Source organism: Mixophyes fleayi, chromosome 2 (assembly GCF_038048845.1).
Source record: "Mixophyes fleayi isolate aMixFle1 chromosome 2, aMixFle1.hap1, whole genome shotgun sequence".
NCBI lineage: Eukaryota > Metazoa > Chordata > Amphibia > Anura > Limnodynastidae > Mixophyes > Mixophyes fleayi.
The window spans coordinates 335502454-335574542 of NC_134403.1; the positions used below are offsets into that span (position 1 = coordinate 335502454).

General features: G+C 40.6%; 2 protein-coding genes across 2 annotated transcripts in view; one reads left to right on the plus strand and one right to left on the minus strand.

Moving 5' to 3' along the window:
- ZRSR2 (zinc finger CCCH-type, RNA binding motif and serine/arginine rich 2) overlaps positions 1–932 on the minus strand; it is a 29482-nt gene extending 28550 nt beyond the window's left edge. Inside the window, exon 1 of the mRNA XM_075196979.1 lies at positions 726–932. Within this exon, the coding sequence (XP_075053080.1) occupies positions 726–886 (161 nt within the window). The 5' untranslated portion in view covers positions 887–932. The remainder of the gene's footprint in view (positions 1–725) is intronic.
- Positions 933–19351: 18419 nt separating this feature from the next.
- CLTRN (collectrin, amino acid transport regulator) lies at positions 19352–47180 on the plus strand. Its single transcript, XM_075198203.1, has 6 exons — positions 19352–20091; positions 20949–21007; positions 40325–40407; positions 41533–41649; positions 43533–43724; positions 46603–47180. The coding sequence occupies exons 1-6, from the start codon at positions 20022–20024 to the stop codon at positions 46709–46711; spliced, it is 630 nt and encodes a 209-aa protein (XP_075054304.1). The 5' UTR covers positions 19352–20021; the 3' UTR covers positions 46712–47180.
- The last annotated feature ends 24909 nt before the right edge of the window (positions 47181–72089 follow it).

Consider the following 72089-nt stretch of genomic DNA (forward strand, 5'->3'; position numbering starts at 1 on the left):
CATCTAAAAGATAATAATATGTCAGAGATCATTTTATCTTGTGAGGCGTACTGTCCTATGTCTCTATAACAATTCTGGAGTGGCAAAAACTCCTGAAACCAGGGGAAGAGCTTCTGGACTCCAGAGAGAGTGGACTATTTTCCAGCAAGCGCATTTGCCTTCATGCAAGATGGACCGGCATAATGAACTGGGCATGATGACAGAATTAATGTTATCTTAGTGCATACTGCCTACTTTCGGGACCTCCCCTTGGGAATTTCCTTAAGTAGAGAACTAAATGGTAAATGAGAGAACCGCAGCCCCAAATCCACACACCTTTCTCATAACTGCCCTCCACTTTTCCCAGATGATGGGTATGAAAAGCTGTATGGTGTATATAGTTTAGTGAAATTCTATTTTGTTAGAGTGTAATATATTATGCTCATTTTTTTTTTTTACTAAAGATCATCTCAACTCACAGTTAGGTGGCGTGTGTAGGTTGCACATTAGGGGGTTTATTATTTCATTTATTTGATATATTATGAAGACCTATAGGATATGTGTCAGGGCATGTTGGCTGATTGTTATTACCCAACAAGAATCGCAACCAGCACGTTGGACTGTACTGACTACGGGCAGCTATCAAAGCAACGTTTGAATGACAGACACTAAACGTCCATTTCATATCTTAATACTTGGATCACTCACTAAGAAACGAAATATTACAAAGAATCCTGTGCACTTACTTCAAATGCACCGGTTCCAGACTTCCCAGCACGGAGGCCGCCATCTTTCTTTCCTTCGCCGAGCGACAGCGGCTGTACGGAAGCCGAGAGACAATTCCACCTAGTTCGTACTGCGCATGCGCAATCAGCGACCGTTCTGCAATCCTTTGTGACGTCACCATCCCCTGTATTTGTCAACATGTTAAATCTTCTTCATTTCCCTCTGGCGCTAAAATAAAAATAACTTTACAGTACTTCCAGTTTCTTACACGGTCACAGCCGCATGTTGTTTAGAATATACTTTGGGGGCAGTGATGGCTGCAGCTGATATCAAATCATTACAAACAAACTATTATAAACCAAAAACACAGTTATCCTCGGAAGAGTCTAAACATTGCAACTTTTTCTGCATGAAAAAATGATTTAAGCCTGTTTTAAACCACTTTGAAAATTAATTATTTTTACTAGGAAATTTAGTTATAACGAGTAAAATAAAATGCAGTAAATTTGATCAATGTAATTCTGAATTGCATTTATTAATTTGAAATGACCCGCAATTAAACCATATATAAATCATTTTTTAATAATTCCTAATTCATCATGTTTCACTGTAGCTTTTAAAATAATTGTCAATGGTTCCGTAAAGTGACTAACACATTTTTGTTAAAATTAATCTTTTACTATTTTAAGGTCAATGAATAATTGGCAGAGTGAGACCAGCCCAAAAATTAGAACACATAGGCAAGTGCAGAGAAAATTGGAGGTATCTGGATTCCCCCTGCAACCCAGGCCAGACATGTTGAATAAGGCTAGGTACACACTGAAGCGTTTTCGTCCAATAATCGGGCAAATTAGCCAACATACGACTGTTCGATCAGAAGTCAGGTTAGTGTGTATAGTGACATGATGGTCTAAAGTCGTGCCGATTGGCGGCTCATTTGGTTGGTCCTACTGTTTAATCATACTTGCCAGCTCTCCCTGACACTATTCAGAAATTGTCCTATGTCCATGTATTGATGCCTATAGGGGTGGCCATTTTCATGGAGACCAAGATTTAATCAAAGACTGACAGGTAAGACAACAAGACTTCAGTAACGGAGACATAAATTTAAAAGACACTTCAGTCCCCTCCATTGGAACAAGCTCCCCCGCTCCATCAGAACTTCCACTAATCTGTCCTCTTTCAAACGAACATTAAAAACCCACCTTTTCCTTAAAGCCTTCCAATCTCATGCCTAAACTCCCACCGGTCGGCTCTCTCTCATCCCTTCTTCCCTTCTCCCCCTTCCTCGACTCCGTCTCCGTTTCTCCCGTCTCTCCATCTCATCCATGTGTCTGTCTGTCTTCCCCTCCCTTTAGATTGTTCGCTCCTTTGAGCAGGGCTCTCCTACCTTCTGTTTCCATCACTTTTAACTGCGCTCTCCAGCTACTCAGCTCACCTCCTCTCAGTCCCTCTGCCCTCTGTCTCCTCTCGCTTCTCTCCGCTCCCCTCAGTGACTCTCAACCTGTCATCCGTGCCCACCCTCTTGGGCCATAGTTACCTGCCTATACTCACTTTTCCCCTCCCTCCCTCTCTTTCATGCTGTGCCTGAGCCCCCAGAGTTATAGTGCTTACTGTTACTTGTACTGTGCTGTTTCACCTTGTACTGTGCCATTGTTTGTCCTTGTACGGCGCTACGGATACTTTGTGGCGCCCTATAAATAAAAATTAATAATAATAATAATAAAGTCTCTAGAGATTCATTTGCTGCTTTTCTTTAACGCATAGTTGCCTACTCTCCCGGAATGTCCAGAAGACTCCCGCATTTCTGGAAGAGCAGGGCAACCTCCCGGTTCTCGCCCCCTCATTAGATAAGTGACGGGGGGGCTTAATGATGCAAATATTGCATCATATTAGCCCCACCCCCTGCTGCATTTGGCCAAAATTGTGACAATCCTTTAGGGGCGGGGCCAAAATTATGTAATTCATCAAGCCCCGCCCCCACACACCCACCTCCCCTGGGATCTCCCTGAAGCCAACGAGGAAACGTTGACAAGTATGTCTTTAATATTTTCCTACCAATCCACCTAACGATCATGTAGAGTGTGTAATTTTCCAATCGATCCACGACCAAGTGCCGATAGTTCCTCGAGCTGCGACTCCTTTGGGGGCATGTGAATGTTAATTTCAGTCCCATTTGGTGTGGTGTCCGCAGGTCACTCATATTGTAACTAGGTGCATCTAGCGGTAAAGCAATAGCAGGTGTCTTGCATTAATGGGTATAGCACATATCTGTTTAATTATAAACCTTTGTCAGTGTAGTCTTATATGTGTATTGCTTATGTCTTATGTCTTCCTCCTTTATTATAGCTATGTGTCACTTGATTGTACACAATACACATTAATAAAAAGGTCAAATATGTGTATTACATTTGCCTGCCTGCATAACTAAATACATTTTTTTTATATAACACACCTTTGTGTGTTTCCTATAGATGTGTATAGCAGTTAGAGATGGTCACTGACCCGCGTGTTTTGGTTTTGGATTCGGTTTTGGATCTGGATTACCGTCGTGTTTTGGTTTTGGTTTTGGTTTTGCAAAACCGCCATTGCGTGTTTTGGTTTTGGTTTTGTTTGGTTTTGTTTTGCTATTTTTTTGGAAAATCCATGTTTTTGGGCCTAAACTAACCCAATTTAGTGCTCCAACTGTTTTAGAGACAAGTAATCTAATTGTTGAGGTAATAAATCATCCAAAAAAACAGTTTAATTCTTCGTTGGTAGGCCTATTCTACACACAAAACAGATTGTCTTTCTCTTCATCTATGCATATTGGCAATGCAGCCATCGTCTTTGAATGTATATTACACCCTACACTTATAGTTAAATATGTAAAGAAATGGAAAAAGCCAGTTTGGTTTCTGTCTCTCAAGGCCCCCCTCCACTTGTATAAAATACCAAAAAATTCAGGCATTATAGACTGTACAATATTAATTGACATGGAGAAAGACAGTTTGGTTTCTGTCTCTCTAGGCCCCCCTCCACTTGTATAAAATACCAAAAAATTCAGCCATTATAGACTGTACAATATTAATTGACATGGAAAAAGCCAGTTTGGTTTCTGTCTCTCTAGGCCCCCCTCCACTTGTATAAAATACCCAAAATTTCAGCCATTATAGACTGTACAATATTATGAAAAATGGACAAAGCCAGTTTAGGGTCACTCTGTCTATGACACCCTACCCTTAAGGATAAATTGCCCTAACAGCAGCCTTTCAAGATGGTATGTGATATGGAAATGCCACAAGTCCCTTTCCTCTTTGGGGTAGATTGCACCCTACACTTACATAGAAAGTTTTAAAAAGATGTTATCGGCATCATCTTCAGCTTAATCCTCACCCTCATCAGTGTGTACGTCATCATCACAGACTATCAATTCATCGCCGCTTGAATCCGCCATTAGAGAACAGTCAGTGCTTGGATGTCTTGGATGGTGAAGGCCTTCCTCGTAGAAGATGTAGTTCATTTTTATAAACATCATTTTCTCCACATTTTTGGGAAGTAACCTACGGCGATCACTGACTAAGTTCTCTGCTGTGCTGAACACTCGTTCAGAGTACACACTGGAGGGTGGGCAGCTTAGGTATTGCAGAGCAAGTTTGTACATGGGTTTCCAAATGGCCTGCTTTTCTTCCCAGTAAGGAAAGGGACTGTCTGACATTTCCATATCAACTACCTCTTGAAAGTAATCCTCCACCATCCTTTGCATGTTTATACTCATATTGGATGGAGTTATGGGCAAAGTGACACATTTTTTTGAAAAATCCTTCAAACCAGCCCAGATGTTAAATTGTTCTGGTCTGCCCCCTGTGTCTTCCCTGCTTCTTTTTTGGAAATTTAATTTTTTACGAGCAACAGCTTGAGAAAGTGAAGGAGGACACGTCGTCAAGCCGAGGCCCAGTTCAGCGGCCAACTTGCTGAGCAATAGCTCCTTGCAAAAGTTCACATCTCGCTCATTTACAAGTAAAGACTCAATGTAGGTTTTAAACCTTGGATCAAGCACAGTGGCCAAAACGTACTGATCCGAGTTCAAGATCTTAATAACTCGAGGATCATTGTGAAGCGAATTAAGTACTTGATCGACAAGGCCAACATACTTTGCTGAATTGCTTGCTTTCAGCTCCTCCTTCATTTTCTCAAGCTGCTTTTCCAATAGTCTAATTAAAGGAATGACTTGGCTCAAACTAGCAGAGTCTGCACTGACCTCACATGTCACAACTTCAAATGGTTTCAGCACCTTGCACAGCACTGAAAGGATTCCCCACTGTGCAAGAGTGAAATACATCCCCCCTCCTTTCCCAATGTCATTACTTGTGCAATATGCTTGGATGGCTTTGCGCTGTTCCTCCATCCTCTGAAGCATGTACAGGGTGGAATTCCACCGAGTTACCACCTCTTGCTTAAGTTGGTGGCAGGGCAAGTTAAACTGCTCTTGGAGCTGCTGTAATCTCCTACATGCTGTGGCTGAATGCCTGAAATGGCCTGAAATTTTACGGGCCACCGAAAGCATCTCCTGCACCTCACGGTTATTTCGTAGGAAGCTCTGCACCACCAAGTTGATGGTGTGAGCAAAACAGGGAATATGTTGGAAATCACCCAGCTGTAATGCTCGCACTATATTGTTGGCGTTATCTGAAATGACATACCCTGGGGAGAGTCCGAGTGGTATAAGCCATGCATCAATCACATCTCTCAGTTTGCGTAACAAATTGTCAGCCGTATGCCTGTTAGTGAAGCCGGTGATACAAAGAGTGGCCTGCCTGTGACAAATGTTACGTAGTGGTGTACATGCTGCTGCTGTTCCTGCTGGTGAAGGTGAATGACCAACCCAGTGGGCTGTCACAGTCATATAGTCTTTGGTTTGGCCACTTCCACTTGTCCACATATCTGTGGTTAAGTGAACAGTGGGCAGAATGGCATTTTTCAGCGCAATCTCTACATTTTTACACACTTTTTGGTATAGTTGTGGAATAGCTTTACGGGAGAAATGGTGTCGCGATGGAATTCTGTAACGCGGACACAAAACCTCAATTAACTGTGAAAAACCAGCTGCGTTTATTGTGGAGATTGGACGCAGATCTAACACTAACATTGCAGCCATGGCGTCTGTGATTCGCTTGGCGACTGGGTGACTGCTGTCATATTTGCTTCCCCTCGCAAATGATTGTTTCACAGTTAATTGCTGAAATGTAGGACTGCTCATTTTATTAACCTGCCTCTGGGATGACGATTCACCCCCAGCAGCAGCAACAGCAGCAGCAGGACTAACGCTTTCTTCAGAGGAATCAATAATAGTGCCGGAGTCATCCAGCCTTAAGTGGGATGCCGGGCTAACTCCGAGCGCTACTGAGGATATTGATGAGGATGGTGTGGTGGGTGTATTTTGTAGCCGTCGGTATGTCGGTGAGCGGAGGGTCTTAGCTGATGAGGGAGTGCTTGTATTCTTTTGGGAAGAACTTTCAGCTTTTCCCAACACTTTGCCATGAACTCTCGTTAAATGGCGTAACATAGACGAGGTTCCAAGATGGTTAAGGTCCCTCCCTCGACTGACTGTGGCTTGACATACACTACAAATGGCTATACAATTGTTGTCTGGATTTGGGTAGAAATAATTCCACACATAAGAAGTGGATTTTTTTGTTTTATGCCCAGGCATGACAATGGCCTTTTTCTTGTCACGTGCCAGAACTGCTGCCACTGGTGCAGGACTTACACAAACAACCTCATCCTCATCAACATCCTCATTAGCGCCCTCGTCGCCTACACAAATCTCCCCCTCATCCTCTTCTAATTCCAAAGTGGCATCCTCAATTTGGGTATCACCGGCTACACTCGGGCTATTAAGGCACACATCAGCAGAATGCTCACGATTAGACATCCCACTGTTGGATGGACTCTCCACAGGGATTGTTGTCATTTGTGAATCAGAGCAAATATTCTCCTGTAATGCCTCACTGTTATCTTGCAGCTCGGCTTTGACGCGTAACAGTAGTTGTGCACCAATTGTAGGCTGGGTAACTTTTTGGGATCTGCCACTAATAGCCAAAGGTGAAGGCCTCATTCTCTCTTTGCCACTGCGTGTGTAGAATGGCATGCTTGCAATTTTTTTTTTATCGTCACTTAACTTTTGCTTAGTTACACTTCTTTTTCGCTTCAATACAGTAAATTTTTTTTTGGTTTTTGTTTTTTGCACTAATTTGAAAACACTCTGTTGTTTGACATCGCCTTGGCCAGATGACGTACTGGGAACACTAACATCAGGACTGGTGACAGAACCTGGTTGCTCATTCAGATCATATGTGGACTGCTTTGAATCCATTCTGAGCGCAAACCACTGGGGAGTGCTAAAAATTATTTAGTAGATACTGCTGACAGATATGACTTTTGACAGCCAGAAATATTAATGCACAATTAGGGAGGACACCCCAAAAGCACTGAGGAGTGCTAAAAATTATTTAGTAGATACTGCTGACAGCTATGACTTTTGATAGCCAGAAATATTAATGCACAATTAGGGAGGACACCCCAAAAGCACTGAGGAGTGCTAAAAATTATTTAGTAGATACTGCTGACAGTGATGACTTTTGACAGCCAGAAATATTAATGCACAATTAGGGAGGACACCCCAAAAGCACTGAGGAGTGCTAAAAATTATTTAGTAGATACTGCTGACAGATATGACTTTTAACAGCCAGAAATATTAATGCACAATTAGGGAGGACACCCCAAAAGCACTGAGGAGTGCTAAAAATTATTTAGTAGATACTGCTGACAGATATGACTTTTGACAGCCAGAAATATTTATGCACAATTATGGGGGACACCCCAAAAGCGCTGGGGAGTGCCAAATATGAAGAAAAAATAATAAACCTCTATCCTCCTCTCTGCACTAGCGATTTTGGTTAGAGCAATTGCAAGAACAATATTGTATTCTCTGTCCCTGCTCTAATTAGCCTATGACTACACCCTGCTCTCTCCCTCTGTCAAATGGCGATGGATTGCTGTGGAGGCGTGTATTTATAAAGTTGAAGTATCGCGAGAACCGAGCCCCGAGATCCGACGACGTCACAATGACGTTCGGCCTCGATTTGGATTCGGAACGGGCGGGAGAGTACCGAGCTGCTCAGCTCGGTACTCGGATACCCAAAGTTCGGGTGGGTTCGGTTCTCGGAGAACCGGACCCGCCCATCTCTAATAGCAGTGTATTTTGTATATGTCTGGTTGCATATTAGTACACCTGTGTAAATTGTTCTGCATCTTGCACCTCTGTTCTGTAAAACCTTTTACATGTACATTTTATATGTTTTAAATTTGAACCTTTATTTACTTGTTTATGCATTTATTTGTAAAATACACAGAATAAACCACACATTGTGCATCCAACAGATTTATTGTTGAATTATGCTTCAAAAATTAAAGTGAAAAAAATAAAAAGTTTCAACATATTTTTATTATTACTCTAAAATTTTACTTTTTAATGCTGAAAGTGCCTAGTGCTTTGTGGCATAAGCCTCTGATAAAAACTTAAACATCTCCATGAAGTTTTTTTCTTGGTTTTTGAATTTTATTTTTACATCATTGATGTTTGTCCTCAATTCTTTAAATATTCGTCCAGCTTTTGCATCTTCTCTACCACACCATGCAAAGGACTAACAACATTCTTTTCTCCCTCAGAACTTTCGTCCAATATGACGATGGTATCTATGACAGAAGGAAAGAAAAAAGGTTAACATTTAACTTCAATATCTGTAATAAAGTTTAGTTATTTTCCAACACCAAGTAAAGTCCCAATGTGCTCACCTTCTACACTGCTCGTAATAACTTTATGTTGTGGTCCCTCTTGTTGCATCTCTGCAAAGGTGCTCTTTACCTTCATAGGTTCTGTAAAACAGACGCCATTTTGGTTATTTTAACGGTATACGTTTCTCACCAAAACATTTTACAGTTTCCACATGTGACTTCAAATACCTTCTTTTAATACATCTTTATTTTCTTCTAATTCTGTATTTATACTTTCAGCTTTAAGAGGTGCGTGTTCAGTTTTAACATTTTCGGTACCTAAGCAGCACATGTCATCGTGCATTCTTCTTTCTGGAAATAATACAATATTTTTAATATACTATATACTATTGTCAGTCGTTTATCTACAGATTCACTTACAAGTCGTTCAAGCAGTCAAACTCACTTTTTTTAATGTTTCTAAAATTTGCATCAGTCTCCGTTGTTCTTTATTTTTAGGTCTGACCAACGCTTCTGTGCTTGAAATGTATTTCTTTTCTTTCCAAGTTTCTCCTTTAATTTGTTTTAGCAATTTATGCATTATTAGTTCCTTTCTGGTATTAACTCATTGGTATTTTCTCTTTTGGCATTTCCTCTTTTGGCAGTCGTAGTCATACTGGTTCAGTACTTTTACCATCATCTCCACCTCTCTCGGGCTCATTGCCTTTGCTCTTTTTACGTCCGTTAATTGTATTTCTTCTTCTTCTCCATCCCCCTCCACTACTTCTACACATTTTTTCGGTACGTCTCGCACCCCCACTGACACCTGCTCCTCATTCGCCATCTTCTTAAGTCCCTCGGCGCCAGACAGGCTCCTCGGTAATTTTATACTCTTGGACATGGGTGTTTGTTTCATTTGTGGACCAATCAGTAGTGGTACCTGTACAGAATAGAGCATTGTGGGTCAAGGCCATTCGTGTATAATAACTTCATGTTTGGTGAAAATATCAATATATTTAACTCCTTGTGGTCAGAGAAAATTAGAACTGATACTATGAGCGTTTTACACCTTACAGCCATTGCCATACAAGGTAAGTAGTGATTATTAATTTTTTCTTGTACCAGTATGCTTATCGTAACAACTGCATAAATATATATTTTGTGAATGTTAATATGTGTATATGCAAAATACTTTGGTTATACCTATTAGTATTATTTATGATACACTAGTACTAGTATAAACATAGTACCATGTATTGTTCAGTTTTTTTATATTATCAGAGGACAAAAGATGATCATGACTCTTTCTTTTTATTTTTAAACAGAACCTGAAAATGTCATATGGCCTCAATGTGGAGCTCATGAGGGATTTCATTGAGACTTATAGGGCGCACCCCTGTTTGTGGAAAATGGCGCCCCCCATCTTATTGGGAGTGACATTTGTTAAATGGGTGTGGTCAGCCAATTGTGGGGGTGTGGCTTGCACTTTACTAGTGCTAGACCACACTGAAACCCCCTCCCATCCAATTTTTCACGTTCTGGCTTTGTATGGATCTTATAATATATAATGAAATAAGTAAATAGGGGGTTTGTGCTTCCTCTTCACATGTATAATGCTGCCACTTAGGGGACTGGAGAGGGGGAACTCCAACCCTCTAGATAGAACAGCTTGCAGATGTATGTGACCCAGGGCACATCCTTTTGGTACACAAGAAACCATTCTATTTTCTTTTGATCCCCTTATGCTTGTATTGTACTGTGTAGATACCTGTGAAACACTTAATGATATACGCATTCAGTTCTGGTGTTTCTGTTCTATTGTAAGTTATATATATTATTGCTTCTGGCCAGAAGCCAGCTCTTCGTTGTATATACTGTTTTTATTGCCTATACATATCATGAATTATTCAGCAACAATTTATATTCCATAAGTTTTTTTTTTCTTTGTCTATACCATATGATCTTTATATAATGAGCCTACATAGAATCACAGTGCTTTCAATGCAGCTATCACATGCTAGATGTATAAAAAAAAATATTGGTTATTGAAATAAAACTCACTGACACAAATTGTAACAAATAAACTGTATTTCCCTGTAAAATTCTGTAACTAAAACAAGCATCTTAACCAATATAATACTAATTAAATGTTCCTATAAGTTTATAGAGGTGGGTTTCTAGCCTTCACACTTGCAAACTCTTCTATCACAGTGTCACAGTTAATGGAACTTGTCAGCTTATGTTGAGTGGAGAAAATTGGCAAGTTTTAAAGGCGTTGTTGTCCAATTGAAGTCCTCAGTTAGTTCTTCACTGGTTTTAATTTACTAAAGCTGAATTCACAAGATGCCACAGTGACAGGTATATTCAGGAAGATGCACACAACTATATCAATATTTGGATATATAGAACTCAGGAACCACTCATGTATGAGGTTTAAAATATATTGTGGTGTTGTTGTGCTGCAATTTGGGAGGATGGAAACTGCTTGGAGTTTGAAACTCTTGAGCTTCTCCATAGTCCATTCTTCTTATCTTTCTTTTCCTCTTCAAAGGAAATTCTAGAGGAAGATCCATTGACTGAGCATAAACAGCTGCATCTTTCAGAATTGCATCAACCCAGTGGATCCCAAACCTTCTCAGTTCGAAGCACCCTTAGGCTCTCCATAATTTTTTCAAGCCACCCCTAAGCAAATATAATTACTAAGTAGTCCCCTGTCTTGCTTATCACCTGCCCTGGCTGTGGCACCCCTTTGAGATCGCCTTGTCTCACAGTTTGGGAACCACTGCATCAACCCCTTCTTCACAAATATCTGTAGTCCACTTATCAGTTTTGCATCTTGATCCAAAAACATACTGGTAGGTTAATCGGCTGCTATCAAAATTGACCTTAGTCTATGTTTCTGTGTGTGTGTATGTACGTTAGGGAATTTATACTGTAAGCTCCAATGGGGCAGGGACTGATGTGAATGAGTTCTCTGTACAGCGCTGCGGAATTAGTGGCGCTATATAAATAAATGATGATGATGATGATGGTCAACAGATAATCCATTATTTTGCAATGCTTAGTGAACATTGTCAATATTGTTTAAAATTTTCCCCACCTTAAAGTTAGCAAGTGAATTTAAAATTATTTTACGTCACCAGGCTGTCAGATAATGAAACAGTTTCTGCACACGATGTTGGGATATCTTGTGCATTGTCTCAAGAACTCCTGGCAATTGGCTACTTAAGGACCTGATAGCATGTGCTTTTGATGACCACCTGGTGTCACTGTAACCTTTGTGTGTCATTTTGAGAATACTTGTTATGTTTTCCCATCTGCTTGTAGAACTAACAAAAAAATTAAACAGTTCTAAGTAATGACACCATATCAACAGAAGAACTGGCTGCATGAACTCTTAATAAATTAAGTGAATGTGCAGCACATGAGCAAATCTAGCCAGATTGTTTATTTGTTTCAGTCTTGCCTGCACACCATTATATTTTCCTGCCATATTTGCTCATTTGCCATAACCCTGTCCACGAATCTTCTCAGGATCTAATCCATCTTTGCAGAGCTTCTCTATTTTCATAGCAGGACCACTACTTGTCATCTGTTGTTTCAATAAAGTCTATAATGCTCTCTTGAACACTGCATTGTCCGTCAGCAACCATATCTGATTATTTCACACAGCTGTTCCTTGTGTGAGGTGTCCTGGAGTACAGTCAAAGATAATAGAGTAGTATTTTGCTTCTTTGATTCTGTTAATTAATTCTTGTCGCACTGTGTTACCAAGAAGGTTAATAAATTCTTTTTGAATGATTATGAAAAAAATAGGAAACACTGCCTTTCTTATGTTTTTTGATATGACCAGCTAACGCAGGATTGTACTGGCTAATCCATTCAAGCAAATGAAGAAATATCCCTGATTTGGGTTGGCAAATTATGTCACACAGGGCCATCTTTTCCATTGGGCATGATAGTCAGCTGCCCGGGGGCCCCACGGGCAAGGGGGCCCCATAGGCACGGCTCTTAATGAGAATAAATAATCCTGCAGAAGACAAAAACCTGCAAAAAAAACCTTCAAGGGTCACTGAGCAAGTACATCTATCTATCTCTATCTCTCTCTATATATATCTATATCTGTATCTGTATCTGTATACATCTATATATCTATATCTATATCTAGGGGCCCCGGTGCACTGCTTTGCCCAGGGACCCATAATGTTGTCAAGATGGCCCTGATGTCACATAAACTCCGAAGAGCAAGATTGTTTTTGGCACAGAAAATAATTGCATCAAGAATTATTTTTAAAACAGTGCACCGATTCTCCTTTTCTGAAGTTGTAATGGTTTGGAGTTCATGGTCAATTCCATGACCAGTGGCGGATCTAGGGGGGGGGGCGATCGGGGCATTCGCCCTCCTAGCAGCAAAAAGCTAGGTCCCAGACGCCGATTAAAACGCTAGGGGCGGGGCTAAGCGCGAGCGGGGGCGGGGATAAATGTGGGCCAGCCGGCGACCACAACGGAGGGGGTGGGGCCAATTGCGGGCGGAAGGCGGGGTTAACGCAGGCCAGCCAATCAGAGCAAAGGAGGGGCGTGATTATGCAAAATCGCCCCTCCTAAACATAAAGTCTAGATCCGCCCCTGTCCATGACCAAGTTTTAAATGCATTTCTAAAGACCTCCAACTTAAATCATTTTGGTGATGCTCAGCTGCGTTTTCATGCTTTCCTATCCTGGGGTATAATGCCTTCTATCAGAGAAGTCTTGCAATGGTTTGCAATACTTGTAGTGTATGCTGATTTAATTTTATTTCCAAAATTCATACTGGGGAAACAAAATACAGCTCTCTGCATTTCTGAATACATAAGCCAGGTTCTCTTTACTGTTTCTTCATTAGGTAGAGTTTTAATGAACCAATCATGACTAAATTGCCTCCCGTCTGTTAGGAACCCCTCCAGCCAGTACAGCAAAACCCAGAATCCGAAAGTCTGATGTTCAATGTTGTCCCTAGTGGTGGGGACAGACTTGGGTACAGACAAACAGAGGGTCGTGAGATGTGCACTGGCTGGGGAGAACCCAGGAATAGAGTTACAGAGGCTGTAGAGTAGGAAGTGCAGGAGGGAGTCAGGTGAAACACCGATTGGATGGTGTTAAGACTGATATATCACTCATGGCTACTGGAATAAATAAAGAACAGCTGATAGAGAAGTCCCCTGATACACAGCGACTTCTGTACCGGTGCTTGTCCGGAAAGGAACGGAACTTGCAGTGATAGGTAACGATGATGAAGCTGATCATAGGCAGTTGCCAGGGGTAACTGCAACCCACAGTACCGGTGAGAGTCTGGAGATTTAGGGGTATAGTTCTTAGGCAGTTGCCAGGGGTAACTGCAACCCACAGTACCGGTGAGAGTCCAGAGATTTAGGGGTAACAGTTCTTAGGCAGTTGCCAGGGGTAAATACACAGTAACGGGGAAAGTCTGGGGATTTTAGGGAAATAGTTCTTAGGCAGTTGCAGGGGTAACTGCAACCCACAGTACCGATGAGAGTGCGAAGATTTAGGGGTATAGTTCCTAGGCGGTTGCCAGGGGTAACTACAATTATAGGCACACAGTGATATATGTAAACAGTCAATAGTACCTGTGGCAAGGTGGAGTCCGGTGCCAGAGGAAGATTGTTGAAATCTGAACACAGAGATGCTGCAGGGGCTGTGTCTCCGTATAAGGTTAGGATGAGCAGAGGAGCTGCAGATCACGCCGGAGCCATGCCTAGGAGGACGACTTTACCAGGGTCCAGGAGATAGCTGACTGGAACTGGTGAGGAGATAGTAGAATTGTCAGGAACAGAATCAGGTCTGGTACACGGGATATCAACACAGGAGAAGAGTCAAAGCAGAGCCGAGTCGGTACACAGGGAAATCCAATAAAGAGTAGTCAGGAACGGAAATGGTCTGGTACACGGGAATACCACAAGCCGGCAGGAAACAACAGGAACAGGTAACAGGGAAACCACAAGGTAGAAAAACACGTATTACAGAGGATTAGCCGGTTATTTAAGGAGAGCAGAACCAATAGGCTGCAGGTGATAATGAGGAAGCCAGGTGAGTGAGCTAGGAGAAACAGGCTGGCCAGGTGAGGCATAAACATAGAGATGACAGCATGATTGAGGGCAGCTTCTGACAGAGAACAGACCTAACTGACCCAATCTAATACCTATCTAATCTATCTAGCTAATCTATCTGCCTAAACTAATCTAAGAACTAAACTCACTAAACACCCAAAGTGGCTATCTAACTACCTACCTAACTACTTATTTATCTATCCCTTACTATTTATCTACCTATCTATCTATCTAGTTACTCTAACAGAGAGCCCGGCGAGTCATAACACCGTCACTAGTGGTTGAATCTTTCTGTTGCTCTGGTCACTAAACAGCACCTCACTTTATCTCATACTCACCAACTTTATTCTCCTTTATTCCGGGAGCCTGCGGAAGAGGTGGGCGTGATGGGGGGGCTCCAAACTGCTCGTAATTTTGGACCCGCCCCTATGATGTAATGATGCAAACGCGTTATTTGACAGTGGGGGTGGGGCCAAACGCTGCGATTCACTGGGAATCGCGGAGTTTGGGACCTAATTCTGCCCACTTCACTAGGAAGTGGGCACTTCCTAGTGAATTGGGCAGATCAGGGAGATTGCCACACTCTCCCGGGAGTCCGTGAGACTCGCAAAATGCGGGAGTCTCCTGGACATTCTGGGAGAGTTAAGCCAAGAATGAGGATCTTTAAATTTAAGTCCCAAAATGTAATTTTCTACACAGACAGTTGTGATGTCAGTCTCAATTTCTAAACTAGGGTCCACATCATCAGTCCCAGTGACGGCATGAAGCTCTCCCTGACTCTCTGGCTCAGAATGAGAAATCTCCAGCGGTGATAACTCCGCTCTAGAGCTCCCTGCACCTGCATCGCTAGGTGACTTTGTGAGCCAGTTCTGAAGATGATGGGAAAGGTTACGCGCTTCCTCTTCTCTACCTCTCCTCAGCTTTCTGCACCAGATGGTCTCTTTGGGTGTATTGTTTATTACTAAAACATAACTTTGACTTTAGGTAGCGGTAATACTGCATTATTTTTGTCTTTACAGTACCACCTATGTATGGATCTGGTGAAATATAAAAAACGTGAATAAACTTGAAATTGAGTGAAAATTGAAGGGAAATCAAAATGTAAAATTCATGATCTGTCAATTGTATTTTATACTTTTTTATACTTATATAACCCTTGAATTGCTTGCAAATATCATTAAGGAAATATGTGCATTTTGAACATCGATATTCTGTCAAAATCGGGTATTTTGGGAGATATGTAGGTTTATGAAGGGGTGCAGATCCTATCACCCTGATCAGAGAAGTAAGGACAGGAACGGGGCCAAGGTGGGAAAACAGAAAGTGAAAGGAATGGGATGGAGAAAATGACCTATATCCAGGGGCTAATTGGGAACTTAAAGTGGCCCTGCAAATTTTTATGAAATGTGGCCTCATGTAGGCAGGACCAAAACAACTGTAGGCGAAGCCAATACAAAGTAGGCAGGATTCGTACACCATGTAGCCGCAGCCATGATAGTGGTAAGCAGGTACAACGCCTGAGATGGCGATAACAGAACATGTATTGCGGTGGGACGAGTATCGCCGAGATACTTGTTAAATAGGCTTCTACTTGCAAAGGTAATCTATCTGCCGGAAGGGTTTACCACGGGCAATAGCAGCATTATTGCCAGCAGGGACCTTTTGAAACAAGAAAATCCCTATTGATTTGTAATTTCGACTCCAGCAGAAATTGAGTAAGGAAAGGCATGAATAGGAGAGAAGTGGATGATGAGGGGGTAAAGATGTGGTCAACTGTGCTGTGGTGGCAGACAGGAGGGGGGGACAGATGGGATGGGGGAACATACAACAGTTAGGGGGATGGGGTAGAGAGAATCACACATGTCGGGAGAGAGAGACAGATGGCGAGAAATTGGTACACGTTCAAAATTGGAGACAGAGGTTCACACATACAAAGGAGAGGACTGTGGTGCACACACACAAAGGAAGGGACAGAGGTTCACACACACACCGGAAGGTGAGAGACACACACACAAAGGGGGGAACAGAGGCGCGCACACAAAGAGGTAACATGGCACACTTAGGTGGAGGACAGAGCTGCACACACAGGGGAGGGTAGAGGTGCACACACAAATGAGGAACACACACAAGGCGGGGGGCAGAGGCACACACACAAAGTTGGGGACAGAGGCACACACAAAGGGGGGGACAGGGAAACACACAAAGGAGGGGGGCAGAGGCACACACACAAAGGGGGGGAGACAGAGGCACATACAGAAAGGGGGGTAGAGCCACACACACAAAGGGGGAGGTGGGGGGCACACACACAAAGAGGGGGACAGAGTCAGACACAGAAAGGGGGAGGATAGAGGCACACGCACAAAGAGGGGGGCCAAGGCACCCACACACACAAAAGGGGGGGCAGGGGAGGAGAGGTGAAGCTACTTACCTCGAATGCTGCATTCTGTCTCCTTGCTTGAGCTGGGACCGTAAAGTCCCATTCAATGGAGGAAGCCACTGGGAGGAAGGGAAGGAGACTGGGACAGGGACACACAAGGCTCACTAATGGGCAGGGCTGTCTGTCTAAATAGCCGCACGCTGCCAAGATTCCAGCCCAAATGATTGAATTTGGGACCGGACCAGCTGGCCCTGCTCCAAGTAGCCCCATAACGTTATGTGGGGGCCGTCCGCCTATCAGGAAATCTCTCGGTAAAGTCAATGGCCAATCCGCCTCTGCCCATAACATAATGCACATACCTCCCAACTATCCAGATTTAGGTTGGACAGTCCCATTTTGATTGTTCTATTGTGCAAACCTAGTTGCTTTGTCCCGCAGGTGGGTTGTTTGGGAGATTTGTGTCATTCACTGCTGCTCTGCATGATAAAGCTGCGGTAAGTGGGTGGCGCGAATAGTGTTTGGAGGGGAGGGGAGTACGGGGCATCCTAGCACTTCAAAACTGTCAGACACACCACAGGGTGTGTAGCCACACCTCCATCGTAATGTGGACACGCCCCCATCAGGACGTGACCCTGCCCCGTCCCGCTGCTTGAGAGACAAATGTTGGGAGGTATAAATGCATAACCTATTGCCCTGAAACTTCTATAAAATGCATAACTATAAGTAGCCCTGAAACCACCTAAGAGTCAAAAATAAGTGGACATTACACTGCCACCTATCTTGTAGGTTATAGTAGGACAAGAACACAATAGTCATTTAGACCTACCCTAGGTGATGTTGGTCTCAAGGTTTCTGTGTGTTGCCTGTGAACATGAGGTGAATTTATATATTTTAATACTTTCCTTGGCTGGCATGCATAGAATAAGATGAAAATCTCACTTTCACTGGAAAAGTGTGAGGAAGCCTTACAAGTACGAACATTATTATCCCATTTTAGATGGTGTCTCCTTTTTAAAAATAAATTATATCCTGTTAAATAATGGTACAGGTTGCACCTGCTAGTTAATCTTTGTTGGCTATGGGTATTAGGTAACCGCAGTCTTCTAAAATGTTAACTTTTCACCTATAAAGGATTACATACTCATCATATTCATGGTTGCTAATTAACTGATTGTTAAGAGTAACTTCAAAATGGATTGCCAATCTGTGCTGTGATAACACATTTCACAAATACCCTTTAATCCCCTGTATACTAATAGACAATCTGGACACAGATCAATGGGTATCGGTTGAGTTAAAAGTTATCATGATTAAAACTCTTGTTTATGGGATATGCATATTTTACTAGCTATACACAAATCTGTAAACTATTTTTAAAACATGCAGCTGCTGCAGTTGCTGTTGCTAACTATGGCAACTTAATTTTCATCTTTCATTTTCGGACAACAACAGCAACAGTGGCATTGAAAGGAAACAAAGAAGCAATTCTGTGTATACTGCCTATTAAATCAATAATACAATTTGGACTGTTTTTTTTATGTCTACAAACAGACTGTTATAGAGGAAATAACATATATATGGACAGACACATCTTGAGTGGCTTTTGTTAAATTGCAACATTCAAAAATTGAATGCAGTATATTATATTTTTCAGCTAACCATTCTTATAATGTATACTAGGTTTGGGCAACCTGTGGCTCTTTGACTGGCATAGAATTCTGGGGCATGTAGTAACCAATGGCAGAATGCTTTCTTGTTCCTGTATAGATGTGCACTTGAGGAACAGCAGTAGTGGATCATCAACTTACAGAATCTAATGAACAGAATCACACTTTCTTCTCCAAGGTTTCGTTATGAATCTCTGGACTGGTGTTTCTCATCTGTGGATTTCGCATACGCATCACTTGCTATTTTCAAGACAGGAGCCTGTTTGCAGTTCTTTGTTTCCTAAACCCACAGCAGTCAAGTATAATGTTACCATTTAACTTAATTATGTCCAACATGATTGAAATATTGCTGGAAATCCGCCATCGCCTTATAATTGTTATACTGGTACTTTCAACATATTTGTTACTTAAGCAAATAAGCAGAGGTTGGAACAGAAGGGAGGGGAGGCAGACAGAATATACTATATGGAGGCTCAGGGCCTGATTCAGGGTTCAGGCCGACGTGCCTGTGACAGATCACATGATCGCAGGGGGAATGATTCCTCCACCCCTGTGATCGGATCCTGGTGCCTGGCTGTCACGGTGACAGCCAGGCTGAAGACAGAATAGCGGAGACCAGCGGCGGGCCCCAGGTAATTATGTGTTGCTCATGGAGGGGGGGGGGGGGCGCTTGTGGGGGGGGCCCGGGTAGCACGGGGGGCCTGTACTGGGCCCGATTTTTTCTGAAGGCGGCCCTGTATATATATAAAATGCAGATCTTTCTTAGGGGGCCCCCAGCTGCCCGAAACCCCTGTGGTTAATCTGATCCTGCAGGCAGGGCTGGTCACATTATAACAGGGAAATCTGCAGTGAGGAGGCCCTTAGGCAGATCCCTTCTCCAGGTAGGAAGCACTACTCCCCTCCTCCTTAAGCTTGAAGGTCAATTCCATGTGTCACCTTTTCTAACCTCGGAACTGCGATCATCTACACACAGCACAGATTTTAAGGCTTCCCTTATACATCCATCATCACCCCATGACAAAAATAGAATTGTATTTACTTATGCATTATACAACAAGTTAAACCCCCCAGCTTATCCAGCCCATCCAATCCTTCTTGAAACATTTCTATTTTCTTACAGTCACACTTTATTTTGGCAAACTGTACAATTCTGATTGCCTTCTTCAATCGCTTGTATTAATTAATGATTGTTGGCCTGCATGGGTGTAACGAGCAATGGTAAGGAAACGCAAATAAATTGTTATAATTACTGTCCAATATCAAATGACAAATAGCTAGAAAAACACGGCATTTACAGATCACTTGGCACCAAAACAGCAGATTAATAATTAAGCCCTTTTTCCAGGCAAAGTTTTTAAGACAGCTTCTCAGTGACCAAGAGTTCTGTTTCCTGAGGGATTTTTGCTCTACGAGGATGCTGGGAAAAACTCTATTTCTTATTTTCCCTCTGCTCTGCATAGCGTATTCACAGTTCTGCAAACCAGGTAAAATGCAACAAAGGATGTGTTTTAATTCAGTATTGTTAATCATATTTTATGTAAGATGCTGCATTTGATTTATGATGGATGTGGGCATGAATATATATATATATATATATATATATATATATATATATATATATATATATATTCTAGTTATATCAGTATGGAGCTATGTAACATGATGTAATACACTACATTATAATATATTAAGTCACTATTATTTCTGAATGTATTATTTGTAATGCTCTGTAGATGTACTATTGCATAAACATATATCGTGTTTGTGTGCAGTTCTCTGGTGATGTTTTTGGCCCACTAATGGTTACTTGAATAACCAGTGTGGCTTCTACTTTTTACAATGGTTTTATAATTTCTTATTTATTCCTATTGAGGGTAACCAACTAATTTTAAAGCTGCAAACAGTCTATATGTTGCTCTCTCACCTTTGCGGTAGAAGTGTCTTGGTAAAAAGTGACAGTGTCCTTAAAAGGATTATTTATTAACATGGTACAAACAAGCTAAGCAATTCGATTTGGTCAGACTATTATAAGTCAGGCCAAGGGAAGAAAATATCTGATTGGTTGCTAAGGATTAGAGAATATTAGTGCTATTTGTACCATGAATTTTAATAATCCGCTAAATCTCTTGTGCTCTGGCTGGGCGAACATTAATAGTAAGTCCCAGTTGCACACGCAGGAGGGGGTGGTAAATCGTTTGCAAATTTGCCCTTTTTTGTGTGTATTATTATATAGATGAAATAGAAAGGCATTACTCACAAAATTCAATTTAATATACTTTAAAATGTCCACTGATATACATTATTACTGGTATTCAGAGTTTTTTTTTAAATAAATCTGCAGGTGCACCAGGAGCATTCAAAGTTCGATTTAATATCAAAAAAGCACTGGGGAACAGAGCGGTAAGTAAATATTTTATATCTGCATTAAAATATCAAATAATGGTATATGCACAATGACTAAATAATACTGTACATTAAAATACTAGAATATCTTCCATTGTTTTAAATTATTGACTACAGTAAAAAGTTGCTCACTGTAAAAACGTTGCTATATTTTGATTGATTGTACATCTTGTCAATGAACATTACAGTGACACGATTTCGATTTAGAGTTTCTTACCTAATAAGTTTAAAGCTTTTGCAAGTTATATTTCCATTTGTGTCAATAAGATGTTTTCAAAAAGTGGAGTGTGGTTAAGACGATGATAATGTTTACTCGAATGGGAAGTGTGATTGACTTTTAAATTGAGCCAATCTGTGAGCAGTCTGAATATAGCCATCTGTTTTCAGAACTCCATTTAAAGCAAACTTAAGGAAAGTAGTTGACCGTGTTATAGAGGATGGTATATTTTGTGTTTCGTGCATGGTAGAGAACCTGCTTACTGCACCTAGCCATATTTCTGTAAAAGTCCTTTTTACATTTCGAGTCATTGACATAAATAAAAGTAAATAAAATGCTATGTTAGCAACCATGTGTGCTGCAACAGAAAACATACAAGTTTACCAGGGCTGTTCTCAGCTAGAATTGGTCCTGGAAGAATTCATGCTGGAACCCACTCCACAGCGTATGGTGGTAAGTTTCACATGCCTCTGACAGTATATGACATAGCCTAATTGCCCCCAACTTTGCAAATACCACTTTGCATCTACATTACACATTCCACAAACCACCCCCTGCACAGATCCCCATTGTATGTTAATTATTGTTTAACCCTTTTGTCCAATGCAGTTGGAGAGGAGCATTAAAAAGTTATCAGTATCTCCTGCTGTAAATCATACCTGCAAGTTTACCCCACAGAGCCGGCCCTGCGAATGCTGAACCACAGCTTACTGCAAGGTTCTGCCAAAATATTCACTTGTGCCTTAATGTTTCCTCTGGCTGGAAAAATAAGACTCTGCAGTATTAGGACCTGATTGGTTGTCTGTTATGCTTACATAGCCGGATGGCAAAAAATTTGCGTTGAAGTTACCGTAGTAAGGGTAATAATGAGTGGCCCGCGTTGTTCTAAAGAACATTGCAGGGAATTAAATCTGCCCCAAACAATTTAATCAATAAAATCTGGGAATTGAAAGTGTGATTAATTGATATACAAGAGTATATGCAACAATAGTGTGGTTGGCATTTACTAAATAACGGGGACCACCATCTTATTTTTATTACCGTAATAATTATTATTATTATCTTTTATTGATAAGGCACAACAACATGTCCGCAGCACCGTACATGCCATATACAGAGAGCAGTGATCCATAACACATAACGTGATACATGAACAAAATACAAAGACCAGACATACTGAACTAATAAATATTAGAGGTAATATGGTCATGCGGATCAAATTATTTGTGGGACAGTGAGTGACAGTGATGGTAGTAACCAGCGGGAAGCAAGACTAAGCTTAAGAAAACAGGGCTAAGGAAGCAGGCCAAGAGGTACAGAGGGTGATGGAATATTAGATGGAGAACATGAGGAAAGAGGGCCCTGCTCCTGAGAGCTTACATCCTAAAGGAAAGAGGGAGACACAAAGCGGGTGGGGTTACTAATGCCATATTCTCTTAAAATGTTTGATTTGTAGTAAATAAATGTTTTTATAAGGAAGCAATTTGAATGATATGTGCAGTGTATAATCTGCACATAATCACATGTCTGCAAAGCTGCTTCCTGGTTCAGCTGCAAAGCAATTAATAGCTAACAGGGAAGGTTTTAGAGGCACTTACCATATGAGCAGTTCTTGACATATGGGGCCTGATTCTTCTTCGGAGGTAAGTCCCTTTGCGTGTCATATCTTACCTGCGCGTGATCAGAAACAAAACCTTTCACCAATTAAAATAATTGCATGTAGTTCATGTCTGAACGCAAAAGGCACTTAGACTGCCCTCAACTGGAAGTGTGGAACGGGGTTGGGAAGTGGCGGAAGCAAATGTGGGAAGGGGCGGAAGCAAATGTACTGTAAGGGCGCAACGGCGCAGATATGGCCGGTTCAAGTCCTGGGTTTCTCTTAAGAACACTTTATTCATCCAGGAACAATTATTTGCAATCGAGTTGAAAATTGGGGCAGCTTAGTCTCTCCAGTAAAGTTTTCAGTGAGCAGGATTGAGCGTGATGGCCAAGAATTACACCAGCACCTGGGATACTGGATTGATATTTCCAGTAATATCTTCCGGATCGTTCGCCAGTGTCTAATTCATTGGCTTACCAGAGAAATATGATAACACAAGACATTGATGAGAAATGCAATCATTTCTCCTTTTTTGATAATTTGTGCAGTTGTTGCAACATGGAATCTGGAGGAATACACTGCAAGTTATAAGAGATAAGTGGATATGTCTCTTTTGCTGTAAATAGATGTTTGAAATTCTACTGCAATCTAGCAGCAAACAAATCTTTTGAATAGATTTCCAATTGCAATGACAATTTGTTTCTAAATTGAAGTGTGTGTAATATGTTCTGGGATGTACAAAATCGATTAGGTAATAGAAGCCCTGGGGGCTTGGGGGAGGATGTCTTTTAGCCTTAGGGTTAACAACTTTAGAGAAAATTGTAAAAAAATCGACCATTATCATCATCACCATCCCAATTTTTAGCATCTGTACAGTAAATCCATCAGACTATTTTTTCTCTGCCTCCCCATCATCGTCATTGCTATTATGCTCAGTATCAGAACCTTGTATTTACTCTTCTGAATTGGGTAACTCTATACTTATGGTTCTTCACGCTGGCAACTTTTAGTAATCATTGACAAGTGTGGTTTTTCAACACTAGTGACACCAGTAAATAAATATTTTTCTTTTGTAATGACCAACAACAGGGACACTAGTTACAACAACAGGGACACTAGTTACAACAACAGGGACACTACATGAGATCATTATATTCATCTGATATTCAGAGGCTGCTGCTGCTAAGGTTAGAGGGGTGTTCAATATTTTATTGCCACCAATGTGTAAATAAGCAACTTGTGTGGCTAATATCAGCATGATTATTTCCTCTTCACTTACCTTATCATGGCTAAATGTATTTCTTCTACAACTACCCAAAGTACTAGTACATCAGCAGCATTACTTTAAATTTAATTGCTTAAAATTTAGTTGATGACTATTGATGGTGAGCAGCAATGTTTTTGGTTATTACCATGCTCTTTTTTTCCCCCTATGTCAGCACGTATAATTAATATTACTATTAATAGAACAAATAATATAGAAGAGGGTCCTGAGACAGTGAACAATGACTATCAATATTGCAAAATAGATAATTACTAAATAGTGATAATTAGTGATAACTACTGTATATAAGCAGAACCAAACCTGTATGTACAAGTTATCGTTGCATTTCCTCTTGCCCTACCCCTTCTCATGGGTTCTTGTGTCATCTCACCCAACCATGAGCCCAGGTAAACCCAGCTGTCTGCTCATGCTCCTCGTTCGACCCCAAAACTTTCCATCAACCACGTACTGCCAATCCCTCCAGCTTTATTCACATTTTTCTACAACTAATTCCCTTTTCCTGTGCATTGTTATGATTTCAAGCAAACTCAGGAAGCAGCAACAGAAGTATAATAAAGCAAATGTCTTTATTCAGGCAAAATACATAGACAAGGATTCAGCACGTGGGATATGCAGATTTCCAGGTTGCCGCATAAACAGGTATAACTCAAATCCACAGATATGAATAGGTGAGATCAATGGCAGAAAAAGTCCACAGAGCAACAGGTTCCAAATAATGACTGATAGATAAATAGCAGGGACAAGTATTATGAGTTACCCCAGTCCAGGAAGCACGAGGCTATCCAGGGAAGCAGAAAAAACTGAGTCCAGTGATCAAGCAGAGAACAGGTTAAGCAGAATCCAATAGCCGGGCAGAGGTCGGGGTCACAAGCAAAATAGCATAGTCCAGTAATCAAGCCGTGGTCGAGACAACAGGCAAACAAGCAGGGTCCAGGAATCAGGCAGAGGGTCACAACGGGAGATCAACAGCAGAAGCACAAACAATGGAACAGGGAGGAACCAGCAGCAGCCAGGGATTAAAGATGAACTTCACAGAGCAGAGATTGAGGCAGGTATTTCAAGTTGTGGGACAGGTGCAGTTCTAATCAGGCATCAGGCAAGGGGATTAACTCCTACACACACAGTGAAAAGTTCAGGAACAGAACAGCAGCACCTCTGGTGGATTTGAGGTACTGCTGCTACATACAAAGAATAGGCAGAGTCATGATATGGTTGTACCAGACTTGCATCCATCTATGATCTATTCATTTAAAAATCCCTAAATTTCCTTACCATTACGGTGACTTACCTCATCTGACATTACATGGGCAGCATTGTGGCACAGTGGTTAGCATTGCTGCCTCACAACACTGAGGTCTTAAGTTCAATAACAATCAGGGCCCTATCTGTGTGGAGTTTGTAGTTCTCCCCATGTTTGGTAGGTTAATTGGCCTCTGGTAAAATTAACTATAGGGAATAAAGTGTTAGGTATTCCAATGCTAGATAAAGGCAGGAGAAAAGTTCAAACAATTGTGAGTTTATTTCAATATGTTCAAAATAACAAGAGTAACTGAAGATCATATACAGAGTAAAGACAGCTTGCTATTGATTAATAAATACAGAACAAAATATTTATTAATGGCACTCTCTGACAGCTATAGTGAAAACAAATCTACAGGGAAACTGGCTATCTGTAGTACTTCACACAGTATAGTTAAAGTTTAGATTGTAGAAGCAGACACATTACTCACAAGATGCAATCTTGGGCATAAAGGATATCCAATATTCCAGATCACCTGAAGCCAGCAAAACTCCAAGCGCAATGGAGACGAGCCCAGAGCCCCTCAGTGTGCTATCAGCACGTGGAGTGATATAGAAATATTTCCTTCCTAGACAACAGATAAATATTCAATATATATGCTGTTCTATGCTCAAGCTGCCATAGTCACAGAGATAATTCATAGTAAGCTTGATGCCAGAATGCTGAGTTGGAGTAGTAATGCTTTTTGCCAGGGTGCAGAGTCTGAAGTATTTGTATGCAGTTTACCAAGGTTGTAGAGCCAGAGTTGAAGTAGAAATCGTTATACTGAAAAATCCCTGAGAGGAGTCGAGAGTAAACTCTATCACTGACAAAGAAACAAGCCAAACTTTCAAACAGGAGGGATGCACACCCAAATTTAATGAGTGGGGTGTGCAATGCTCACTACAGCTGAAGAGGTAATGTCATCATACACAGTCAAAGACTCAATCACAATATCCTAACATATAGATTGTAAGTGCCACTGAGGCAGGAGATATGCAGAATATGCGGGAACTAAATAACTGTTAATGTCTATATAAACACCCCCTAGCGATCTCTCTTTCTAGGGTCTCTCCCTCAGTTACACTCTCAGAACAAGAGAAGACAAGGTGAGAGAGTAGACATTCTACTGTTGCTCCCTTTTCTTCTCTTCCTTTGAAGTCCAAACCATCCGTCTTTCTACTCCACCTGTTGCTGTCATTTATCGCCATCAAGGGCTAGTTTATTTGTTGCTTCGCTTACTCTTTTCGTATAATTTGACCTACCTTCTCTCATACTAGGAACTGTGCTGTCACAAACCTTTCACTTCATCTCTTTTAAATAATCTCCCATCTGCCCCCAGTACCACCATTATGCTGCTGACAGTCAAATCCCCTCCCCTGACCTCTCTGCTTCTTGACTACCTCACGCAACCAGCTGTCTCTCTGGTATCTCGTCATGGATGTCCCAATATTATCTGAAGATTATTTTCCCTTCTCCCAAATTTACAACCTCTCCTCATATCACCCTCACTATAAACAATACCATTATTTCCTCAATTTCCCAATATTTGGTGTCACACTTGACTTCACCCTTTGCTTTACTCCTCACATTCACCTTTGCAATATTGCTAGAGTACACTCATTCCTTTCGCAAGATGCAACCAAAACTCTTATCCATAATAAATATATTAAAATGCATATTTCTCTCTTGCCACTCCACATGCAGTGCACCACTCTGCAAATCTCTATACTGTCTCCCCATATTCTCCAAAATCCAATTAGAATTACTTAACATCACCTACAAAAGCCTTCGACAACACTACCCCTTCAAATCTAATCTTGAAATACTCTCCCTCTCTGATCTGTACCTTACCTCTGATGATCACCTCTCACTCCTGCCTACAAGCTACCAATTTATGGAGTTGCCTATCTCAGCTGATCAGACTCACCCTCACTCTTCAAATGCTCTCTGAAAACCCACCTCTTTATTAGCTCTTGCCATACTTCTACCTATATTACTCATATTGGAACATCCTCACAACTGTCCCGATCTCCACTCTGAGCCACACTTGCTCCTCTTGTCTCAGCTATCCCTCTTTCCGACTAGATTGTAAGGTCCCTCAGCACCCTCCCTACCCTTTGTTTCCATGTCTGCATTTATTTTGTCTACCTTGTAATATAACAATTGTAACAGAAAACCAACATGAAATTTCACCTAGAATATGACAGGTGTGCCCAACTATCCTCCTTCTCTCCAGCGCTCAGCACTGTCTCTTGCTCATTTGCTCATTGCAACCACCATATTGGATTTGGGTCTGTGCATGCAGTCCTTTATTAATTTTGCCCTCTAGACATTAGCTTCCAGACTATTTAAGGCACCTGAGCCCCTCCGATGGTGCCAGATCTTTAAGTCCCTTTGCCTGATTAGAAGTGGTCCCTAGTGGCTCCCAATATTCTGTGCCTGCAGACCATCGTTCTACCTGGTATCTAGCTCCAGTAGGGTAGAGTTAAACCAAGCGGATCGCAAGGATCCGAGAAATACCCTGAATTGTGCAAAAACATTGAGAGAGCCACTTACTAAGTTGAAAGATTCTGTGATGAAGACCAAGATTGAACTGTTTGACCTCAAGGTAAGGCACTTTGTTTGACATAAGCCTAACACTGCAAATTATCTCAAAATCACAATCCCTACTATAAAACATAGTAATAGCAATACAATTAGTGGTACATATCTGTTTCAAGAAACAGGGCAAAAATGGATGGATAGCTAAACCTTAGAGGAAAACACAAATTAAATACAAAAAAGAACAATGTCCTTGTGTGACCTAGTAAAAGCCTATACCTCAATCTCATAGATAATCTTACATAAATTGGCTCACAGCTGCAATTGCAGTTATATGAACTTCTTCAAAGTATTAACACAAGGGGGTCAAAAAAGACAAAAGTATTATAGGAATGATACCTTTATTGGCTAACAAAAAAAAATAAAAAATGACAGATTTAAAAGTCCAAATACTGAAAGGTCTTTTAAAAAATGACAGGGAGAGAAAAATATGGAAATTCAAGCAGATAAGAACATTCCAGTCATTGACTAAAGGACTCAATCTAACACCTAGATTTATGACCCACTACATGGACACACTTCACACCCCACAGCAGAGTGCAGACCTCTGAACTCGTAGGACTATTACACTTCCATCCATTACGAAAACCTCCTTTTTATTACTTTAGCTTATCTTAATGATGTAATCCCCCACGCCCTGTAAAAATTTCTTGATGTAACAGCTCTTAAATGTTGTGCCTTTTTCTCAGTCATTCATTTGTAAACTTGCCTGATGAAGGGGCCTCTGTGCTCTGAAAGCTAGCAAATATAACAATTTTTTTGGGTTAGCCAATAAAGGTATAATCTCCCATAATACTTTTGTCTTTTTTGACACAAAAGTATTTAACATCACATAGATTTTTCTGGCTAGCACGGTACTGCAATAATAATAAAAAAATATTTTATGCTATCAATTGTACTGTTATTTTTTTTTTCTTGTTATTGGTTTTCAAAAGGCAGAGCAATGCGGGCAGCAGCCACTAGAGGGAGGTGGAGACACTTCAGCTGCAGAGTGGAGCAGGTTGTGCCCATGAGCTATTATTGTATCACAGTCATAGAATGCTATGTCTGTGGTACATAACAGTATTATTATTCTGAACTGTGAAGGGAGAGATCTCCTTTAATATTTAATTACTGGCCATTCAGTATTTGCCCATTAAGAGACAAACAAGAAGAGCACTCCTATTCGTTAATGATCAAAACATGGCTAGAATATCACAAATGCATGATTCTGTCGAACAGTTGAGTGGTTTCACCCCTGTTCTTTTGGAATAAGTCAAATGTATATTCAAACTACCCTCCAGCACAAACTGTTGTCTCTGTGATTTTACATAACCAACAGACAGTGGGGTTCTCATATATAAATTAATTCAGCTATATGAGGCTACTAAGGTAAATTAGTTAGTAGAAATTGATCCTGTTAACATAATCACTTAAGTGATTATTTTAAACTTTCTCCATAGATGTCAGAAGTGTTTCATGGCTTTCTAATTATTGAGAATGGGGGAAAAATGTGAAAAACGAATAAGGAAAAAATTCTGTATACAGTAAACTCACTTGTTCATGTGTGTGCTTATGTTCCTTGTACCTTCCTTTATACACAATTTGATTGGAGTTTAATTGGGGATATTGACTATTCTATCATTAATCACATCGGTGGATGCATTTTTTCATCTAACAACCAGAATGCGGTGATAAAGATAATTCCATACTTACCAGCATTGTAGTTGGAGTAGTCAGTGTACCTTATTGGCGTACCTAGCACTTCGGACACGCTAGACAGCCCCAAACCCCTCTCCTTCCCTAGATTGTCACATATAGCAGTGCCAGGCTTGTAGAGCACCCATTCCTGTGGATGAGTGGGATCTCCCAAAAGTCATGGCAGTCGGGTGAAAAGTCCTGTTGGGATTGTGGGACAGTGTCTTAAAATATGGACTATCCTGCTTAAAGCAGGGCAGGGCAATTGGGAAGAATGTAATTTCCACCAATAGTGACTTACCACAAAGTGACTTTTGAGTGAGAGATACTGTCCTCGCTATGGGGCATAATTAATAGCTACACCACTTTTTTTCTGTTCACCAATTTTCAAATACTGTATTCCACCATATTTTTGCCCGATTCTTCCTTAGTACTTCCTGTCTACCTTTCTACCCTTTAAGCCTATAGTACTTTCAGCCCTAAAAGTAACCAATGTTTGTCTAAATTCCTAAACAGTGGAGTAACTAGTAGATTAACAGCTACTAAGGAGCCAGAAGACTAATGGGGGCCTGTAGGCCCCAGCTGTGCTATTCTGGGGCCCTACAGCCCTTTGTGATGTCCTCAGTCAGTAGGGAGCCTAATGAGCTCCTTACTGTGTGACTGCTGACACCACAAGGGATTTGAAGCCCCAGAATGCTGTGCATGTGAACCAGTGTTCTAGAGTTCTAAAAATTAAATTCTGCTCAGTGGGGTGGGGAATTCTGAACCTCTGAGCAGGAAGTACAGGGCGATGGTGCAGTGGAGGAAGTGGAGACTGACAACCATTAGGTTAAGTGGGGGATGAGAATAGAGGGTAGGGGTGTCCTTTCCTAGAAACCTTAGGGGGCCCCAACAAAAATGTTTTGGGACCTCCAAAGTTCTAGTTATTCCCCTGCTCTTAAGCCCTTATCTGCCCTATTAAATCTTATCATGACCCCTCTGTCTAGATTTTATCCCAGCTCAGAGGGTCTCTGATTAGCCATGTTAGTAACAATTCACACATAAGAATAACTACTTTTTATGGTAACAAAAGGGCATGAATGTGAGGAAAACTCCGCTATGTGCATTCCTGAGAATCCTGTGTATCTGTATTACTATTTCAAGTTACCCGTTTGGCAATCATTATATTTATTAGTTTACTGACCTCCTGGAGGTTATGGAAGATAAGTGACAAATCCTAATTCAGTGCCACATAAAGGTGAGAGCTATCACTGGCTTTGCTGGCTGGACATACAGCCAGTCATGTATGAAGCACAAGATTAAGTAGAACATTCATTTTCCAACTATTTCTGTTTGCAATGCACAGGTCAAACATTTACTATGGTGAAAAAATGTGGGGACTAAAAAGGTGTTTAAGAAAGTGAGATAATTAATGAATTGCAGACCAAGGGCCTGATTCATTAAGGAAAGGAAAGCAAAAAAAAGGAGCAACTCTGCACCTTGTCAAAACCATGTGGCATTGGAGGGGGAGGTAAATTTAAAATGTGGGGGCAAATTTATAGTTGGGACAGGGCATGTCCTAGATCAACTTTAAATTACGGTGTACAAATAAAACTATCATGTATTTGTGTGCTAGATGGAAAAACAGCCAGTATTTATCTATGTGCAAAATAATAAACTAATTTTCATCCCTTGTATTGTAACATGATTTTTTCAGGAGAAAACTTTTTGCCTTTCTTTATTGAATCAGGCACCAAAAGTGAACACACTGCTTTTGGCATATAATAGTACAGGATGACCTGTCATGTTACCTTTCCTTGGTCGGTAGAGTAGCTTGGCTCTTTCAGATAATGACTCCCTTAGTATATATGAATAAACACCAGACACTCTGCATTCATCCGTTGGGACAAATGTTTTTATTGATTATCGTTCTCACTTGAATTATGTGATACAAACAATATTTGTAATGCATATATGTTTGTGATATTTATTAAATTTTACTGATTTATCCCATTAGGGACCTTTACTAGGCTTTACTTTGTGGCTGGTTTCTCACTGAATAACATATATACTCAAGCTCCATTGCTGGCAGTGCTACTGCAGCAGGGTGAAGCTTTATAAAGATAGATACTATTGTATACAGTATGGGCAGAATAAGCTGTGGGTGGTTTTTATTTTATTACAGGCACTAAACTAAACCTTGTGCTGCTCAGCTAGTCATAGTTTCAGTGTGTAAGTTGGATTGATTTTAATTTTTTTCTAGAAATCCGCTAAATTATACATGTGTGCTCTCACACTAAGCAAACTCTGCTCCTCTATGTCACTTCTTACTTCTTACTTCATGTCTGCCTGTTTCCCTATACCTTCACTTTTATCTGTAATATTTCTATTGGTGTTACTGTTATATTACACCATAATTGTCTACTATCCTGGAATGTCTGGGAGACTCCCGAATTTCTGGGAGTACTCCCGGGAGAACAGAGCACCCTCCCGATTCCTGCCCCGTTCATTCGTTAACTGGTGGGGGTGGGGCTTAGCGAACCGATTCACACATCATCACGGCCCGCCCCCTGCTGTAATAGGCTAAATTGCTTGTGACAGTTTAGGGGGTGGGGTCAAATGATGTGTTCCGTTTGACCACGCCCCTAATAAGTGTCATCGAGTTCTCCGCTTCCGAAGGGAGTTCTCAAAAGTTGTATGTATTACACACTGTACACTGGGCCCTTTGTGTCACTTGTCTGGGTTAGTTTAGAGGGAGAACAGGGAATTATGGAAACATTTCTGTGGAAGTTTAACCACGTGCTCTTGAAATATGTTTAATTCTTTATTATCTACTCAAGTACAACCAACAGGTCAAGTTTTCAGGATTTCTGTCTGTGGGAAAAAAGTGGGATAATTACTGATCCAGAATAGTAGATTAACTCACCTGTGCTTGATTGAGTTGAGGATCCCGCTCTGATCTAACTGATCCCCGAGTGCCACCTACCAATATCAACTGGATGGATCGCACAAATGTAAATTAAGACATGAGCATAGTTGCAAACATTTTAAAATATATTCCAGGGGCACTTTGCTGCTGAGCCGGTGCACCCACCCAGGTGATGTGCGATCCTGTCGCTGCAGATCTTGGGGCACTACAATCCCCAGCAGTCATTTGATAAATGTTCACTTTGTTGAAGTTTAATACTTCTTTTCATTAAATGTTAACATTTAAATCTCATGTAATAAAGAATTTATGGTAGAAATTCCATTTAACATTCAGTGCAGTGGGTCAAAAACAGTGACATTTCAAATCTTTAAACCTGGGACTGACCCTGGAAAATAGAAACAGTTGGGGCTAGATTTACTAAGCTGCGGGTTTGTAAAAGTGAGGATGTTGCCTATAGCAACCAATCAGATTCTAGCTTTCATTTATTTAGTACCTTCTACACAATGATAGCTAGAATCTGATTGGTTGCTATAGGCAACATCCCCACTTTTTCAAACCCGCAGCTTAGTAAATATACCCCTTGGTTGTTATTCATGAGTAGTTTGGATCTATCTCCCCTACGGCTGTGCTGCTTCAGAGGGTGACAACACTGACACTAGTTAATATAACTCCCTGAAGCGGAGCTCACTCAGCACATATTTCCCCCTAGTACCATGTTTGTAGTGATACATTAATTGAGGACAGAACTTAAATAAGTAAATGGGTTCAATACAGTTTTACTTAATAGTTTTACTATAGTTTTTAGTTAATAGCTATACTTATATTGTCAAACACAAATATCAACCTTAAATTTCAGTGTACAAATAAGCTATCAAGTATTTGTGTGCTACATGAAAAAACAGTTGGTATTTAACTTATGTGCAAAACAGAATACTAATTTGCACCCCTTGCATCGTAACATGGTTTTGTTCAGGAGACTGAAATAAGAAGTTTCTCAAGTTAAGATCCTTAATGAATCAGGCCCGGTGTGATTATCATTTATAACATTAACTGTACTGGGGATTACCCATTTACACGTCATTCCTTATAGTACCATATTTGTTTTTAAACTCTGTGACTGGTACATTCTCCATCATTGAGTTATCTATATCTAGTACAATATCTATTTAATATCCATTATAGAAACTTCCTGTTGTACTTCTCAACTCATGTGCATGTATATCCATATACTATAATGGGAAATGAATAATCAAGAAACGTAGATTTTTCTAGTTAATATGTCAGTCATGTTATAAGCTTGGGTATATTAAGAGGATATATTCAAACATATTAACATTATATGGATTTAATGATGGGAAGTAGAGGGTAAGTCTCAATATAAAAAGAATAGGGAGATTTCTTGAAGTGTGAAGTGAAAAGGTGAAAGTTTAGTAAATGTGTTTGATTAAAATAGAATACATTGTAATAAATGTGAGTTAAGACAATCTGTATTGCTTTATGTCCTACTCGGGATTAATGTGAAATGTGAGTTTAAGACAACCATTATTGGTTGATGTTATATAATTTTTCAGTTGGCTAGTATACAAAAGAGACCCCTTTCTCATTTCTGGTAAACAGTGAATACCACTTTCTGGTGGCTAGTGAACACACCCTTCTTGTGGCTAGTATACAGTGAAGTGAAAACACCGTTCTGAGGGCTTTTATGTAAACTGCCTTTTGGTAGCCAGTGTCTATAATCCCCTTTTTGTGATTTTACTCAGAAACCCCCCTTTTCTGGTGGCTAGTATACAGTGAAATCTACCTCTCTGGTTGCCAGTATACAGGAAAGGTGCTGTTTTAGCAGAAATCTTCTATCGTGTGATTCACGTTATATTATAAAGGTGTGATGCAGTTTCTTCTTAAGTGTCTAACAACCTGCTCAGAATGTCAACAAACAACCAGCGCTCAGTCTCCTGGACTCTGATTAATGCACAGTGCATTACACTCTCACATGTGTTACCAACAGCATGTCCATATATTTCTGTTACAGGCAGGAGATAAGGTAAATCATTATCTTTACAACTGTTTCTCTATGTATTCAGCAATTTATTTCTTTGTTATAGTGATGGAACATATTTACTGATAGTCAAACTTTGGCTTTAATTGCAGTATCAATAGGGAAATATCTGCTTTCAGGTGTTTTACCTCTGAGGGGTGTTATCAGGTTCAGTAAGAGTCAAGAGAGATGTGTGTGTGTGTGTCTGTCTGTCTACATATAGCATTCCTCTCCATACAACCACAGCATATTGTATATTCAAGTTTCTGCTACTGAGCTGTGAGGTCTCAGATGATAGCTCATACTTGCCTATTCTCCGGGGATTTCCGGGAGGCTCCCAAATTTCGGGGAGTCCTCCCGAACTCCCGGAAGAGTAGGCAAACCTCCCAGATTCGCCGAAAATCGCAGCATTGAATGGCGGGTGAGGCGCTTAATCGTGTCATTAAGCCCCGCCCCCGCTATTGAATGCTGTGAATTTCGGCATTTTATAGTGGAGACGACAACAGCACCACACCTCCTCCTACCCACTGTCACATGACTTCTCCCCCGGGAGATCCTGAGGGAGAAGTTTTGAAAGTTGTCATGCATGTGATAGCCTAGGTACCAATCTGGAACCAGGTCACATTAACATATTATATTAATATATGTATTAAATTACATGTATTAATAAATGGTAAATGTATAAACTGGATCTAACAGACAATCAGGCAGATACAGACTATTTTCTGCAGACTTGAGGCTATTTATGGAGTGCAATTGGCCTTTCTACAGTGAATATGCAGCTTTGGTCCTACTGTGCACCTTGATTTGCACAAATGTGCCAAAATTCCTGTCAGGGATTATAGGTTGCAAGATGGTCCCTTTGCAGAGCAGCAGTTTACACAGACAGAGGCAAGGAGTTGGATGGAGTGAAGAGGTTTTAGCAGAGTCCAGAGTAGGCGCATCAGTGCACCTTGTTTTGTAGAGCAGTACAAGAATAAGATTTTATATTCTGGAGCAAGATTATTGTAATTAAATAAAAGGGTAGAGAGGGTGCATTTTCAGTGGTGTTCCTTACCATGCCATGACCATTAATTCCCTCTTCACAAAAGGACTTGAATTCTATTCGAGTCTCCTACTATACTTGTAATGTGACAAACAGTACAGTGCAGTTGGAGACAAGCAGACAGACAGCAGATTTGGGTGACAAGCAGCAGCGACTTTGCGGTGACAGACAGACAGTTAAGCAGTGGGTTTGAGATGACAAAGAGGCAGGCAGCTGGTTTGGGTAACAAGCAGGCAAGCAGTGAGTTTGCTATGACAGGCAGACAACGGGTTCAGGGTGACAAACTGGCAGGCAGCTGCTTTGAGGTGACAGACAGGCAGGCACTAGGTTCAGGAGCTGGTGACTCTCAGGAGAGAACTACTTGGCTGGGGTAGCTATCAGAGACACACGAAGTCCGGCCAAACCGCTTAGTCCCGAGATGATGGGTAGCCACAAAGCCGATGTTCCTGGGTTGGAGAAGCAGAATCGTGAGAGATAAAACCAAAGTCGATGGGTTGGATAAAGCAGAATAGTAAGAGACTTAGCTGAAGTCAGTGAGGTGAGGTTTTTAGTGTTGATTGACCTTTAGCAGCAGTGCTGATTACAGTAAGTGATAAACAGTGTGCAGCTGTCAGTGTTGGTGGTGCTCTGCCACCTGTATGCTGTAGATGGTATTACAACAGATCCTCGCAACAGGCAGGCAGTAAGTTCAGTGCCTCAAGCAACTTTTGGATGACAGACAGAAAAGCAACGGGTTTGGGTTTTGTGGGGCTGAGCTCCCTAGCGGAAGAATGTAGATTATCTTGCACTGAGACTGAGCTGATTTGTGATCTCATTAGGACATACAGGCAGCGCAGACCAGCGTGGCGATAAAGTACCAATTTTTAAAGAAAATGTAGTAAAGGGGTGATCAAGGGTTTGGGGAGTCCTTTATTCAATCAGACTTTATTTCAAAATTGAGTATGTTTTTATTTTATTTTACTACATAAAATACACGTATAATGAGCTCTGCCTATTATATTGGGACTATTGGAGTGTCAAAATTGGTACTTCAAAGCTCTCTATAATATTAATTACCCGAGGTCCCAAAGCTCAGCCCTCCACTGTGCTGCACCTAACCACCACCACTACAGAGGCACCATTTGGAGGCGAATGCATCTCCAAATGCAGTTCTCCGTTGAAGGGGTCTAACCAAACGGAGCAGTACATTTCAATGTGATAAGCTCATATGGACTTTGATGACATATTAATACTATTTATCCAATCTCTTTGCACATCTACAGTAGTCATGTTTTTACTTTGCAGAGGCTGCTCCCGAGTGGGAGAAAAGGCAATCACTGTGATGAGTGCTGGGCGGACCATTGAGACGCACTGGTAAAATTCCACGGTGTTTTGTTGTGTGCTTCCAGTGTGTTTCATAAATGAACTCCGCTGCCTTCCTCTCATTGGTTGCTCATCATGCACACCTCTCTGTGTCCACATTAATCTCAGGTGTCTCTAGACGACATCTCATAGTATAAATGAGCAGTGTAATCACGGGCCCATTTCTACTGTGCCCCCAAATCACTGTCTCCAAGTAAACAGCTGCTCTCCCTAGCCCTAAGACACTAAGATACCAAAAGACATAAGATACCAAACATGACAATCATAATTCTGAACAATGTTTTTTTCTGTGCCACACATGTAGGGCCATATTCAATTAGCTTTCCGGTTCGCGGTAACGCGCGCTACCGCGAAACCTGCGCAGTATTGCCGGTAATACGGTACCGCAATAACGCAGATTTTCGGACGCACCCCTATGGGCTGTGAATGAAAATCCACGTTATTGCGGTACCGTGAATTGACTTCGCGGCCCGTTCCGGCGCGATCCCACGGACCGGAAAGCTAATTGAATATGTCCCGTAGTGTAATTGTAAGATCTCCTGTAATATACACGGTTTGCGTGTAGACACCTTTACACACCAGGCCAACAACTAACACACAGATACCACAGCAGGATTATTTTTCATTTTAACTTAAGGGCCTTTTGGGATCAAGAGCTGGAACCCTCACTTCTTATTATTATATCCATAGTGCTTTATATTATATTACATTAGACACTAATGAAAAGTTCTTCAGCTTTTTCCACTGAAAGAAATCAAATTATCAACTAAAGCAAATTGTCCATGTGAGTGCTCCTTTGTATATATTTGTTTTAACTTGATGGCTATTGTAGTAAATGTAGACTCCAGCTCAGCCGCCGAGATCGATGCAGCTGCAGTCATTATGAAAACTATGGGGGCATTTAGTGATTCAGGATATTCACATCAATTCATTCAGGGAAAAACAAACAACTCCCTGGTAGTCAAAAAGCCTATGTAAATAAACACTCCAAAAATACAACTGTAAAATCCATATAGTCTGCCTGTAATGTCACAAGGTTAAGGTATTGTAAAAAAAAAAAAAATTAAAGGGACTACAAACTTATTTTATTTATATTAGTTTTAGTTTTATCTAATGTAAATATTTAAGAACATATTTATACTTTTTTTTTTATTAAAGGACTTTACCTCATTTCTATTTTAATACTGTCACAATTCAGTATTCAGCTATTGTCTACCTTGCAATACAGTAAATTTAGGGCATGGGCTAATGGCAAGAGAGATGTGTGACATCATAGGGAATGGGTATGGCATCATTAGGGGTGGGAGCAAGGGCAGAAAGATCCAAAAATATGACAAATAGGCGACAGATGCAACTTCCTTAGTTTCTTCACAGCCTGCATAGAGCGATGACAAACAACTATGCTCATAGAACATTTTTAGGTTATTATCCTTTTAAGTGACAAAATCGAATAAAAGGAAAAATAATATCCTCTTAGCAAGATTGGACAATGGACAGTAATGGACTGAGGCATGAGAAGACCATGTACAATATCACTGCAGGGAATACAAGTGGGGTACTCCTAAGGCTCTGTCTGAACTGTGGGCATCTCTGTCTCACCATTTGCAAAGTTGGGAGGTATGGCTTAATGTGGAGCTTTTAGACACAGTCTCCCAAAGATGCATGAATATAGCAGATCTTCCAAAGATGCATGAATAGATGTCAGCAGACACTGTTTCTTGGGCAAATTCCAAGGGCAGCACAGTGGCTTAGTGGTTAGCACTTCTGCCTCACAGCACTGGGGTCATGGGTTTGATTCCCGATCATGGCCTTATCTCTGTTCAGTTTGTATGTTCGCGTGGGTTTCCTCCGGGTGCTTCAGTTTTATCCCACACTCCAAAAACATACTAGTAGGTTAATGGCTGCTATCAAATTGACCATAGTCTCTCTCTCTCTCTCTCTCTCTCTCTCTCTATATATATATATATATGAGTGTATGTATGTTAGAGAATTTAGACTGTAAGCTCCAATGGGGCAGGGACTGATGTGAGCGAGTTCTCTGTACAGCGCTGCAGAATTAGTGGCGCTATATAAATACCTAATGATGATGATGATATTCCAGCGTAATGCGGTAAATGATATTGCAGCTGGGAGGGATAATCAAATTCTGCAACAAAAGGACCTAGTGCACAATACTTGACTGAATAAAGTTTTTTAGATAATATTAATTGACATTTTAAGATTGGACACACCCGCCTCGTGTTAATTGTAAGAAAACCAATACAGATTTCGCCTTCTGTCTTCCCTAGCAGCTTATTCAGAGTAGAATTAGTGTGATATACATTACTTACCAGAGTACAAGTATCCTGATATGCTATGTCGCTTTATGTTTATAAAACAGTAGCCAGTCAAGAATTGATCCTTTGGGAGATTGGGTGTGGTTATTACCTGGTTCTGGTGAGTGAGGATGCTGTTTATTCCAGGATACATGTTTTCATTAATGCTTATTTTTCAATTACATTTACATTTGGGGAGCACAACCTTCCAACAGTGACTTTTCTTTACTTTAATTTGGCTTCTAATATATTTTTTTGTTTACTGGATCATTTTTTGGATCTCTAGTTGTACAATACCTTTGGAGGACTTGGTGATTAATGCATTATTCTATTATACCTTGCTACTTATGTATTCATTTTTTTACACATAGTCACAGGAACTAATTGTATGCAGCCTGTAATATTATATAACATCACTTGTTGCTGAATATAAGGCTGCATCAATAGAGATACACTGCTCGTTTCATGCCATGTAATTCTATTAATATACTGGTCAATTGGCTGTATTAATATGCTAGCTAATAATACATTGGTCATTTTTTAGTATAATAATTATTGGGTATAATATCTTGCCACTGCAGCGTGTAATAATTTGCTCATCTCTCTCTACTCATAAATTATGAAATCTTCAGAATATATAGGAGTATTAATACTGTATGTAATGCCCTAGGTAAGGGAAACATTGTTATCTCCAAAAGTGGAGAACAAAGATTGTATGTGCCCACAACCAGAGATGATTTGGCCAATATCATATTGGCAGTGTGTAATATAGTACTGAAACTTTGCCAAATCAGAAACCAATTGACGCAGAACATAATTGGTAAAATATAGTTAATACAACATTTTTATTTTTTTATTTAACTATTTGTATGTATATGGTCTCTATAAAGTATCTTACATAGCTGAATTAACCACATAATTATAATCCTTGTTGTATGCTAATGACTTTATAAGGGTTCATACTTACCCCTGTCTTCTCTTTAACAGTACTCATGGAACGCAGATGAAGAATTCCTCTTTAAGGCAGTGATGGCCTTTGTCATGAAAGCTCATGTAAATAATTCAATTGAGTAAGTTCCAAATAAAGTGTTGTACCATATTAACTGTGAGATAAGGGACATTACTCAGGGAGAAGCCATAGAGCAGGGGAGATGAGAGACAGGAAGAATTTTTGTCACTAATGGAGCACACCACATTGCAATGGAGCAGAATAATAAAAATAATGGCTATAACTACACATTGTATTATATCCTATATATTTGCTAGTCGGTGCAATTGCTTTCCGCACCATCTTATACTAATTGGACAGTTTATGCACATCTATATTACTTCACTAAATTGTGTGCACACCCTTCTAATTATTAGTCACTGTATAGTAACTTGTACTGATCTCAAACCCCATTGGCTGTCGTTCGGCCCATTCCCAAAAACTGAACATACACTAGAGCCAGGTAGCCCTCTTTCTGACTTTAGGAGCCAGCTCTGTGGGTACTGCCACTAACCATGTATATGCATGGCATTGTCAAGTTATGTGTGTGTTTATGTCTGTGTGTGTGTGCGTGTCTGTCTGTCTGTCTGCGTGTGTGTGTGTATGTCTGTGTGTGCGTGTGTGTGTGTGCTTGCGTGTGTGTGTATGTCTGTGTGTGCGCGTGTCTGTCTGTCTGCGTGTGTGTGTGTGACTATGTGTGTGTGTGTGTATGTTTGTGTGTGTGTCTGTCTGTCTGTGTGTGTGTGTTTGGTGGAGTGGGGGGACGAGACCTTGAACTAATGATAATTGACAACTCTTATGGTACAGTAGAGGATAAATGTGGCAGCCTGTGGTCAAAGGGAATGTGATGTATAGTGTACGAACAAAAATAATGAGACTAATTTATTTGCCCCTAGCATATACATTGTATTAAATAGCTGTCTACAGGAGAGGCAACATAAAACTGAATACTCACTAGGCTTATTTTATTTGTCATTGTTTTATTCCTATGTGTTCCTATGTGTTTAAATCAGTCAATAGAATGTTTTTGTTTTGCTTACAATGACCTTTGTTAAAGTACAATTTAAAATACATTAGTAAAATGCTATTAGTACGCCTGCTGTACTCATAGAACAAACAACTGCACCATATTTCATCGTGTTATATGTGAGCGCTACAGTTATAACATTTTATATATTGCTATTTTTTTTTTTTTCTCTGTACACAGGATTTCTAATATTTTGCTTTGTAACGTGACTCAGAGGGTCTCATTCTGGTTTGTGATCACGTCTCCTTCTAATAACTCGGAACCTATTGAGGGCACAGTAGTGGAGAATGCAATAAGGTACATGATGAATACATTACAGGTGAATGCTTTATGTCAGATGTGTGATTTGTATGGGCTGCAGAAATATGATTTAATTAAACATGCGTTAGTCGTTTTCTTAAATATTTTAAGAAATCTTTTCTTCTAGCACTTTAAGTTCAGATAGAGGGAGGGCTGATCTCATTCTGCTGATTCCCCTTCGGCTGGTGATGTCATAATAAAATGTTGGATCTGGAAAAGGAGTGAGGCCGGTCAGACAGGACATGGGTCTTCTTGCTGAGAACCTGAGTGACTAAATATTTTGGAAAGTCAGTTACATAGAAAGGATCCTGTTTTCCATGGTCAATCCATAGATAGTGGGTACCTTCAGTCTGTCAACCTTATTATACACTGGAATTTAAAATGTCTCAGAAGGCAATGTGGAGAAACCCTCTTGCCCTCAACATCAAAATCAAAAACCCTGTGTGATCCCACTGACTGGTTGTCACAAATGGAAGTATTGGAGGAGAAAACACCCCTTAAATAATCCTTTAAAATAATAGTAATGCTACCTGCTGCCTTCCAAAAAAGGAAATAACAATTTCCCAAGTCTATAGAACCGATAAAGTAAAAGGAGTACATTTCAAATATTAAACCCTTTAACACAAGCTTTTTACATACACCTAAATGATAAAATACAGTGTATATATACATATATATAAATATATATATATATATCTATATATATATATATATATATATATACATATATATATATATATATATCTCACACAGCTTTGCTGAACCATTTCACTGTCTATTGGCCGTTGTCAGGATGGCCTAAACAGTTTCGGAGGTGGTTACAGCAGACATATCCAGTACTTCATGACAATTCTCCAGCAGCCCTACGCCTGGCTATACAGTAGTTCGGCTATACAGTAGTTCCCTCACTACCAGCCGGCCACTAACTGGCGTTGGTTGCCCCGCCTACAAATGCAAACAGTGTTTTTATCTTCATCTGCGTTCCATGAGTACTGTTAAAGATAGATAGATAGATAGATAGATAGATGGATAGATATTCTTGCTATTCAGTAGATATAAGCTAATTTTGCTCTCAACTCCACGTGTGCACATGGTAATAATATACCCAGTCCACTATATAGCAACAGTCAATTATTTGGCCAGGATATGTCTAGAATCTATTTAAACTACTAGGTTTTCTATTGTACCATGGTGTACAGATTATATAGCCCTTATTTGGGCTGCATGATGTGCTGGTGAGTATTAGCAGAGGTATGGGCAGATGAAGGATGGCCATGATAGATTTTGCATGGGGACCCTCAATCTGGCACTGCCAGGACTTCCCTGCAAGTGATGTTGGATCTACATCAGAGGATGTCTCACACATAAGAGGCCATTGTCATAAATTCTATGGCGCCACACTTTCACACATGCAGTTTCATACATTAATGAGTTGCAAAGCATCTGGCTTACATGTGCATAGTGATTGGGTGTCATTCCTGGACTACCAGGTTTAGCAAACCTCAGATCACTAGTGTTCCTAGTGTTAGAACATGTTTAGGACGTCCAAGTCCATGGTATTGAAAAAATAAAATTAAAAAACGTTAAAAACATAAACACACGTTTGTGTACAAGTCTAGGCATATTCTGCAAAACAGCTTTATTTCTATCAATAATAATAGTACTAATCTGAAAACCATCTGACTGTTATTTGTCAGATATAAATTTAAAAGATGAGTAGAGTTGTGCTTTAAAGATACCCAGTAGGTTTTATTATGTAGAATGTCTTATTATTATGAATGATTATTATTAATAATAATAAGAATGAAAAACAGTACATTTTACTTGACCGTAATTGCTTTTAAAAAAAAACAGATTTACAAATTTGCTTTTGTTCACAGACTTGAAAGAAACCGTATTAACAGCGCTTTCCTGCTAGATGATAAGACACTGGAGTTTCTTGCCATTCCCCCTACATTGGCTCCAGAAGCTGCGTCTTCCAGGCCATCGTGGCTTATAGTATTTGGTGTGGTAGTCGGTGTTCTCGGAATTATCAGTATTTTATTTGTGGTGTCAGGAATCAAGCGCAAAATGTAAGTTACAGTCCTCACAATGTTTCCCAAACTACAACACAAAGAAATAAAATGTATAAATCCAGTATGGTGCGCAGCTTATGTCATTTAAATCCGGGGAGGTGCTTCAATAAGAATCCACCAACTATTAATCCAAAAAATGAAAGAGGATTTTTGTGACATAGCAGCATTGATAGTTTGTGACTGCTGTAGTGTTATAGGTCAAAATATTCAGTAATGTTGTGTAGAAAATATACTTACTAGTTGCAGGTCATAACATAAAAAAAACCAAATATCTTTTAATGTGACCAGATTTGGCCTGTAAAGAAAAATTAAATGCCTTTGTGGGGCAAGTTTAGGCAAAAGTAGAGAGTGAGCATTTGCCTAGAAGGCCCTTTTGGCTATGGAGTCTGTGTATCTAGACAGTACCAGGTTTTGCCATGGGAAATTTTTAATTCTTCTTTCTAGATTCATATTTGGCAGATACTAGTGGAAACATGCCATATATTTCGTTTTTACTGAATACCAACCAGAGGTTTCACAGCCAATCAGGAGACAACCCAGGGCCAGGAAAGAAATGTTCATTAAAAGCGGCATGACAATAACTTTTTATTTTAACGTTACAATGTCTCCTTCTGCAAAAAAACATGTAATAAAAAGAGTGTGTTTTTTAAGTGATTAACCCCAGATCGTTTTGTCAACCCCTCCCATCTATTGTCCAGTAGCCCCCAAGTACCCATCTGTTATTATTATTGTTATTATTTTTTGTAATTATTTAACTGCTCAGTGCAAATGTATTGACACCGCCAATAGGACAACATGATAGGATCGGGTGCTGCCTGCAATTAAACTGTGTGATGCGCAGGATGGTGAAACATGTTTACGAACAAGCTGCTGCACGTGGACATGATGGCTTAAGAGTCGTACCACGTGAATAGAGCAGTAGCTGTTAGCCGAGGGAGGAGAAGAGCCATCCTATAATTCACCTAGGGTAGTACTGAAAGGATTAAGGCCATGATGCAAAGTCCACATGTAATAGCACACAGCAATAAAATAGATATTGTCTTTCACCATTTTAATCAGAGTTGTGGGACCAGTTGTCAAACAGATTTACAGGCAACTTGGCCATAGACATGGAGGACCAGATGTTGAAGGCATCAGGCAGAACCAGCAGATCACAGAGAGATGCTTTCTCTTTCCACGTCAAAGGCCAGTTATTTACTTTAGATGCTTTCCAATGTCACCTAGGGGTATATTTACTAAACGGCGGGTTTGAAAAAGTGGAGATGTTGCCTATAGTAACCAATCAGATTCTAGTTGTCATTTTGTAGATGCACTAAATAAATGACAACTAGAATCTGATTGGTTGCTATAGAGAACATCTCCCCTTTTTCAAACACGCAGTTTAGTAAATATACCCTTTAGTGTTTGACTAGAATTTCCATTTTGCCTAATCAAAACACATTGATTGTTTGGGTAATGACATATGGCTGCAATGTCTTCCAATTTAAATAGAAGATTATCAAACTAGCTAACATGCAGCATGCAACATGTTAATAAATAAACCTGTTAGTTTCAGCTTGTTAGATTTCCAAAAGAGATAATGTGACACTTCATTTATTTGCCACAGATATGTTAAGACGGCTGTGATCTCATCCTGAGCTTCAGCTTTAATCTGTTCTAGTTTATTATGCTGTATTTAATATATGTGAATATACCACTACAGAGGTGAATGAGTGCTTAGTCTTTCTACCATGTATATAATATATTAGTATTAGCATCTAGCCAGCCATCTTCAGGTCGTGTTTATAACTTAACTTGGGGTGTTGACTTGGGGAGATGTTTGTATTTAGATATAAATACATTTTCCTCCTGTTATCATGCTCAGTTTGAGTGCAGTGTAATTGGCCACAATTAAAGAAATTACTGATGCTGGATGTAAAATTAGCAACTAATAGCGGTGGGTGATCGTAATCACTTGTATATTACACAAACATGAACCAATTCCAAGTTTACAAAGCACAATAAAATGTTATTAGAGTTAATGATTTCCGAGTATAGAAATTGCTGCTTACTATGTCATAAAGCAATATTCCTGATCTTTGAGTTTCTTATCTGGTGATTTCACAAGTAATGCTATGTGCAGCGCATGTAAAATGAGCCTCTTTCGTACACTTCGATCAAGGTTCAAGGAAAAATACAGCCGACGTCGGAGGGACATCAAGTTTTTCCTACAGTTTCTTGAGGCGTGAAAAATGAAGGCTTTGTTCTATGGCTCACACTTTACATAGACAATACGGCTCATTTACAATGGCCGGAGCAGTGTAACAATACATACCTCTTTTAGGGCTATTTTTATCTATACGTCTGCAATGTCCATGGATTATTAGAGAACTTGGACGTAAGTTGATATCTGGTAATTGTATGTTACTCTGTGCTTGCTATGAGCCCACCAATAGGCCTTTACTATTATTGGAGTATAGATGGAAACCAAAGCACATGTAGCAAGACCACACAAACACAGGACGAACGTACAATTGCCACACAGATAGGTACCTGGATGGAACCAAACTCAATGCTAACCACTGTGCCACTATAATGAAGCCTAGATAGCAGAGTCCACGAGAATGATTTTATCTCAGGTGTTCTGGCAATGAAAATATGAGGGTTATTTCAAAGAGGAGGGTCTGTACATTCATGGGAGATCTTTGACTGTATAAGTGATCTGCATTCTGCTCATAAATGTGCCAAAAATGCTTCCAATAGGGTTGGGGCATGATCATTCTGATCAGGCAAAGCATAGTTTGTTTTTTCCACTTTGTCATTACATTTGGTAACTAGGTGCAGAAATGTCAGCCACATGGGAGGTTATTTATAATGGATGTTATCTTTATAACAGGAGGAGCAAGATCGCTGAAGCAGAGACATGTGATGGATCTGAAGACGGAATGGCACCTGTAGAGACAATTGAACACAGAAACGCTCTATACGAAAACACGTTTTTCTAAGGAGCGGACAATGAGGTCATTGAGGATATCACACCCTCTTATGACGTTTCAATTTTTCTGAATGAGTGAGGAGGAACGTCCTGTACTCCCCCCTGGAGACTTTATCCCATAGGATTTATTTGTGAACTTTTTCCAAACAAAGCCTAAGATACGATACTTGCTTTCTTACAGCAGAAGATGGAATGTTTAAGTTCATCTAGGAAAAAACAATTAGAAACGTGGAAACATCTTGGGTGAATTATATGATGCATCACCAAACACACCAAATTTACTAAGCAGTATTTTGACATCTTTCAACACAGACAGGATGATGGTGCTGAACGTGGTGTTGAAGGTTTATGTCATATTGCTAGCTACTAATTCATGGACTGAATGATGAAATAAATGTGCATAATAAAATAAGAAAAAGTGCAATGTGATATAAGATGTCTCTATTATTGTAAGTAACATCAAGCAAACTGGAATATTGGATGAGATAGATTGTAATTAATAAAATAAATAAAATCTAAATACTAAAAGAAGATTGTACTGTATGTAGAGAAATAACTGGAGATCATTTATAACAGACCGATGCAATGCAATGAGGCACATACTATATAGCAATGCTGAGACAATATCATCATCATCATCATCACCATTTATTTATATAGCGCCACTGGTTCCGCAGCGCTGTACATAGAACTCATTCAAATCAGTCCCTGCCCCATTGGAGCTTTTAGTCTAAATTCCCTAACATACACACACAGACAGACAGATTAGGGTCAATTTTGGTAGCAGCCAATTAACCTACTAGTATGTTTGTTGGAGTGTGGGAGGAAACCGTAGCACCTGGAGGAAACCCACGCAAACACAGGGAGAACATACAAACTCCACACAGATAAGGCCATGGTCAGGCATTGAACACATGACCCTAGTGCTGCGAGGCAGAAGTGCTAACCACTAGGCCACTGTGCTGCCCCACTAAACGCATAGGTTTACACCCCAATGTGCATATAATGCCCAGTTGACCAGATAGTTTTGCATTAATAACTTATTTGCACTTCCTAGCTCATGACATATTACTTTTATTTATTTTTTTCATTGATTTGTTCTTATGTTACTCAGTGGGGTAGTAATTTACTTGGGAAAATAAAGTGGCTTTAGTTCAAGTGTCTTATCCAGTAAATGGCTTTTTTTTAAACTTTAGCTACAGTGGTGCTTTGCATGGTTCCACGGGCAAAGGGTGGCTAGGAAGTGCAAATAACACCACTATAAAAATAGTGGTTAATGCCACCTCAAATCTGGAGTTCAAAACCTAAAACAAAGTCACATTTCAGGCGGTATCGATAGGCAACATAGGAAACGCCATCAAGATTGGGAGGTCATTTGAATCCAGGACAATCTAAGGCACTGTCATAATGTGTAGCAAAGCCTAAAAGAAGGCAGATTTTTAGATGTCAGCTCTACTGCTCTGAAAAAGACTTATATATAAATACAAAGTTTGATATTGAAGAGAAATAGCATATCTATGTAAGATGACTGAATGACTGCCACAGGTTTTATGCTGACAAAAGCTGTGCCAAACAGTATTGGCAAGTTGGCCCAATATTACCCAAATTAATTTGATTTTTGGGCATGTCCAGAAATTTAGTCAGCAGGTGACTGCTGTTGACTTGTGTATGCAGTGATCTGTAAAGTGAATTATCTCACTTCCATATAATCCAGCCACTCAGCTAAAACTCCAATTGCCCAGCTCTGTCCAATCTGGTGCTGAGAAGTACAGAATGAAGAACAATAATGCAGAGCCGTAACTAGAAAATATAATGCCCTGGGCGAGAAAGAGCACTGGCGCCTCCCGCATCCTACAAAATTAAAAGACATACACAAAGTAGGGGTAAGAGATGCACAGACACAGACAGATAAGACAGAGATGCAAAGACACACATACAAAACTGCAGACCGAGAGGAAAACACAACAGGGGACACACAGATTTTAACAAAATTAAAGACAGTCACAAAGTGGGGTTGCAAAGAGACAGACACAAAGATACTCAGACACAGAAAGGGGGGGAAGCAGAGTCACACATACAAAATAGCAGGAAAACACAAGAGGGGAGAAGAGACAGGGGGTGAGAGATAGACCGGCAGACATAAACACAGTGAGAAGTGAGGGGGAAGGGGGGGGGGGAAGCCTGCCGACAGCAGACAGCAGGGAAATCGTTGCAGGTACCTGAATCATGTGACCAGGAGCAGAGAAGTCAGGGGGCGAGCCTGTGCAGTGTGCACATGAAGAGGCCAAGCCCCCTGTATAATCAGAGTGGTCGCATGCTGCCTCTATGCAGGAACAGGCAGCATGCGGCCAATTGTATAGAAAAACGGAGGAGAGGGGGGCGATTTGGAAAGGGAGACATAGCTAGCTGCACAGTACAAGTTGTGGGCAGCCGTGGCGCCCCCTTGGCTTTGCGCCCTGGGCGGTCGCACCGGCCGCACCACCCTCGTTATGGCTCTGCAATAATGGGTATGGGTAAGAGTATCATGTATCTCGAGGAAGGGTTATTGGTTAAAGAGGATCAAAAAATATATAACACCAAGCACTACATTCACAATCTAATATTAGAATGTATATGTCATAATGAAATATATAATAATGATACACAATACTGCACATTGCAGATTGTTAATTGCAGGCAAAAGTCGTATTCCAAATAGATGCACCAAGGACAAAACAACCCTCTATCTGTATCTAAGATACTGAATACATAGTATTATTATTATCGTAGATTTGTAAGGCGCCACAGTGCTCCGCAGCGACGTACAGTAGGGAAAACAGTACATACATAAAACAAGGACATACAATGTAGACAAAATAAATGCAGACATAAAAACAAAGGGTATGAAGGACCCTGCTCATTAGAGAGCTTACATTCTAAGTAGAAGAGGGTACAGCTGAAACAGCAAGAGCAAGTGTGGTTCAGAGTGGAGATTGAGATAGTTGTGAGGGTGCATTAGTGTAAATAGTGTTAGCGGGGATAAGGTCACCTCTAAAAATGAGATGGGTTTTCAAAGAGCATCTAAAGATTTGAAGGATGTGGGAAAGTCTGATTGAGCGTGGTAGGGAATTCCATAAGTGGGGAGCAGCATGAGAGAAGTCTTGTAGGCGGTAGTGAGAGATGGTTATCAGAGATGAGACAAGGCGCAGGTCAGAGGGAGATCTAAGAGGGCGGGAGGGAGAGTATTTTGATATGAAATTTGAGATGTATGCAGGGGTGGTGTTGTTGAGGGCTTTGTAGGTAAGGGTGAGTCATTTGAATTTGATTCTGGATGAAACAGGTAGCCAGTGTAGGCATTTGCAACGTGGTACAGCAGATGTGGAGATATAATGTTAAAAATAAGTAAATATAATATTAAGTAAAAGCATAATAGTTCATGTTTCCATTATAAATTAATATCTATCTATAAATATATATGTTGGTTCCTTTAACTCCATCTGTTGTCCTAGATTTATGGAATGGATAATGTCCTGACCATTGTTAGTCAGTTAGCAGCTGTTAAATAGTAAATAGTTGAAAGGTAATGGAAATAGATTCAATCTTAATAACTGTTCATGTAGTTCTGTATATTTAGTGGGTAATCATCATGTTGTATAGGTAATGAACATCACAGTCTGGTCATCAGATTCTAATCAACAATAAAACTCTTCCACCCAATATGAATGCAGTCACAATATAAATCTTCTATATGTTGTATGTAATTGCAACATATAGACGTTTTATATGGTGATTGCATGCATAGAATAGTTATGCAGAAAGATCCGGGCAGGCAGCAATCCAGAGAATAATCCAATGCAGGAGGGCCAGAACCAAAATCAGAACCACTCAAAACAAACAGCAAGATCCCTACATAGACAGTGCGACTGCACCTACAGAGCAGCATGCAGCTTCCTACACTAATCTGAAGATTAGAGAACCCAGTCCTCTTGTGCTGATTTACTGCTGTGTGATCCCATGGTTGCACTGCAGTACCTGTCTGGCTACTTGGAGGCGTCCAGCCACCAGGAAGCCAGCAGAGGAGTAGGGGCTTCTCAGTGGATCAGGTTTGTACCCACCGATCCTGACAGATTGATTTCCTTTACACACTAAATGACATTACATGTGCTATACTCTAATTTCCAACAATCAGCCCTAAAGATTATTAAATATTATCTCTATTCTTACCCATTGATGCCATAAAATCAGAGCAATTTAATTTTAGAGGCTACAAGGTTCATCCTATCTCACCATTTTTGACATCAAGAGAGGATTTTCCTACAAGTGACAGGAACTTCTATGTAGACCATATTACAACAACCTTTGCAAATTTATATAAGGGATTTGTTGGCTGATCAATAAATCCCAAACAATAACCCATATGGTGGATATAGATGACCTTAACATCACATGGCAAGGTAACACTAACATAATCCCCAAATTTGTCAAACATCTGAATCAGAACAACTTTGGTTTGAGTATCAGCTCCAAATTCAACCTTTGCACTATAGACTTTCTAGTTGTAATATTGAGTCATGACCACAAGGGGCACATAACCACTAGGACATTTTTCATAGGATGATGCAAACAGATATTGACATTACAGTAATTGTCAATAGACAAATTTGCTAAAATGGCAGCAGGGGCAGATTGGAAACAAAGTGGCCCTGGAAAAAATTCTGAAAGTGGCCTTGCGTAGGCTGGACCAATTTAACTGTAGGTGGAGCCAACACTAAAGTAGGTGGGGTTAGCACAACGTTATCTCTAACACACAAGTGAGCAAAGCATTGAACTGGTCGGTGGAGCAAGCACAAGTAGGCAGAGTCAGCACAGCAGTGGGTAACAGGTTCACCCCTAAGTCTGAAGTAAGCATTGAGAGACCAAATATACACACATGTCCTGTAATATTTCCATGGAACTACAAGACCCGGCTGCTCAGTATATTGGTAGACATTGTCTGGCAAAAACAATGATGATACAGCCACAGAGAGGAGCAATGATTTAATAGGGAATTAGAAGGCTGGTGTGGCATGGTGGGAGAAAGTCATCAGTAGCCAATGGTTATGCATGAGGACAATGTTGGCATCTTTCTCAGAATGATGATTTTAGAATAGAGGTTGTAGCCAATAACAAGGATAGTGGAAGTTGTTGGTCTGTTGCAGTTGTTGTAAACAAGTGCCATGAGCTTTAATTGGGTTTTCCTTCTTTTGGCGGAAAGAGATTTACAGGACTCGATTTACTCCAGAAGCTAAAGAGGAGGGATCCTACAACCAGTTTCTGATTGGGCAAGTGGCAGTCATCCAATCAGAAGCCAGCTGTCATTTGAATCACTGATTTGCTTTTCTCCTCTAGTCTTATCCCAGCAGCTTTTTAGAAGAGGTGTGCAGTAGTGAGTACTCCCATGTATTCTCATCCAATGTATTAATCTTGTTGCAGGGAGGATGTATAACCACCACCAAAGGTGTAAAAGTGCTTTTAAAATAATCATCAGTTGAGCGATGGCAGAAAGTGAAGAGGTGTGGCATCTGGCAACTGTTCAGCCTTTACCCCCAAAGTCCCAACAACTTCCCTACATACCATAGAATTTTTCACAATCCCTTCTCTTTATAGTATAGTATTATTATTATTACCATATATTTATATAGCGCCACTAATTAGTTTGGTTGTGGGAAGGCTTTTCAGAGGTGGAGAGCAGCACAGGAGAAGTCTTGGAGAAAGGAGTGGGAAGAGGTAATCTTGGCAAAGTGGGGGGATAGGAGGGAGTGTGGATGGAAATGAAGTTGGGGGCAGGGGAGTGGCTGAGGGCTTTGTAGGTAAGGGTGAGGAGTTTGATCTGCATTCTGTAGGGTACAAGGAGCCAAGTAAGTGACTGACAGAAGTTTAGAGTCATGAGGGCGTAGTATCTGACTCAGAACTGTCTAAATAACTTACATATTATATTAGATTGTGCCAATGCAAGCGACAGTGAGCCCTTAGTTTAACCTCTCGCTCACATATAGTGTTTACTGTGAACTCTGTATCCCTGTGATCAGGGCAGATGTTGCTTTAATTATCTATGCTGGTTTTGAAGTAATAAATTACACTGTAATGATCCTTGACCCTCTTCATGCCTGAGCTAACATCACTGTTGAGTGCTTTGTAAAATAGGTTGAGTTAAGTCACTCATAAGTCAATATAACAGGTTACTGTATCTAACAGACAACCTCAACCATACATTAAAACCCTTATGTTATAAATCACTTGTATGTTACAGTGATTAGTTTTTTTATAGTGACATATCAGTTCTACCATATAAGACTTTGCTGGCTGGGTGCTACAATGGTTGTCTCCCTCCAAGAGGGTGACATGTATATGATGATAACAATGAAATACTATGATAATGGGGATGCTGACAAGTTATGTATGTAGGAAGTATTTATGAAGTTAACCCCTTCACAATCAGGGATACTTTGTAGCTCTATGTCCAAACAGATTTTGTCATTTTTTCTATGTGCTTTTTCCTTATTCTGCTCACAGTTAGACTAATATACACACTGGTGTTTACATTGCATTTTTAATGCATGTTAAAATGCAAGTAAAAACACATATATACTAGAGATGAGCGCACTCGGATTTCTGAAATCCGAGCCCACCCGAACGTTGCCGATCCGAGTCGGATCCGAGACAGATCCGGGTATTGGCGCCAAATTCAAATCTGAAACCGAGGCTCTGACTCATAATCCCGGTGTCGGATCTCGCGATACTCGGATCCTATAAATTCCCCGCTAGTCGCCGCCATCTTCACTCGGGCATTGATCAGGGTAGAGGGAGGGTGTGTTAGGTGGTCCTCTGTCCTGCTATATCTCGTGCTGTTCAGTTCTGTGCTGTGCTGTGCTGTGCTCAGTCCAGTGGTGCTGTGTCCTGTGCTCTGTCCTTCTGAGTTCAGTGGTGCTGCTGGGTCCTGTGCTGTGTCCTGTTCAGTCCAGTGGTGCTGTGTCCTGTGCTCTGTCCTTCTGAGTTCAGTGGTGCTGCTGGGTCCTGTGCTGTGTCCTGTTCAGTCCAGTGGTGCTGTGTCCTGTGCTCTGTGCTTCTAAGGGCATAGTTATTTCCCCTATTATTCCCAAGTGTTTAAAAAAATAAAAAAAAGTTATTAAAAAAAATACAAAAAACAAATTTAATTTTTTTTTAATTACAACAAAATTTGCACAACCAATCCTGCAGTATAAGCCCATTGGTACTGCAATATTACCAAGTTCACACATTCAGCAGTATAAGCCCATTGGTACTGCAATATTACCAAGTTCACACATTCAGCAGTAAAAGTCCAGTGGTACTGCAATATTACAAAGTTCACACATTCTGCAGTATCAGTCCAGTGGTGCTGTGTCCTGTGCTCTGTCCTGCTGAGTTCAGTGGTGCTTCTGGGTCCTGTGCTGTGTCCTGTTCAGTCCAGTGGTGCTGTGTCCTGTGCTCTGTGTTTCTAAGGGCATAGTTATTTCCCCATTATTCCCAAGTTTTTAAAAAATAAAAAAAAATAAAAAATAAAATAATTATAACCAAATTTGCAAAACCAATCCAGCAGTATAATTGGTACTGCAATATTACCAAGTTCACACATTCTGCAGTTTCTTGTGCTACATATAATAGAGACCAAAAATTTGGAGGATAAAGTAGGGAAAGATCAAGACCCACTTCCTCCTAATGCTGAAGCTGCTGCCACTAGTCATGACATAGACGATGAAATGCCATCAACGTCGTCTTACAAGCCCGATGCCCAATCTCCTAGTACAGGGCATGTAAAATCCAAAAAGCCCAAGTTAAGTAAAAGTAGCAAAAAGAGAAACTTAAAATCATCTCCGGAGAAACGTAAAGTTGCCAATATGCCATTTACGACACGGAGTGGCAAGGAACGGCTTAGGCCCTGGCCCGTGTTCATGACTAGTGGTTCAGCTTCACCCAAGGATCTTAGCCCCCCCCCCCTACAAAAATTTTAAGAGAGTTATGGTGACAGCAACAAAACAGCAAACAACTCGGCCTTCTAAAGAGAAATTATCACAAATCCCCAAGGCGAGTCCAAGGGTGTTGGTGGTTGCGAAGCCTGACCTTCCCATCACTGTACGGGAAGAGGTGGCTCCTTCCACCATTTGCAGCACGCCCTCTGCATATGCTGGAAGGATCACCCACAGTCCAGTTACAGATTTGGCTAATGAAGGTGTGAATGTTGTACACCGGGAGGAGGATATTGATGTAGCTGGGGGTGAGGAGGATGTTGATGATTATGATGCAGACAGATACCAAATTGCCTTTCTCAATTTCTATTTATATTCTAGATTATATAACGGCTGAATAGTTTTCTATTCTACTCCTAGTGGAGAGGGGATCTGATGCAGACAGATACCAAACTGCCTTTGTCCATTTCTTTGTATATTTGAATTTCTAGTTCTACAGTCTACAGTCTATGCAGGCTGCTTTTTTTATATTCAACTACAAGTGTAGGGCGGGGGGGGGGGGGGGGGCATAGATACTAGCCACCAAAAAAACGTGGTCTATTTAATTTAACTTTCTAGCTCCACAGTTTGTGCAGCCTGCTTTTTTTCATCTTCAAAGTATTTACAAGCCTTGCAATCTAAATTAACAAGAGGTAGTGACGTGCTAGAACTCCACCCTCTATATGCTGCAGAGGATGGAGGAGCATCAAAAGGCCATTCAAGCCTACACAGCCACCTACGACATAGGAAACCCTCATTTTCTTCCACATCTATGGCTGCGAGGAAAAAGCTCAGTTTTCCTAAAAGAGGCGCTGGCGGGGATGCTGATATCTGGTCTCCGGACTGAAGGACCTGCCAACCATTGCAGACATGTCTACTGTCGCTGCATTGGATGCTGTCACAATTGAAAAAATGGTGGAGGATTACTTTGCTGACACCATCCAAGTAGACATGTCAGACAGTCCATATTGTTACTGGCAGGAAAAAAAGCCAGTTTGGAAGCCCCTGTACAAACTGGCTCTATTTTACCTGAGTTGTCCCCCCTCCACTGTGTACTCGGAAAGAGTTTTTAGTGCAGCGGGTAACCTGGTCAGTGAGCGGCGAAGGAGGTTGCTTCCTCACAACGTTTACTACCGGGGCCACTCCACTGTGCAGTCCATATTTAGGTGTATCAGATATTAAACAACGGTGACAGTTGATGCCCAATTTTTTAATTATATTGTTGGCGCTGTAAAAAATTGTGTTCCGGGCACACCACACTACACAGTCCATACCCTTTTTTGGTGGAATTCTGACCCGTGGAGGGTTTTTTAATTATATTGTGGCCTCGTTACCAAATTGTGTACCGGGGCCACCACACTAAGCAGTCAAGAAAGATAGATGCGTATCATAGATAAAGTACATTCAGTGTTGTGGGGCAAATTGAAAAATATTCAAAATGCACTGTCATTATCAAAAACAAGAGGTTTTGACACGCTGAAACTCCAACATGTATATGATGGAGAGGATGGAGGAGCAGCCGTATGTGCAGTGTAATGCAGACCTGTTGAAGGTTTTCTATATATTATATTGTGGTGGCCAGTGGCCAGTCCTCTACGCAGTGCAGATACTATTTTTGGGTGTAATGCAGACCTGTTGAAGGTTTTCTCTATATTTTATTGTGGTGCCCAGTGCCCACTACTCTACGCAGTGCAGATACTATTTTTGGGGGTAATTCAGACCTGTTGAAGGTTTTCTATATATTTTATTGTGGTGGCCAGTGGCCAGTCCTCTATGCAGTGCAGATACTATTTTTGGGTGTAATTCAGATCTGTTGAAGGTTTTCTCTATATTTTTTATTGTGGTGGCCAGTCCTCTACGCAGTGCAGATACTATTTTTGGGTGTAATGCAGACCTGTTGAAGGTTTTCTATATATTATATTGTGGTGGCCAGTGGCCTGTCCTCTACGCAGACCAGATACTATTTTTGGGTGTAATTCAGACCTGTTGATGGTTTTCTCTATATTTTTTATTGTGGTGGCCAGTCCTCTACGCAGTGCAGATACTATTTTTGGGTGTAATGCAGACCTGTTGAAGGTTTTCTATATATTATATTGTAGTGGCCAGTGGCCTGTCCTCTACGCAGACCAGATACTATTTTTGGGTGTAATTCAGACCTGTTGAAGGTTTTCTATATATTATATTGTGGTGGCCAGTCCTCTACGCAGTGCAGATACTATTTTTGGGTGTAATGCAGACCTGTTGAAGGTTTTCTATATATTATATTGTGGTGGCCAGTGGCCAGTCCTCTACGCAGTGCAGATACTATTTTTGGGTGTAATGCAGACCTGTTGAAGGTTTTCTCTATATTTTATTGTGGTGCCCAGTGCCCACTACTCTACGCAGTGCAGATACTATTTTTGGGTGTAATTCAGACCTGTTGAAGGTTTTCTCTATATTTTTTATTGTGGTGCCCAGTGCCCACTACTCTACGCAGTCCAGATACTATTTTTGGGTGTAATTCAGACCTGTTGAAGGTTTTCTCTATATTTTTTATTGTGGTGGCCAGTCCTCTACGCAGTGCAGATACTATTTTTGGGTGTAATGCAGACCTGTTGAAGGTTTTCTATATATTATATTGTGGTGGCCAGTGGCCTGTCCTCTACGCAGACCAGATACTATTTTTGGGTGTAATTCAGACCTGTTGAAGGTTTTCTATATATTATATTGTGGTGGCCAGTCCTCTACGCAGTGCAGATACTAATTTTGGGTGTAATGCAGACCTGTTGAAGGTTTTCTATATATTATATTGTGGTGGCCAGTGGCCTGTCCTCTACGCAGACCAGATACTATTTTTGGGTGTAATTCAGACCTGTTGAAGGTTTTCTATATATTTTATTGTGGTGCCCAGTGCCCACTACTCTACGCAGTGCAGGTACTATTTTTGGGTGTAATTCAGACCAGTTGATGGGTTTTTAATTATATTGTGGGGAACACTCCTCTACGCAGTCCAGAAAGATACCTCGTTGCAACGTTTTGTACTAAAAAAAAAAAAAAAATTGTGAGGTGTTAGGTGTTCAGAATAGCCTTTAAATTAGTGGAAATGATTGTTCTTGAATGCTATTGAGGTTAATAATAGCGTAGGAGTGAAAATAAGCCCAAAAACTTGATTTTTACACTCTTTATTTTTTTTAAAAAAAAAACCCGAATCCAAATCCTTAAATCCGAACCAAAACCTTTCGGCAGGTGTTTTGCGAAACAAATCCGAACCCAAAACATCGCGAAAATCCGGATCCAAAACACAAAACACGAGACCTCAAAAGTCGCCGGTGCACATCCCTAATATATACCACACTGCAATTAGGAGGCTCTTTATATGCACATGGGGCTAGATTTACTAAGCTGCGTGTTTGAAAAAGTGGGGATGTTGCCTATAGCAACCAATCAGATTCTAGCTATCATTTTGTAGAAGGTACTAAATAAATAAAAGCTAGAATCTGATTGGTTGCTATAGGCAACATCCCCACTTTTTCAAACCCGCAGCTTAGTAAATCTAGCCCATGATGTGCGTTTACAAGTGAATTTTTCGAAAATGTGTCTGTGACAAAATAGGAAGTTGTCATTTTGTTCAACAACAACATATGAATGTAACGCCCCCTCTGGTGTGGTTACTCACACCTCCCAGTGACTGAATGTGTGGCATGGCACAAGGACCCAGAGTCGATGCACCAGGATTAGTTGCTTAGCAGCATAAGACTGGTATGTGCTGAACAGAAATGTGTGGTGAGAGAGTGACAGCCAGGGAGGCAAGACGGAGGGGATCCAACCCTGGCAATCTGGGAAGCGTGTCCGTGGCCCGCTGCCACGAGGGCCAAAATACATCATGACAGAGTGAATATGAAAGAAATGGAAAGAGTTGAGGGACAAATGTGGCTCTATTATAGAGATGGTCTGGAGCCCAACTTACTGCAGCGACTATTGCACTGCACCACCACCCAACAAAATGTCTGTCCACACTGAGCAGACATTGAACCTGTGTGTGCAGGGACCCTTATGCCCACACAAAACAACTCATCAGGGCAATAGAAGAGCATAGGTGAGAAGGGGCATTATCTACTCATGAACATCCCTAATTCCACACAGTAACAGGGGGTTACATGCAAATGCTCCTTAACTTCATCTTGTTCTGCCATTGAGATGAATGCATGTTGTCAGCTGTGTTGATGCATGTCATATACATTGAAATGGAACAAGAAGTGTTTAAAGAAATGCAGCTCAGCAATTGTGCAGCAATTATTGTGTGTCCAGCAACTCATACTTGCTGACTTTCTTCAGCTCCCTTCCGGGAGCCAGCCAGTGCGGGTGGGCATGAGGGGGGCGGGACAACCACAATCGCGGCATTTTGGCCCCACCCCATGTGACGTCATGACGCAAATGCGTCATTTGACAGCGGGGGGGGCGGAGCCAAACACCGCGATTCACTGACGTTTGGGATCTAATTCTGCCCACTTCACTAGGAAGTGGGGCACTTCCTAGTGAAGTAGCCAGAATTCGGGAGATTGCCACACTCGCCCGTGAGTCCGGGAGACTCTCGCAAAATGCGGGAGTCTCCTGGACATTCCGGGAGAGTTGGCAAGTATGCAGTAACTACGTGACTATTTCTCTGAAATCCCTGGCTGTTACTGAGAGACCGGCTCCACATGAATGGCCGTATTCAGGAGTATGAGAACTACATATCTAGGTATAGAGGCCCGCATGCTCACTGTAAAAACACTGTAGCCATTAAATGGTTAAAACCATAGCAACAAATTAGTTGCTCTAACTGTCTAATTTGCACTACACAAATATTAAAGTGAATCACTTATTGGTCACTATGGATATAGTGTAGATTTGCACCTTTGAACAATGTTAGGAAATAATCCTCATTGATTTAGACATCTGAATGAATATCCTTATATCCAATAACAGCAATGTGTTAGTTTGTAGCTGGCAGGCTAAGCCAGATGGAACATTGACTTCCACATGATCAGTTCATGCAGTGTATTTTCATTAGTGAGGTCAGAAGATATCAGCTGGTATATGAGTTATGTTAGTAGCATCTACGCCACGCGTGTTTCGGAATCATAGCGGATACCTTCCTTAGGGTGAGCTTTACAAATGAATACAATAATACTAGCAGATGGAAGGACTTTCAAATACATGTATAAGGTAACATTACTGCACCTTTCTCAATTTATCCCGAGTCAGGATCCAGGCATATGTCTCCAATGGTCATGAGAATGCAGCCTATCAATTCACTTGGCTGAGGCCTTAGGGGGATTTAGTGCATCTTATGAATAAAAGGAAAATGAACTGTTTATGCAAATGAAATAATGGCCATAAGATACCATGACTATATAATGCTGCTCATGCTATTCTACAAATTATCTCATTTCAACACAATCATAAAAGTGCACACGTCATATAGTACAAATGAATCAGCAATATAATAGTCCTGGATTGATCATAAAAAGACATATTGGATCTATCACAGGACCATACAATATAGATATACTGTAAATAATAAGTCATTGTTATCTTATGTGACTCAAAGATGCACTGGAGTCAGCTTGATTAGATTAGATTGAATTGGTTCACATATGTGACTTGAATATCCCAGTAACCTCATATTGCAACTTGACAGGTGGTAAATTGCACAGTGTAGGAAATTAAAATAAAAGCAGCACCATATTGTTTCCTATTTAAACACCCATTTATTATTTCTGACACTATGTAGATCAATAATGTTAGTAACATGTATATGGTCTTATTCAGCTCCCAATCTATATACTGAATGGCCAGTTTATTAGTTGCAACTTCTATTCTTATGTAATTGATTGTTCCAGTCTTGTGGTTGAAAACCGTCCAATACTTAAATGTTCAAATAGAGGCTGACCTCCTGTTCTCTACCTAATTTACATCCATGGAATGTTAACCATATCTATGACTGCCTCTCTGGTTTGTTAATAAAGATGATAGATCACACACCAGTCCTGTCTGTCTTATGTATCCTTCAGCTCCTGTCTCATACCACTTTCACACTGCTGCCCTGGTAATATCCCGGATTTATGAACCCGGGATTTTGCCGGGTGACAGTGCAGGACAGCCCAGCAAATTCCCAGGTAGACCGTGTTCACACTGAACACGGGTCTGACGGGTCTCCCTGGCAACATCACAAGAGGAGCTTTGATTGGCTCCTCTTGTGATGTTTTATTTATTTTTTAACTTTACAATAGGTTTTGGTGAGATCTGGGCTGAAAAAAACCCGGGTCTCACAGTTCACACTGCAGGCGACCCGGGACACGCACCGGCCAAAATCCAGGTTTTATAGGCAGTGGGAATGGGGTATAACTTGTCTCCCTTTTGGTACAGGTCTCTAAATATCCATTCTACTACTGAGCTGTGAGCTTTCAGGGAAGATACGTTTCAAGATTAGTGCTATTATTCATTGTTCATTGATTCTAAGCATATGCAGCATAATATCTGGGGCCCTCTGCTTGAACTATGAACTGACAGGATTATCTTCTGACAAGTTCACAGGTGAGGGGGATCTGGCTTGTGGATGTGTGCAGGACAGCAGGAACCTTCATGTGCTTATACAACCTGATCAATTTCAATCAGCACTGCACATTTCTATTCTGGCTAAAGGAAAATGTCTGGTGCTGCTAGGAATTGATTGGTCTCTGAGGCACTGACTAGTCTATCTTTTGTAGAGTCAGAGCCTTCAACATGACCCCTTACACCAGGTACAACATGCTCTGCATCCAACGTTCCCATTTAAATAATACCCAAATCAGAATATTCCTCTTCTACGTTAACTGACAAGTTACCTCTGGCAGGTTAAGATTATTTTTAAATCATAGTTCCAACCTGATTCTCAAAGGTTATTTTCCTGGGTTCTGGCATTCATGATGTCTGGTGTATCCCCAAATGTTCTGTGATAACTCGTCACTGCTCCCCTCATTTCTGCACATTCCTGCAGGCAATGTGTTGTTGGTGGACAATATGCTACCTGTATGTAAAAAGAGCAGGTTGGCAGGAACGTAAAGAGTGTGCAAGACTTTGCTAGACTCTCCTCACTGCTGACAATGCACTGCTTGCTGGAGGATGCAGGACCTAAGGGAGGAGAGGAAGTACATATGAGGGCCTTCTAGAAAGTCTGAAAACCGGAACCCAGATAAGTAGCCTTTGGGGACTGGGTTTCACTTAAGAAATTATAATTTGCATTAATATTGCTATTATCTTGCTTAATGAATTAATATCAAGTAGAAAACATAATTTAGTTGCAATGCTCACAAACCTACCTCCACCATTTCACATGTTAAAACTTGGTCAGTCAGGAACTACCCACACACTTGTCATCACATATCCTATGCCTGCCATGACTTGGACAGAGTAGGACTTGGGCTACAGACAGCTAACAGTACAACAGTTTAGTCAAAAGAAGCATTGTACAACTTACCTAGAGGTCCCATTATTATAAGAAGTAAAACTAGGACAAACATTTTATCAAAAGTGTTCTAAGGCAATAATATGTACCCCATACTTCCTTCACTGTCCCAAATAAGGTAAAACAAGTATGGTAATACAGTATGGTTGATTTGGATGCTTTGGGGGTTTGAATTATAGGAAAATAATCAAGATGGAAAAATAGGCATAAATTATTCTTAAAAAAAAAAAAAAAAGGATGGAAAAAAGTGTATTTCCACCCACATACACATCTCAAGATGCGTTGACCTTCACATTGGCAGCATATGTCCGTGGCTTTACAACGTATGCCTGCCTATGCCTACTTCTCCAGTGAACAATAAGAGTTTTGCGCTTGAAAATCAGGACACTGAACTCGAGAAGACCAAGAACTGCTGTTGCAATGCGCTGATGAACACAAACACTGGATGATTGGAAAATGATTGTATGGTCCAGTGCAGTTTGGCTCCTGCTAGCATTTAGAAGAGGACTATATCAAGGTAAAAATTAGTTTATGAATCATCTGAGTATGTGGGTGATATAATGGTGGATTCATTGTGCGGCACACATTGGAGGTCTTGATTTGAACAGAACAAATTTGAATGCTACAGGTTATCAGAACATTGTTGTTGATCTGGTGTATCCCTTCTTGGTAGAAGTATACCAGTCTGTCAATGGGATTTGTCAGCAAGGACATTTTCCATGCCACAAGATAGGAAATTCAGCTCCAGTCCAATTCCGATTAAATGAAATGTCCACTCATATGTCTTTACATTCATATAGCACAATACATAAGATCATTTTTAATATTTTCATAGGTTTGTCTAATCAAGTATGGTTAAAAACGTTTGACACTGGCCCAATTTAACAACATGCTTCTCTTTTTTAGTCCATTCTGAGCTTCCAATTTTCTATCGAAACTTTAATGCCAAAAAGCCTCCCCCCTTTTTTCTTTTTTCATTTTATTATTTCTTTTTTTTCTTATTCCCCAACTAAACTAAAAACCAAACATCAAAACTTCTTCACTGTCCTTATGTGTTTATTGTACATTTGCAATTACTTATAATAGTTGTATTATATCATATTCTACTACATTTACATTTATCCTCTTCACATAATATATATCTGTTTTTCACTTTGTATTTGTTCGATGCTGTTAATGAAATGTTTTTTAAAAAAGAAACGTTGACACTTTTCATCTTCTTCGCAGCTCTAAAGATGAACTGTTTTACAAAGAGCAAAAGGAAAAGACTAACTGGTAGTCCTGGCTGCTTGTAGCACACAGGGATAGAGAAGGGAGTACAAGCAAGTCCCCAAAGTTTTCAAATTGCATTAATACGTATCAGATAAAATCTCCAGCACACCATATAATTAATACACTTATTTATCCACAAGAAGGTAATAGGAATACCTCCGCAAAATAGCACACTCCCTATAGTAAATAAGAAGGTCCTTCAAGGAGCCTTAAGCTAGCTGAAGCCAAGAACCAGCTTGTACTACAAGTCCATGTCCTGGAAAATTCAATCTGCCCATCGCTTTTTAATAACATCTTAAATAATTCTCCATACATTGTGGTACTTGTGTTTCCCTGAAGTATCATTGCAATGTTGAAGTTATTTTAGGGCTTCTTCTATCTAGGCTTCATTATTGGGAAATCTAATAGTGTTCATCTGCTTGCCCTGACCTTAGCCTGTATTGACCTTTGTTGTTTCAATGTCTGCCCTGATCTTAGTCTAGATTTAACCACTGGAGCGTTGCCATCTGCCATGCTCTTGACTGGAGTGACCACTGCAGTTTTGTCACCTGCGCAGACCTATGCTTTGGGTTGACCACTGAATTTCTGCCGCCTGTCCTGACCTCTGCCCGGATTGACCACTGAAGTTGCTACGTCAGCCCTCAGCTTAGCCTGGATATTGGCTTCTACTGTCTCTTTGTCTTAGGCTTTGCAGATATATTCTCACTGCAGACCTCATCCCTGGACACCTCTCCCGAATTTGTTTCAGCTCTGACTTTGATTAATTGCTGTTTCTGAAATTGTCTCCTTCTTGTGCCTGCTCGGTGCCTGTGGCTACACGCCTAAGACTGAATGCTGGACTCATGGGGCCAACTGAATACCAGTGAGTATTCTCACCTGAAAAACTACTAAATGTGAAATGCACGAGTAGCATGGTTCCTATCATTTATCAAAAGGGGTCCAGTGTTTTGGCATCAAACCTGTATGATAGGGATGGAAGATGTAGAGCTAGTACATTATAAATCCATTACTTAGAAAAATATTAATCTGTACATTTTTTTACACCTGTTTTATGACATATTTTGAGTGTTTATATTTTAACAACAGGAATGTTTTCTTTGAATAGGACCTCACCTTGCATAAGTTTTCTTAACACCATAAACAGTTTCTTTTAGAATACAGCAGATCATCAACATTCCTAAGGGAGATATATGGACTATAGTGACTAAAGTACATTCTACAATCAATTCATAGGAATGATAGGTAAACTTAACATGTTTCATGTAAACATTATATAAAGTACTTTGCGTTAATGAACTATACCATTTTGAAGTGAAGCCAGGATTGCGAGTATCTTGTGATAAGTTCAGAGAGATGAGGGGGAGCTATTTGTGAAGGCTTTGAATGTGAATAGCTTGCACTGGCAGATATGGGCAGTACAGGGATTTGCAGAGTGATACAGTTGGTGTGGAGCAGTGAGAGTCTCACTGCAGCACTTAGGATGGATCAGAGCAGGGATAGACAGAATTAGAAAATGAATAAGGATTTTTGTAACATCCTGAGATAGAAAATGAGTATTCTGACAATGTTTAAAAGGAGGAGGTGACATGAAAGTGCAAAGGACTGTGTCTGTAGATTGAAGCTGAGGCCAGAGTTGAGGATGACAAGAAGGCAATGGGTATGGGGAACTGGGGATAGCATGACGTTGACAATGCGGAAGGGGAATAGAAAGGGGGTAGTGACACTGCCATAGGGAAGATAATTAACTAAATTTTGGACACGTTGAGGTTTAAGTATTGATGGGACATCCAAGTGGAGATGGGGAGAGGCAGTTGGACACACATCATAGAAGCAAAAGAGAAAGATCAGGAGAGGTAGATTTGGGTGTTGTCCACATAGAGGTGGTAGCAAATGTAGTGGAGGCCAAGGATATACTAGTTCACCAAGAGCAGAGTTATAAAGAGAGAAAAGCAGTAGACCACAAACAGAGCCATGAGGGACCCTGACAGAAAGGTGTAGTGGAGGTGAGGATATGCCAGAGATAGAGAAACTGAATGAGAGTTCAGACAGGCGAGTAGAGGTGAACTAGAAGAGCACAGTGCTGCCATGGTCATGGGAGTGAAAGGAGAGCACGAGACAAGGGTGGTTTACTGTATTGAAAGCAGCACAGAATTCATGGAGTTTGAGTATAGAGAAGTGACCCATTTACTTTGCTGTGATCAGATAATTTGAGATTGGTCACTTTAGTGAGGGCAGTCTCACTTGAATGTAAAGGACAGAAAGGCAATTATAGAGGATTGAGAACGGAGTGGAGGAGAGATGGGTTAAACGGTTGTACTCATGCCTCTCAAGTAGCTTGGAAGTAAAGGGGAGAAGAAAAATAGACTGGAAATTTAAGCGGGAGGTTGTGTCGAGATATATAGTAGTTTCTTGAGGGTAAAACAGATTAAGGAATGTTTGAAGATGGAAGGGAAAGCACCAATGGAGAGAGACAGGCTGAAGAAGTGAGCTAGATGTGTATTAAGAAGGGGGCAACCGAATACTGTGGAATGTAACAAGTTCCTCAGAAGGTGAACATCTCGTGATGCAGTTCTAACAGTTGAGGATCTCACACTACTCTGCCCTTAACAATGCGGGCAAGTATTGGTGGGGGGGGAGGGAGCAAATGGATGAGTTGGAAGGGAATGAGAAAAAGGAGGTAGGTTGAGGGGGAAGAGGAAGAAAGTACATAGACCTCATCCACAGTGACAGTAGTGAAAGAACTGCTAATAAAATATAACAGTAAAAATATAGATAAAAAGATTAAAAAGGTTAACATGTCAAAAAATGCTTTACTCAAAGAATCCTGAGATAACAGAACAGATAATGCAGCAGTACAAGTACCAGCCTGATAGTTGTTAAATATGCTTCCTCGTGCAATGACATTTGGAAGCTATCCCCAGCTATTGCCAGCAGAGCCATATCTAGATATTTCAGTACTCTGGGCAAGAGAGAACTTTGACCTCCCCCCACCTATCGGTGGTGGACCGACAAGGAGGTGTAGCCATCATGTGGTGGGGACATGCCCAGCCCTCTACCAGCACAAGCCCATTCTCCAACCATGTGCTGCATTCTCTCCTGTTTTTGTAGCTTTGACTACCTGGTGCTGCTGCCAGTCTTAAGCTCAGTTGCTTAATCCTGGAATGTTGGGTTCCTGTTTGAAAAAAGATAGTTATTATTCATCTCTTGGAAAGCTGAACAGTGAGTGAACAATCTAGACCAACCTCCTAACCAACCAGCCGGACATTAAATCAGTAACATTGTTTGTTTAATAAATAGATCTCATTCTACCCAATCAATCCTGGAATGTAATTTATAGCATTCAATTGTAATAAATATGCCTATTTCCCCCATGCAGTCCCAACATTAAATTAATAGTACCCATGTTTAATAATCAGGCCTCCTGCCCCCTAACCAGCCTGACATTAAATTAATAGTGTTCACGCTTAATAAATAAGCCTCCTTCCTCCCAACCATCCCAAACATTAAATTAACAGCATTCCCATTTATTATGCAGATCTATTACTTCCCATCACCCCAACATTAAATTAATAGCATTCCTCCTCCTTTATTCTTCAGCCTCTCGTCCCGTTTTCTACAGTCACATCTCCCCTCTGTTCTCTCCAGCCACCTCTCCCTCCCTGTTCTCACCAAGCAGCTCTCCCCTCTGTTCTCTCCAGCCACCTATCCCCCGCTTTTGTAACCAAGCACCTCCCCCCCCTGCTTTTGGTATACTATTGCGCTAGGCTTATGTTGGTGTTGGTGTGTCACTAACACGGGTTCCTCCACCTAGTAGAACTAGATATCGGTAATACTTATCATCATCATCACCATTTATTTATATAATAGACTAGGGTCAATTTGTTTTCAGCCAATTAACCTACCAATATGTTTTTGGCGTGTGGGAGGAAACCGGAGCACCCGGAGGAAACCCACGCAAACACTGGGAGAACATACAAACTCGACACAGATAAGGCCATGGTCGTAATTGAACTCTTGATCCCAGTGCTGTAAGGCAGAAGTGCTAACCACTTAGCTATCGTGTTGCCCTTATCGTTCCATAGCCGTGGATTGCAGCCCATGGTGGGTTGTTGTAGTGTGGATTTGTGGCTTTTGTCATTGTGGTGGGGTCCAGGTTCGTGGAACCAGATGGTGTTTGTAGCATCAAGCTTAGGTGGTTGTCCCAGATGGATGTTTGGTGTAGGAAAAACAAGATAATGTAGAGGGTTAGAGGATTTCTGTACTCGTGATACTTCTGACCTCCTGTTCTCCTACTACTCCTGGTCTCCTGTAATCCTACTACTTCTGACTTCCTGTAATTTTGCTACTTCTGGTCTCCTAAACTCCTGCTACTTCTGGCAACTTCCATTCCTGGTACCCTGTACTCATGGTACTATTGTAATCCTGGCATTCTGCTAGTCTTGAAATGTTGTTTTATTTTAATGTACTGTTTGCTTGCCTTGTAACCGACGACTCACTGCATTCTGTGTGCCAACATTAAATATTTGTGAGCACATCTTTAAATAAAAGTAACTTCTTAAATCAAAGATCTGCTTCCAAAGACATTACTTCTGGCTGATGTCTTTGAATTGCTTAATGTTATCGCCCATATTTATACACCCATACAAGCCATCTTATCACACCCAATCAGGGAACTAAATTATTATGTCTGCTATTTACATGGGAAATAAGCCAGTTCATGTCAGAATTCTCTTGTGTAAGAATTTATTTTCCCTTTGGGTAACATAAGTGCACACACAGCCAATGTTGGTTTAATAATCTTTCTTTGTTCATCAGCTTACCAATTGGTTGCAAATAATTTAGTTTCTGTATTCTTGTTTTCATTGTCCAATAAATCAAAGTCTCCAGTATTTAAAATTATTATGGTGGACACCCTGGTATTATTATTATATACTGTAAAAAAACCTTTTACATAAGTAAGGCAAGCAGATTGCACTCAAGTGATGTGCCACTGTTCTTGCTTCCATTTTTCCACTGTAGTTGTTCACTTGTGACATTGTCCTTATTTCTATGATGAGTATGAGACAAAGATGTCTGCCCCTGCCCAAGACTGGGATCTGTTGTAGCTTTGCTGTCTTCATAGTCCAGAGACAAATGTATTCTCCAGGTGTTGGAAATTCCTGTTAACCCACTTTATTGTGACACATTCCTGTAATTTTTTTTTATCAAGCCTATTAATAGTTCTGCTATTTCAGTTTTTTGGACATGATAAAGACATACACAGACACGGTGCTGCAATTTCTCAGATTCAGAAGTGTACAGATTGGTCTTTATTTTTAAATCCCAATGAAGTAGAATATAAAGACATTATAGGCCAGTTGCCAAATATTACATTCCCATGTCATGTCTTAGACATTGTTTCTGATTTAATAGGTTACACTACTATTCTTATAGCTGTTTCATGTCAGTGTGACACCAGGTTTGACATAAAATAAATAATATATATAATACTGAGTTAACAAATTATAACCAAGGAAGTGCAAAACAGAATACTAATTTGCACCCCTTGCATTGTAACATGTGTCGAAGTCAGCAAATTGGATAAAGTCATTTCAATTAAAGTCTAGCAAACTTGGTTGTCTTTGTCTGAAAAGATGCGTACGGTACGCATCGACGTACAAGGGCACGCTACGGCGTGAAAGGGCGTACGCATCCACTACACGTGGCAGCAACAGTAATTGGTCTTTTACCATACATTCGCACAAACACGCATACTTATAAAATAGTATACATTAATGGTAGTTGCAACACATAGTCAGTTATGTCGAAATATAGTAGTATTTATATGTTATATCAGAGTTACATGCATATTAGTGAAATACACGGAACGGGTTAAAGGAATAACATCATGAGTGGTATCATAATGAACCTTATTACATATCCTACTGTTTGGTGCGCTCTGCGAGGGAATCGCAGAGTGCATACGCAAGTTATGAATGATAGGGAATTATGAACTACTTAAAACTAAGGAATCCTGGCGGGAAGAGCAGAGCATACCCCCTGCAGAGATGACCCCCCTCCTTTGGATTCCTTAGGATGAACCAGCCAATGATTAACGACCCCTTGGACATTCCTGAGACCCGGACCAATAGATGCAAGCTATACCATCTTCATTGTATTACTGTATTTGATTATGTATATAAGCAGCAGCTTGTGATCCAGAGTGCAGACATCTTGTCCCCAGACTTCAGGATTGAATGACTGCACTGGATCCAGAGCGCCTGCGATAAGTAACGGCTGTATTTACTATTACTTCGCTTGAGCATATATATATTCTATTATTTGCGAATAAATCTCTGTGCTTTGGAAACACAACTCGAGGTTCGACAATCGTTATTGGTTAGCGACAATACGCACATAACACATGGTTTTGTCCAGGAGACTGAAATAAGAAGTTTCTCAAGTTAAGATCCTTAACAAAACAAAACTAAAACCCATAAATATTAAAAACTAACAAGGAATGTTGAATAAACTGGAAAAAAATTACCTAGTCCTTCATTGTGACGATGTGAAGATCCCCTGCAATACTGCCTATGGCAGTGCGTCATCTATACTGACACTGCAACATTCTTATATTACACTTACTGCACATTCAACGCTTCTGCTAAAGATCAAGACAATCAGGACTGAGAGTCCTCATCTGTATGCAACCGTTATAACGCCCTCATCCCTATGAATCTTTGTACAAGCAATGTTTGAATGTGCATTTTCTTGTTGTTGCTTCAAAGGGGGGAATTCACTTGGCCGAGTTACTGCCGAAAGCACTAATACCGTTGCTATGGTAACAGTGCGTATAATTACCGTATGGTAATCATTAATGCTGGTTTTTGCTCTTGCTTTGCTCTTGTCTTGTTTGCTTGTCTGTTTATCAACTTAAGCTTAGCCCCTCACAATATTAACTTTCTCTTGGTTAGCCAACTTTGTCATTCGAGGACAGAATCTCAATTTTTGTTTCTTGGAGCAAAAAATGGCAGCACCCATTTTTGTCCGGTAGCCTAATAATGTTGCAGTTCAAGTTACAAGCATCATTGTTCCCCCACATAGTAGATTAAAATGGAACATTTCTTTTCCCTGCTGACTGGCCAGGCTTTTGCCTGTGTCACACCAATCATTAATGGGTAATATAAGCAGTTTATGGCTATTTTGAAGCTGATCTTGACTCTTCAGGTTGCACCACCTATGCCTCTGCAAGATTGACCCAGATCGAGCAATGTGGTCACTCAGTTGGCTAGTATGCCATTTAATTCCAGACTTTAGCAGCAGAGTTCGGCTGGATCAAAAATTAACTACTTGCCTCCTTCCAGAGAGGATTGGCAAACTCCATTAAAGACAAACTCACTTGCCGGAACCTTCCCACTTCCCTGGAGAGACTCATCACCATTTGCATTCGGTCCAAACACGGTTTCAGGTACAAATAAATATTCACATCTCCTGTCAGCTCACCAGCCACAGATGATTCATCCTATGCAAAATGAGTGTTTCTAGGAACTAACATAGGGAGGTTTTCATTGCCGAAGATGAGAGAACTCACTGCCCAGAGACAGACAAATGCATATATTAAGGTCAATGATGTCACTGGAAGAAAGAGTGCTCAAAATTGGAGCCATCATAAACAGCTTAAATCATTGGAACAGAAGTAAAGTCTGTGAGCATTTGGACCATTCTTCCACCATGCTCCTTTCTGCAATTTAGGCTGCCCATAGATCACTCCTGGGGTGCCTGCTCCACAGATTATGAGGCCTTCTTGGATTCCAGAGTGATGGAGAATTTCACAGATCTGAACTACCCTTGGTTATCAAAATGAGGCCAATGGGTGTAGAAAGTGCAGATGGATGACCCCTAATCAGCTTCAGTAACACATGAGACTATCTGGGTGCTGCTTTGTATTGATCCCTGTCACTTAGCGCTGATTTCATTCAGTGCTATCCACACAGCCCAATGGGTTACCACTTGTTGTACATGAAACGGACTTTCTCGAGGACAGACACACAATATCCTTGAGAAAGTTGTTTTCATTGGATATAACATGTTGTAGGAAGAAAATACTAACAGACAGGAACTGGATTTTTTCCAAGTGAGCTTTTGGACAGTGCTGCGTTCCACCTGCAGGTCAACACCTTCACAGAGAGAGCCAGGTTTTTACAATACCAGAAGAAGATGCTAAAATCTGTTTTCTGATATCGACATCTGAAGAGAAGCCAATGGACGCAGTAGGGATTTAGATTAAGATTCCGGGCAGTACAACCATATCATTCCACACCCATTTTAAAACTGTTTCTTCATTCCAGCACCTCCAAATCTTCTCCCCAGAAAAGCTATAATCACTGCTATTGTCTCATTGTGTGCACTGCACCCATACAAGCTTAACTGATTTACCATATAACACTTTTTATATATTATATAATCATGTTTTTTATTAATATCATTATTTTATACATGTACATATCATTATATATTACTGTTATGGCCACCAGTGCATCATAAACTTGTGGAACTAGCAGAAGAGATCTTCACCTATAGCAGCCGCCTTTCCCATAGAGACTGGTTATGCTCACAGGTACTCGGATGCCCCCAGGTCTTACACTCAGTGTAGTACAAGTTTATAGTCACACAGCAGTACTCAGGAG

Excerpts from the sequence above, each read along its gene's own strand:
- CLTRN (XM_075198203.1), top strand. The coding sequence starts at position 20,022 with ATGCTGGGAAAAACTCTATTTCTTATTTTCCCTCTGCTCTGCATAGCG. Across the intron at positions 21,008-40,324 it reads AAGCACTGGGGAACAGAGCG|TACTCATGGAACGCAGATGA; the intron begins GTAAGTAAATAT and ends TCTCTTTAACAG. Across the intron at positions 41,650-43,532 it reads GTAGTGGAGAATGCAATAAG|ACTTGAAAGAAACCGTATTA; the intron begins GTACATGATGAA and ends TTTTGTTCACAG.